This window comes from Haplochromis burtoni, unplaced genomic scaffold (genome assembly GCF_018398535.1).
Source record: "Haplochromis burtoni strain Fernald_Lab_line unplaced genomic scaffold, NCSU_Asbu1 Contig_70, whole genome shotgun sequence".
In the NCBI taxonomy this organism is placed as follows: Eukaryota; Metazoa; Chordata; class Actinopteri; order Cichliformes; family Cichlidae; genus Haplochromis; species Haplochromis burtoni.
Genome location: NW_024582431.1, coordinates 2,019,787 through 2,077,786, shown reverse-complemented (window position 1 = coordinate 2,077,786; position 58,000 = coordinate 2,019,787). Strand labels below are relative to the sequence as shown.

General features: G+C 40.3%; 3 protein-coding genes across 6 annotated transcripts in view; all 3 read right to left on the bottom strand.

Annotated features, from left to right (window-relative positions):
- Positions 1 to 10,962, bottom strand: part of myh11a (myosin, heavy chain 11a, smooth muscle) — a 34,596-nt gene extending 23,634 nt beyond the window's left edge. For all 4 annotated transcript variants that reach the window (XM_005924952.3, XM_005924953.3, XM_014334397.2 and 1 more), the window contains exons 1-3: positions 10,829 to 10,962; positions 7,392 to 7,756; positions 6,951 to 7,107 (exon numbers count right to left, since the gene is read on the bottom strand). In XM_005924952.3, the coding sequence (XP_005925014.1) occupies positions 6,951 to 7,107; positions 7,392 to 7,733 (499 nt within the window). In that variant the 5' untranslated portion in view covers positions 7,734 to 7,756; positions 10,829 to 10,962. The remainder of the gene's footprint in view (positions 1 to 6,950; positions 7,108 to 7,391; positions 7,757 to 10,828) is intronic.
- A 4,821-nt stretch (positions 10,963 to 15,783) lies between these two features.
- cep20 (centrosomal protein 20) lies at positions 15,784 to 17,940 on the bottom strand. The gene is made up of 4 exons (XM_005924951.2): positions 17,834 to 17,940; positions 16,932 to 17,129; positions 16,587 to 16,671; positions 15,784 to 16,256 (listed from the first exon to the last, which is right to left on the bottom strand). Exons 1-4 carry the CDS (start codon positions 17,859 to 17,861, stop codon positions 16,148 to 16,150), a joined length of 420 nt encoding a protein of 139 aa, XP_005925013.1. The 5' UTR covers positions 17,862 to 17,940; the 3' UTR covers positions 15,784 to 16,147.
- Positions 17,941 to 25,076: 7,136 nt separating this feature from the next.
- On the bottom strand, positions 25,077 to 51,740 carry abcc6a (ATP-binding cassette, sub-family C (CFTR/MRP), member 6a). The gene is made up of 31 exons (XM_005924949.3): positions 51,298 to 51,740; positions 48,333 to 48,509; positions 48,033 to 48,158; positions 42,456 to 42,593; positions 39,743 to 39,865; positions 38,599 to 38,660; positions 38,343 to 38,474; positions 36,931 to 37,137; positions 35,589 to 35,766; positions 35,214 to 35,375; positions 35,004 to 35,096; positions 34,243 to 34,446; positions 32,969 to 33,115; positions 32,783 to 32,870; positions 32,148 to 32,217; positions 31,909 to 32,035; positions 31,637 to 31,813; positions 31,386 to 31,553; positions 30,996 to 31,179; positions 30,813 to 30,897; positions 30,607 to 30,724; positions 29,965 to 30,172; positions 29,558 to 29,868; positions 29,068 to 29,267; positions 28,773 to 28,899; positions 28,455 to 28,556; positions 28,197 to 28,343; positions 27,943 to 28,101; positions 27,663 to 27,829; positions 27,358 to 27,552; positions 25,077 to 26,525 (listed from the first exon to the last, which is right to left on the bottom strand). Exons 1-31 carry the CDS (start codon positions 51,337 to 51,339, stop codon positions 26,417 to 26,419), a joined length of 4,533 nt encoding a protein of 1,510 aa, XP_005925011.1. The 5' UTR covers positions 51,340 to 51,740; the 3' UTR covers positions 25,077 to 26,416.
- Between the last annotated feature and the right edge of the window lie 6,260 nt (positions 51,741 to 58,000).

Sequence of the window (58,000 nt, the reverse complement as noted above, 5' to 3'; positions counted from 1 at the left end):
AGACCCTATGAATCAAAAGGAGATATAAAACTTTAATGTGGTCCAGTTATGCTCATTTCCAGTTCCTTTTTTATTCCACTACAGTAGCTTTACATTACAGCTCAAAATCACTCTTATTTATCTAAACCATGACCCTCATTAAAGTTGCCTTTAAGACAACCTTCCTCTGACTCGCTGCCTCTCTCAAACTGATACTTTTCCCCCAGCTTTAAAAATTAAACAGGACCTATCATACCGATTTCACACTCCATGAGCTATTCTTATTCCTGAACCACATGATTCACATTTCAAAATAATACTGGATCTTGTTGTCTCAAATCAAGCTGTTTAGCTGTCATCCCTTCCATTTAAACCAACTGTCCCCTGCCTTATAAACAGAAAGTTTAAACATCAGGTAGGTGGGACTTTATGTGGTAACAGCCTGCGCTGTGTGTCTTAGATCATCATATTAAAGATATCCAGTCTCGCTGACATCATGCAGGTCTAAGAGCAGGACAAACGGCCTGAAACAGTGCTGAGAATAGTTCGAAACCTGAACTCTGGGCTCACATGGATTACTTGAAATTTCATTTAACATAATCATCACCATTGTAACAGTAACAGTGATAGAAAATAAGCACGAGGAAAACGTATCATGAGTTCACTTAAACCCATATGAGACAGTCTCTTTCACCTTTGCACGAGACTTGAGACATTTTGTTATTTTTAAAGAATGAATATATTTTTGATTAATTGTTTCTTGTCTTTTCTATGCTTTTCTTTATATTTCTCTTTGTGGTTTTTTTTGTTCTTATTTTTCGCTGCCGACTTATCTTGATTTCTTTACTCGAGCACTTTAAGTCCCAGTTGTTAAAACGTGACAGCTAAATGGGTGGTCCAAGCTTAAATATCTACTGTCATATATATGATAAGTCCGAAAAAAATGTTTAGTCTGAAATAAATGCAGCAAATCAAAACACATTTTTTTCTTCTGCACATACAGACACAGACTGAACAGCATCTGCTATGTTCCAGCGTTCAGTCTCAGAGATGAACAGAAGATGTATAATCCAAACGCCACATAAACACCAATCCTCCCTTCTTCTTGTTTACTCTTGATGCTGTGTTTACAAACTATAGCTTATGAAGTATTTTCCTGTATCCTGGTTTGTTGTAACGTTAAATCACTCAGTGCGTACACCTTATTAGTAACAGAAAAGCATTAGAAAGCATTAAGTTGCTTTATCAAAGACCAATTAAGTTATTTATATTGTCATTGCCAAACAAATTTAGCAAATTGAAGACAAACTGGTGTTTCAGTATATCTATTTCCAAATTTGTTCTACATATCGGCGCGGTCACATTTGATAGGCTTCTTTATTTGCTTTGATCAGTCATCGTTGATCGTAATGCGTAATGCGATATATACGTGGACTTGCAACTCCCTGTTTTGTGGACTTGCATTTTGAACTTCCACTATGGTTTATAGCTGTCTGTTAGTTTTTTTAAAGCCTGATGTGACTATATCTGGTAGAGCCAGCAAACTGGATGCACAAGCTTCATCCATAAACTACACGAGTGCATCACACAGACACAAATACAGACAGCTCCTGGCTACACTCAGCTTTGACCCCAGTGATGCAAACATATCTCGATATGTTTGCATCAGTCTTGATTAGGGCTGCTCGATTATGGCAAAAATGATAATCACGATTATTTTCACTGAAATTGAGATCGCGATTATTTGACGATATTTATTTAACCCTTTAAGACCTACTATAGAACCAAGTCCGACAGAGCTTATATTATTTTTTTACATGTTGTAGTGCCATTTGTGGGAGCATTTCAAGTTGCTAAATAACTGTTATAGCCCATATTTTAATAATATGTATGCATTAAGTCCATAGTAACTACATTAATTGCAAAAAAGTGCAATAAACTACAAAAAAATTTATATTGTTTTTGTTTTGTTTTTTTACATATATTTCTACTTGGAGAAATTTAAGAGGTTTATCCCTCAAAACTTTAAATACAAAAAGTTGCAAAAAATAGTTTACAACAACAGGAAATTTATTTTGAGTGTCTTCATAGTTTTATTTTGGAGATACACCAATTTTTATATACTGCAGGAAAAACAAAAAAAAACAATCCTATGATGCAAATTTGCAAAGAAAACAGCATGTGCATCAAAATAAACTATTTCCAGCAGTGCAAGCATCCCAGAAACTATTCAGAAAAGTCAAACATGACCAGTAGAGGTTTTTAAGGCCTACAAGTAAAAAACTACATTTCCGCGAAAATGACGTCACTTCCGGTTTCGGCCAGGAAATGGCGGACATGCGACAGTTCGCGCTGACGTCTGTTTCACTGTGGGAAGTGTTACGAACAGCTGATCGGATCGGCAAAGCGTGTTTCTGGAATATTATGTTTTTGTTCCTGCAAGCGCTTTTTATGCAATTTTTGCAAAGCTTTATGTGGAAGGAAACCGTGACCGAGGACAAGCTGATGGCATAAGATGTAAGTACAACTCCTCCGGTTTCATATGCAAAACAAATTATTGCGCTAGCTTACGCGGTTCAGGTTCTACAGGGATTTAAAAATAGTTACACAAAACGGAGCGTGCTGCTCTGACCGGCTTTAAAGGGTTAACAATGACTTTAAAAAATAATATAAAATAGTGTGCAACACCACTGAAGTTTTTTTTACCTCTCTTTTCAACCAACGGCAGTCACTCTCCTCTCCAAATAACTTCTGCTTAGCTTTCCGAGCTTCCCTCGGGTCCTCTTAATCAGCGGTCTCCAACCTTTTTTGCGCCACGGACCGGTTTATGCCCGACAATATTTTCACGGACCGGCCTTTAAGGTGTCGCGGATAAATGAGGGAGGGGCTAATAATCGGCTCAGTCATTTTTAATGATCGTTGAAAGCCCAGATCGTAATCGTGATTAAAATTCGATTAATTGAGCAGCCCTAGTCTTGATATAATTGGGGAGATATTTAAAAAGTCTTCCTCCACAAATCCTTCACAGGTCGCATTTGAAGGCCGAGTCGGTGTATCCTTCGTGGCCCAACCTATCCCAGAATTCATTCTAGCCAATTTCAGTATCCAACAATGGAGGCAGCTACTTAGTTTTAATATTAGTCTTTATGGGTCACAAAATGTAGCTGTGTAAACTTCAAATATCTGCTTGGTTTATCAAGACATCACATATTTGCAAAAGTGCTCCGACGTTTTTGGAGACGTCTGTTACCCACCAGCTCAAAGCTGACCGGGAGGTCGAGGCCCACTAGAGCCGGGGGGAACACCGCACTCCTGGCACATCATGCCTCGACCTCCTGGTCAGCTTCAAGCTGGTGGCCTCTGAAGGATGCGGCCTATTTTGTGAGATCTCGCAAAACGTTTGCAAGATCTTGCAAAAGTTCATCTTAATTTTTTTTTCTCCAATATCCCTTGCAGGGCTGCGTACTCATGCATGGGCTGTCCATACATTTCATGCAGCATTGTCAACACAAATAGATTAAGTGATGAATGTAGGAACCTAAAGCTGCCGGGAACAGTCTGAGAGGGTGTCAGAGGTTGGTGGTCTCGATGCTACTGACATTTTCTCAAACAAAAGTACCCCGGGTAAAGAAATATAGTTTCAAGTTGTTGGCTTACATCCTAGAACAATTATTTTGCTTTGTATATCACAGTGTGAATCACATACTCTCTAAAGGAATTATAATGACAACAAAATACAGAGCTTTAGAGTACCTGATTACTTGTTTGGATCTCTTCAAGCTTTTTAGCATTGAAATTCAAAGTTCATTCAGGTGTGTACTTCAATACTGTAATAATGACCCTATCAAAATTGACAGCTGTGCATGTATGTGTGAGGCCTGTACAGTAGTGGAAGAAATTATAACATAACTTTCTTTGATGGTTTCCAAACAATAACTCTCTAAATTACAGTAACTCCTGTCCAAACATCCTGTTTAGGAAGGAAACTCCTCAAACCAAAGGACAAAAGTCTCAGGCTCATTTAATAGGACCAATAAACTTGTTAAATCTTTGGCATTTACACTCCCTAAGAATTTTTTTTAAATAAGCAAGAGGGTTTTCTGAAACAGGAAATGTTTTATTGCCCTCCACCCATCTCTCAACCATCTCACAATCCAGATGTCAAGTCCTCTGAGAGAACACATCGTCACATCAACATAAAATCCAGTGGGCAAGACCCCCTGGAAACACAGACTCTGATTCTATGGGAAACCAGCCACTCTGAATCACTGCAGGGACATTTACTGTAAGCATGACCAAGACTGCTACCATCACCTCTATGAGACCAAAATACTATTTTGGAGTTGTTTTTCATACCATTTTACATTTTAATGAGTGTATTTTTTGTTCTCACAACATTATAAACATGGCTCTGCATTTTAAGCCATCAGTTTCATGGATTAATTTGCAGTTTTGTCAACCACTTTGTCAACATGACAGTGTGATAAGCCTGTCGTCACCAAGAGCCACCACAACTCACCCACAACAAGCTCTTAAAGCTGCCAACAAACAGCTCAATTTGACACAGCTTACTTAAGAGCTTCAGCAGCTAACGCCTGCAGATTTTATTCAGTTATGTGTGAGGCCTGCTGAAGATATACTTACACTTGTTGCTTTCTTGTCTCAGTTTGTTATTATTTATCATTTTGATCTGATCATTTTAGTTTATAAATGTTGTAGCCCATCTCAGCACGTGCTGTGCAAAAGTCAAAAGTTGCTAGTAAAATAGCTACAGCAATTTATTGAAACAATTCTGAATTTATTCATTTATATTCAGTATATAAAGCAAAAACCGAGTTTGCATATATTTGGTATGACCTCCTTCATCATTCAACACAGCCTGAGCTACCACGGTCAAGCTTTCTTGTAATGTCTTTAATTAAGCTTCAAGAATAGTTCTCCAGGTTTCTTGAAGGACATTCAAAGCTCTTCTTTGGGTGTTGCCTGACTTTTGTTCTGTTGTTTTCCAAGATTATCCCACACTGCTTTAAAAATGTTGAAGTTTGGGCCCTGGGGAGGCCAGTCAGTGACTGATTACATTCAATTGTGTGGCTTTCTATCCAGGGGTCCGTTCTTTGTACCTCGCTAAGTAAGTTAGCTGGATTTGATTGTTGACGATTTCGCGTGATCCTGGATCGTTCGGTTCCCCGAAGCTCATCCGGGACTTGCTGTCATAGCAACAGATCCGTAAGCGTAAACCTGCTCGGGAGCAGGTTTACTTTATGTAAACAGGATTAGATCGCGGCCACTCAGGTATGTCCGCTTCATGTATACGAAAGCAACAGCGATATTTTACCACTGTTTTACCATAAATAAATATTATCAATGTAACTAAAGATAATGCAGTACTTGATCCTTTTATTGATTCCATACAGATACATACAGGTCATTTCCTAAAAAAAGGGAAATGTACTATTAATCATTCTATTTCATGTATTGATTATTTCAGATGTAATTCATATTTTAGAGTAGTAATTGTAAATTACTTCGATGTAATCAAGATGAGAGACCACGGCTATAAAAGCGAAGGTGGATTTGGGAAGCTCTGTCGCAGCCATGTCCTGTCCGTATACGCGAGCCACCCATTGCGGAAGGTGCAAGATTGATAAGGAGAGTCTTCAGAATTCAGCGTATATTGCGGGACAGACAGGATCCTTTAGCTCAGCGCGACAGTGTGCTCATAGAGAGATATCGATTTTCCCGTGAGGGTATTATTTACTTAACCAACTTGTTGACGAGGGGGTGCAGGACCACCACCTGTCTTTTTTTGCTCTGCCCTTTTCTTGGTTGCTGTTATAAACAAACAAACAGATTATTTCAGGGTCTCTTTTCAAGAGACTAAAAGCAATATAAGTGATAAATATTACCATTCTGTAGAATATTCTTATATTTCACTTTTACTTGTTCCCATGTTCTAGTGGGTCCTGTTCGTGGCTCTAATGTGAAAGAGGATATAATATATATAATATAATATAATATAATATAATGATATATAATATAATATAATATAGTGTAATATAATAAATTTACCCTACCGCCTACTGGTGTTGGCCAGAGGGGCCGATGGCGCGATATGGCAGCCTGGCTTCTGTCAGTCTGCCCCAGGGCAGCTGTGGCTACAACCGTAGCTGCCTCCACCAGTGTGTGAATGTGAGAGTGACTGAATAGTGGCATTGTAAAGCGCTTTGGGTGCCTTGAAAAGCGCTATATAAATCCAATCCTATTATTATTATTATTATTAAATTACTTACGAGTTTAATTTGTCAGCAACTTTCTGCCAGCCCTCTCTCCTTGCTTTTGCAGCCTTTGCAGTGTTCCCTTGCGTTTTAATTAAACTCTGAAACTCCTGAAATCCCTCAATCAAGAGTTCTTGCTCTGCTGCCGAAAAATACTGAGCGCGCTCCTTCGACATTTTCGCCGACCAATCAAAGGGTTGCCGATCAATGTTTCTACTATCGATGCGTAGCCCCTGTTAAGCCACCCAGTGATCTCACATTACTTCATCCAGCTGTACTAATCGTCAACAACAGGTGTGTTCGGAGAACCGGAATAGCGAGCTCAAAGTTAGCGCGATGATTTGATCTTGGATGTAGTAAGCGAGGTACGAAGAACGGACCCCAGGTATGCTTTTATACTGGATGCCAGGGAACCAATAAACAAAACAACAACAACAACAACAACAAGTAGCCAATGTCCAGAGAAAAACTATGAAAGATCTTTAGAAAACCTGGAGAACCACTTTTAAAAAATACTAGAGTCTGGCTCCTTGGAAGCAAAATATAAAGAAAGGGTTGCCTAAGACTTTTTTCTATTGTATACTTTGGATAGATAACATAAAAAAGCCCCATTACAGAGCTAACATGGGTAGGAACATGTCTTTGCAGTATGAAAGCATCTACATCACAAGAGGAGTTTTGTAGCAAGCATCTTACCTTGCATCATGTTTCTATAGGCGTTGTCAGAGATGGAATAGATATGAGGGGGTAGTTCATGTCGTTTCTTTCCTTTGTACATTTCGATGATCTTCTCTGAGTAGATGGGCAGCATTTTGTAAGGATTCACCACCACGCAGAACAGGCCAGAGTATGTCTGAGAGCAGAGAATGCAGGAAAAGTGAGACAAGGACAACTTGCACAGTTTGCATGCTTGTTTCTGCCAGAGAACGAGACAGTAGTAGTAGTAGTAGTAGTAGTAAAAAGTATAATAATCTGAGGAAATTCATAGTTTGTCGTCATTTTTCTAGAACTTTATTTAGGGTCAGAGTTTGTACATCCCAATCCAAATAACAAAGGGATAACAAAGTCAACAAGTTGCCATAAGAATAAGGCATAAACTATTTTGTGAGCATGCGCTTGATTTTAGTAAATACTTACATAAATGAGCCCAGAGAAGTACCTCTCGCGAAGATTGTGCAACACAGAGGCCTCATTTAGACAGGTGAGCTCGGCCATGTCCTCCACCTTGCTGAACTTGGGAGGGTTCATCTTCTGGATGTCATCTTTATTGACTGTTATCTTCTTGGCATTATCAGCCAGCTCCACCAGCACCTCGTCGCCATGCTCCTCCTTTATACTAGCTGCCTCAAAGCCATGCTTTTCTGATGGAACCCATACCAACTTCTTGGCTGCCCAGTCAGCCTGAGCCATCGGGCTGTTGAGGAAGTCTTTGTCAACAAAGAGGAACTTCTCATCCTCGGTAGGGGCCTTCGTGGACATCTTGGCTTAAGGTGAAGGGCCAGCTGTCGATGACAAAAAATTAACTGAATGTTAGAAAAGAGGGAGCAGTAAGTAAAACAAAGATGGATGACAGAAAGAATGCAAGTAAGGGAGAAAAGAGGCAACGGCAAGTCAGTAGCAGCAGTCAGTAAGAGACAAGGATCACTTGCAGGTACTGGAAGTACCTGATTGGGCCTATAGATAGCAAAACCCTGTGTCAAGTAATGAGTAAGTCCTAGTGGGAGACATGCTATAAATTTGCCTCCTTGCTTGTGGTCGTAACCCAAAGAGTTAATATGCTTCATCTATCGGGGAGTTCCAGAGTGCAGCCATTCTCACAGACCTCCACCCCCCCCTCGACCCTGCACTCTCTCCCTGTCTCTCTCACACACCACAAGGGAAGAGCTCAAACAATTCCCCTCCCTACTGTAGATCCAATGACTGAGGCTGGGAAATTGATTTTAATTAACTCAGCAACAAAGACCGCTACGTTTTGTCAACAGCTCTATCTCAAATAACTCTAAACCATTAATACTTGCTGGCATTTACTTATACTCAGTCAAGTCAGTGCTTAATTGTCAACATCCATTTTTTCCGGTCTTTCACTCTGCATCTCTCTCTCTCTCTCCTGCTCTCTCTTACTCTCTCTCTGTCTCCTGCTTGAGGCTTCAGTCTCGTGCTGTGATGACCATATATGGACCCCTTCTCTGGAGCAGGGCTCTTTTCTGCAGACCTAAACAGCAAGGCAAGTGAACTCCCAAACAAAGCCCATATAGGGAATAGTATGTCTCTTGCCGGCCTTGTCGTTTACTCCAAAATGATAACAGTAAGGCAGAGAGCCTGAGGGGGGCCCGGAGCTTTAACAATCGTGCTTCACACGGGGCCATAGTAGCATTCATTTTTAAATGCACTGCTTAAATCATGAACAAGTGCCTGGGACTCAGTCATGTCTGAAAAGGAGCATTCCCGAGCTTATGTGAAATGCTAACAGAAATATGTAGAGTAAATGTACATGCACTTAATTCTTTTCAAGTGTTATTAAAAAAACGGAACCCATTAGGTCTAATTTAGGGACTGTTACATAACTATAAAACCATAATGTGATGGATAAAATGAAAGAAGTTTGCACATTTTTGAGTGGGAAAAATGTTTTACTTTCTAACCTAAGATAGCTTATATATGAAATCCTGGTCTTAGACAAACTAAGTCACAAACAAACTATAAAATATCCTGCAAAAGTATTAGCTTGAAGCAGAAGCAAACACTGTCTATATGTCAGTGGATGAAAGCAGTAAGTCAAGCACACGTCTGAGAAAACAAGGAAGGAACCCTCTGATGATCTGGTGATTTTCTGCAGATAAATGTAAACACACTTTTCCTGACACTCCCCGTATACTTAAGTGTGTGCAGCCAATCAAGTTGCTCCTCCTCACTCTCTTTAACCTTTCTCATCAACTTGAGTTAATACTTAATAGTTGTGGAGTCCACTCTCACTTTCTGTGGTGTTGATAGAGTTTGGTGCTCAGTAAGTGTACCTTGAAGACAGAACAGGGTTTAGAGGGAAAAGTCTCACAGTCACAACGATGGTTTGTCATCGCTGGCATCTTTATTCGCCATGAGACTAAACTACACATAATCCAGTATTATTGATCTGTCATAACTTTAACCACTAAATATAATATTAAACTCTCTCCTGTGTAATCATCAAACCAAATCAGTATTGTCTCGGTTCTAGTTTGTCAAAAGTATCACACCAAGGCTAAAAATAAAACTTGTGATGAGACCAATAAACTGGATCATTATTCCACAGTCTCTATCAAAAATAATAAACAAGTGGAAATATCACTCAGGAGACTAAGTGACCTTTCTATTTGTGGCTGACCGAGTGGCTGACAATTTTACAACTTTTCTCTCTTCTTCCTGTTATCCTTTTATCAATAAACTCGGATGCATCAGGTTTTCCAGGCCTTTGCTCAATGTTTGCTATTAAAACATGAAAATAGTTTAATTGAATTTATTAAAATATACACTTGACTTGTTCCAGGAAGTGTTTCCTCTTATTTTCTGACCAGGAATATCCCAGTGCTTGCCAAACTGTTCCTTTAACTGTTCATCCAGAAACCTGTGATGCTGTGGCAAAATTAATCTGTTTAAAGCTGCATCCAAGTTTTACATATATATAATTGAGTTGAAATACTCAGTTATTAGACTGTCCATTAGCTTGTGTGGTTATGACAGTGAAAGCCCTTGAAATAAAACAGAAGGGAGACTACGTCTGCATGCCAAATATCCTTGGGCAGGATACTAGCCCCAAGTTGCTATGAATGTGTGTTAATGTTAGACAGAAAGCACTTAATCATAGAAAAAAGGCTTGTATGAATTTGTGAATGAGGCGTGTATAAAGCGCTTTGAGTGCCTCAGGAGAGCAGAAGAGTGTTATATAAAAATCAGTCCATCACTCCTCCAAACCAATCATGACAAGATTAGTTAGCTGTATGTGAAAATTGTCACGAGTCTGTGCTATCTGCATCTTCAGGGAAAACATACTGGATATACATGCAGCCTAATACAACCATATTTGGAAAACAGGAAACTCAGTGGTCAGTGGGATGTGGTTCTTAGATAGACAGACCTTTCCCCTTTTCCTTATGATCGCGAATACTTTTTACAGTTTTTTTTAATATATGTATTTTTTTTTACAGTATTAACTGTAGTTGATTAACTTAACAATAATACTACGTCGTCTGTTGCACTTTATCTAATGCACAAATAAGTGTTTGCATACAGGAGATGTATAATTACATAATGAGCTGACGCCCAGATACGTAAACTATGTCATTGCTTTTAACTGTCAGAAGAAGTTATGAATAAAACTCATATGCTAGGCTACCATAAAACATTAATTAAAGCATATTTTTAAAATAATTTTTCATAGTAGCTACAAAGTTCACAATAAAGCTCTGCAACCGCCATTATCTACAGGAAAACACGCAGACTCCCTCTTCCTTAAACGCATTTAAAGTTATGAGGGGATGCCGATTGACAGGTGCACTTCATGACCGCCGCTGCACGCTTCCACTAAAGGATATACTTACATAATGTGAAGAAACGGGTGTTCAGGGGAGCTTTGGCTTTGGAAAGTTGGAGTTTGGAGAAGCCGGCGTTGACGAGGTACTCCAAAAGCGAACAGTCCAAATGACCCTCGTCAATTTCAAAGCCTTACTATTTAAACTGCGGACTGTTGCGCGAAGGTGGAGCTGTACGAGGGGACCCTCCTCCTCCAGCCGCAGCATCGTCCAGTTGCAGTCTACATCTGTCAGCGGGGCTGCGGAGGCAACGGACATGCGCACTGCGGACACCAGCAGGTTCGAGGAGTCACAGGGATGTAAGATGAATGAAAAGGCGCTGAATGGAGTGGAGGGTGCTGCTGACAGAGAAGCAGAGGATTAAAAGGTCATATATAACAGTCAACAGTAAAATGGAAAACACCATAACTCCCTAATCTCCATGCTTACTGTTCCAGCACAAAGACATCATGTTTGTGTGTAAGACTAGCGCACACACGGGCTGTGAGGTCAGGTTATGGCTGTAAAATAAATTGGCGTGTAATACAGTTTCATCAGTTTTTTTTTAATATCTTGAAATTTACTGCAGCTAACAAATCCAGTACATCTAAATCCACAACATTTATGTTACAAGACTTTTTTTTAGATTTTAATGTGCAACACGTTTATACATGTGACATATTTTATAAATAAAATGATCCAAATTGATATAGAACTTCTCGTTAAAATTAACTACATCATGAGCCAAACTACATTAAAATACCCCGAAAAATAATCAAGCCTATGTAACACAGCAAGGTTCATTCTACATCTTGGTTATGAGTCTACCATAAGCACATTATTCAGATTAATAGACCGATTAACTCAAATTCTCACACACTAGATATTTTAGTGTCAGTGATACTGTGTTAAATTAAATAATAACTTGTTTTTTATTAATTAAAATGAGATCATGTGTATAAAACTAGATAACTAAACCTTGATATTTTAAAAGTAACTGCCGTTTTTTATTAAAAAATATAAAAGAAAACGTGTAATAGTATAACCTTACCAAAGGGAACATCCTCTCCTCTCCCTCCTGTCCAAAGAATTAGTTCAATTACTTTACATTCTTGTAAATGGACAAGCCAAATGTGTGTTTGTAGGTAAACAGCATGGCTCAACTTGAATTTATGTGTTTATTCTTTATGCATCATGACAGATTTTAGGAACATTTCATGACTTGATTTGTTGTTTCCATTAATTGAATCATAAAAGCTGGACCCACAATAAACACCGAAGCCGAATAATTGGTTCAATTTGAGTCTAATCTTAAAAACATGCTATCACTTGCTGTCTTAACTAATTTCTTTGGAAAGAGTTGGTTCAAAAATATTTAGTAATTCAGCACTAATCAAGCCAAGTGTTTATTGGGCGCTTTGAATCATAATTAACTGTTGTTATCAGTTTGTATGTTCTCTCTATGTCTGTGTTTCTTCCAGGTGTTCCAGTTTCTACTGTTTAAAGACATGCATGTTAGGTGATGTATGTGTTATTCTACAATGGCTGTAGGAGTGGATGTGTGGGATGGAGTTGTCTTCTGTTTGTGGCAGTACATTTTCAATATAATAAAAATGTATTTCTATGTACTTTCCCTGTAGAAAAACCTTTTTAACATAATTTACAGGTGTCATGTTTCAAAGAATTTATTCAAAGGCAATCAAGAAAGTCTTTACAATTTAGACAATTTAACTGCAGTCTAATAAAATATTATTTCAAATTGCAATCTGGGCTTTTACCTCCTTATTTTGTATTATTTATTTCCACACACCTCTGAGTTGAATCTAATAAGGCTAAACAGTGGGAAAAAATGAACAGGAATCATAATTATAAAACTGTGTGCTTCACTCCTACACGTTCTAGGGTTTAAAGATTATGCAATGCGTTCCCACTCCTCATAAGGAAAACCAGCTGTCCCCTGCATAGGAATCCCCTTTTACTGTAACCTCCCTGGAGAGTTTCCCACCAGTACATAACTCATAATTCGCATAATGAATGTGAGTTTCTTTGTGTGTGTGTGTGTGTGCACATCCCATCTTTCTGTTGCTACACACACAGCAAACAGCTCCTCCCCTGTCCTGCTGCATCCCTCCTGTGTGCAGCTTCTTTCCAATGGAACTTCCTTTATAAGGACACTTTTCTGTTTGTCCCGGTAAATCAAACTGCTGGTTGATAACTGCGCCAGAGACATAGCATTGTGTTCGTGTGTGTCTGTTTGTGTAAAAACTGATGACAGACCTAAGACCAACATTAAGGGCCTTCAGGTTCCCTCTGGCCAACATCAAGGAGATGGGGTGGCATTCGTGGAAAAGGACCATGGGTTGAAAAAATCAGCACAGACAGGCAGTGGGAGGGATGAAGAGTGAAGAGGAGGGAAAGAGGAACAGATACACTGAACAGAGAAGTTGCAGTGTGTGCCATATAAGGAGAATGGCGTCTGTATGGAATCTCTGCAGCTTTCTGTGTTACTTTCAAAGTCTAGCACAGGCAACCACCCCAAGCTCCAGTGACTAAATATGGTTCAATAGCAACAGGGCTGTTCAAACAAAGTTACTCCTATGGCTCCAAACTCTAACTCCATTTACCTGCAGTTAGCTGTGACAGACAACTGGTTTATAGCTTCTGTTTAGTGCACACAAGAGAAAGACTTGTTATTTTCTTGTTATTTTTAGTGAGATAAAATATGAAATTAACAATTTGCAGCTTGAGGCTAATGCCTTTGAAATAAGTACACAGAGACTTGGGATTCCCTCTGAACTAAACAGTGTATAACAGGATCATTTTCCAGAATAAGAGCCATAATAATGGATGAAGGTAGAAGGAAGGATTATTATTTATTTGTATTGAAAGTTAATCTGTTCTAAACTTTGTCCTGACACACCTTTAAGGAGGAGACAGCGGGAGTGAACATGGATTTAAACCTCTGAGTGAATGATGGCAAAATCCCACTCCAAATGAAATAAACCTAAGCAGGATTTTCACTTAGAAATCAAATGTTAATCATCTGTATTTTATTTACACACAGCAAATGAATTAACACGCAGCAAGTGAATTCAAACAGGTCACTGTTTATAGTAAACCAGCCAGAATGGCTAAAGCAATTGAGCACGTACATGTGGAGGATTCCCTCGAAGCAATAAAAACAAAACGAGGTGTCATATTAAGATCTCGTACATACAGCATGTTTCATGTGTATTTTTTCTTCATCCTCATGTCCATAGATGGTCATCTATTGGAGAGAAAACATGTTTATGGATATGTTTGACCCCCAAGGAATGCAATTGCATTCTAATTTAAGCACAGAGGCAAACGTCAGTTCAGTCTGCAGCAGTCAAAGGATCACTGCATTTAACACTATTTATACAGCTGCCTGTTTTGCATACAACTAATTTATACAGTGGAGAAGAAATGCTACCAATTATGGGGCAAGCTGCCAATTGAACAATCATGTCATTGTTCAACTTCAGGAGCTTGTAAAGCCATTTTAAAGAGAATGGACATATCAGATGTCAGTGAAGTAGGTATTTGAGTACCTCAGCTTTAAGGAAAAATCAGGTTTGTTTTTGTAAAACCATGTAAATTCAGACATTTTCAGACGAACAAAGACATAGCGCTATTTTCATTTGATACTAGGAAACAATAAATTAGGACACCGTAGACAGTTAAGCTCTTCAACAAGCTGCACTAAAGGTACATCAATCATTTTGTGGCCAAATTCAAGATAATACACCATGTGCTCAGTATTATCACTTCACTGTTTCAGTGGATGAATCTGAGACCTATGATGAGCAGAAACAAATGTGTATAACCTAAAAATAACTTAGACGTAGAGCAGGTTACAAATGGTTTAAACAGTGCAACTAAGTGCCCAACATCAGTAATCAGGATAAGAAATAAAAGGCTGCCTCAGTAGATAATCACTTCCAGAAACTTAGGGCTTTAAGTTTGAGATAAAAATGTCAAGTTCCTTAAAACGGTGAGAAACTATGTGAAAAGCTTGATGCAGTGCATAATTAGCGTGGGATCTGGGCTACACACAGTATACACATAGATATAATTAAGTTTTATTGATTTACTGTTGGTGTTTTGTGGTCTTTGGGGTCAGATAAAATAAAATTATCAAGGTAAGAAGGACCTCATTGCCTTTTCTCTTAAGCTGCAGCAAGCAAATGAGAAAAAGAAGTAAACATGAAAGAGAGAAGCTACAGAATAAAGTCTGGAAGATGCATTATACCTTAGTTTAGGTTCATTTATATAAGCAACTGAAGGGCACAGCTTTGGATCATGGGTGGGTTTAGTTTCACACAATACAATGACCACTAAAACAATCACAGGAAAGTGTTATTTTGGTCAACGTTGAGGAGCAGCTACTTTAATCACCCTATGATGAAAACTGTAAAAGAGAAAGTGCTTGCATTCACAATGAATAAGTCTTGTAAATTTGGAAAAGCCTGCAACATTTCATATCAATGTACAAGCTGTATGATCGCCTCAGAGGCCTGTTTAATGCATGCAGCTTAATTAAAGTGCACTTGCTGTGGTCTCTGCTATATTTGCAACTTTTATGCTCAAGGTCCTGCTCTCAATATCTTCAATGTTGTAAGGTCTTTTAGGACCTGTTACAGTGTAACATGTCCATCCATTCATCTCCTTAGCTGTTTATCTAATTCGGGGATGCAGTGAGGCCGGATTCTATCGTAGCAGAGTGTGAGATGTGGTGTGTATGCTGGGTAGGACACATGCGAGCACAGGGAGGCCCCAGTGAACCAGACCAACCAACAAGTCAAACCCAGTACTGTTGGTCTGCATGTTAGAAATGATTGGCTGCATAAGACTGAAAAAATAGGAAAGTTGTTTAATCCTATGAAAAAAGCAGACTTCAGTTTTGTCTGTGGTGACACTGCCACCATATGGTGGAGAATGAGATCAGCAATTGCAGTTGGTGAATAAAAATAAAGATTTTATTATTTTTACACTGTTAAAAATCAGTCAAAAAATATCAGATATTTACAAAATGAAACACCAAATACATCACAAATGTAATCTCAATCCTTTAACTCAACTATGACAAAAACAATTAGGATTATTAATTATTAGGGTTACACTGTGACTAATATAAATAAAGTGTTGAAGTCTGATAATAAATTCAAAATGTAAAAAAGGCCACAAAGAACATTTGGCTTTTTATAACAAAGACACAAAGATTACTGAGCTAACAAGACCTTACAGACTTTACGCTGTAAAGGCTTGAATAACTACAAGGACAGAGGCGAGATACAACATAGTAAGTCACTGCTGTATCATCAAACTTTAGGCATCAGTTCCAGGAGTGTTAATGGCAGCAGCGCCTCGCAGAAACACCTTCCCTCCCTTATTACTGCTGTTCACAAAGTGGGACACTAAGCCATATAGAAGAGGTCTGCAAAATAAAAAAACAAAAGAATTGTAATTAAGTTTTCATTAGAGAAGGAAAATAGGTGACTGATAGTAATTATTTTAAATTGTACGCCTTTCCGTTTTTACTGGCGGTACATGGAGATAAGTGCTAATTTATTTGTTTTGTTTTTTTAAATTAGAATAAATTCCCAAGTCATCAAGCCAGTGCACAACTATGATGAGGATTCATGGGGACACTGTCAAATTGTTACGCCCACTCTGAACATTCCCCAAAGAGTTCAGCTAATTTTTGAACATTATGTTCAGGAGCAGAATGTACTGGTATTTCTTAAATCCTGCTTTCTACACTTACATTGACTTGGAGCTTGGATCCTCAGTGACTTTCAGCTCATTCGCCAGGAACTGTCTGTCCAAAGGAACTTCGGGTTGGCCCGACTCTGAGAAAACAAACAGCGCTAAAAAATATTCACTTTTCTCAACAATAGTTGCTGGTTATGACAGCCACTGTCTTGACCAAGTCTACATAGTTGAGTCCACTGAGTTGCTGCCATGTGATTGGCTGATTATACATTTGTGTTGACAAGCAGCGTAGGTAATAAATCATAATCATAATAATAGTAGTTACAGTTCTTAAAGTTTGTAAAAAAATAAATTAATTAAAAAATGTTGAGCTTGCACTTTTTTTGACCTCACCCACCTGCAGTCAGCACAGACGCTGTGTATCTGTACTTGTTGAACTCCAAGTACTCCCTGATGAGCTCGTTGATGATCAGGTTTTCGTGGGACAGGGGAGGTCGCGGTTCACGCTGGTCATCCAGGGCGCTGAACACCTCCGCCCGGATGCGAGCCTTCAGCTGGCCCAGCACACCGCGAGACTCCAGCGTTTCCCTCAAAGCTAAAATATTCACATTTTTAACACAGCAAAAAAAGGATAATAGATTGGAAAACTAAACAACCCCTATGGGTACAACGAATCTGTTTGGTCAGTAAATTTAGCTAACGAATGTAAGCGGGATGTTTTTGTACGACGTACACCGTACAAAAATTTACCAATTTAACATATTCTTGGTATTTTTAAAGCTATAGACCGCTTCGATAACAACTCATATTCATGTCAATATCTTCACAACACACTCTTTAAATCGTAGTAATTCTCAACCATTAATCTGTTCTTATTTTTATGAAAATGTTTATTACATGTCCTCCCCCTATGCTAACTAGCCTAACTCTGAACTAGCTGGCTAGCAGCTGTTAGCGCTGGCGAGCAGCGAAAATTTCATGAAAAAATATAGATCGAATAAAGTATATTACGTGTTTAGCTATGCCGAATCGAATTATAGGTGTTAACAATAAAGGCAGCAATGGGTTGATTCATCCTGAAAATATCCCTAAAACCACTGCCATTTAGGTAACTGACTTATTAAACTTTTGAATGGAGGCTGGTAAGGATGTTTCTGTGTTTTATAGTTTGCCAGTGTTCGTAGCTTTTCGCTAGCTTGTAAAATAACATCTACAATTATGTGGGTTGATCTGAGATCGTATTAGGATACTAGTTAGGAAACAAAATAATGAATTATGCTAATGGAGGTGAGCTCTTACCGCACTTCAGTTCAGTGATGGTCGCCATCGCAACGAGTGTTCCCCACCTTATCCAAAAATAGCGCCCCAACAGGTGGCGAAAGACAACTCAGGAAGATAACACGAGAAGACGTAAAAAAAATCATAATTTTTATGGAAGACCACATTATGTACAAGTGTATTTTTACTGTGATTTTTGGGGGGGTTTGAAGGACAACATGGCTGAGCTTTAGAGGTGCATTTGGTTCAAAGTTCTAAAGCACAAGGCAATGAAATGATTGACCATATCATAAATATTATTGAAGTGAGCAGAGCATTCAAAAGCATTCGCATGGACAGAGTTTACTTAAAACTAGGAGTAGGCAAGGCACAGTTTACATCAAATGCAATAACCTATGATCATAAATAGTCTGTCAAAGAGAAAGAGTCTGACCACACTTATGTAAAATGCTGAGACATGGTTAGGTTAAGGGATTCTCATACACATCAAAATTCAGATGTTCAGCCTGGTAAATATAAATATTAAAATCAGCCATAAAATAGTTATAAGAGGAATAGAAGAAATAAAATCACAAAAGTGAAACAGAAAACTATTTTGGGTTTAGGAGAGCAATGCAAAAACAGCAAACATCAAGGTTGAGTGGTCCACCGCCCTACCACTTGGAGAACCTTTTTAGCTTTCCTCAGAGCTAAAAAAAAATGTATAGTCGAAGGGGCGTTCCTTGGAAAAAACACTCAAATTACCATTTCTGACCACTGTCTATGTTGAGAAGACAACGTTTATGTAACTTGTTGAGATCAAGTCATTTAGAATAAAGCTTTTGTTTGACAGGAACAGAGAGCATTTTGTATTTCCACAAGACTCCAGTGAGTGTACATGTGCAGCAAATGCACTGGTATACCTGACACATTTAGGTAAATACTGTATCTTCTAAATAGAGAAAAGCAGTCCCAGAATGGGTCAAAGATGTGAATGAAACTAAGATTGCAAATTTTACAGCTGGCCTGTGAATGCTAAGGATCCTACTAAAACGTCTCACAATGTGACCCAATATCAGAATTGGGTTTGATAAAAGTGGACTGCTGACGAACAGTATCATTGGTGCTAGGATCACCTACACTACTCTCCTAACTGAAAGTATTTAAAATTTCTGGGAGCTTCTCCAGGACAGCGAGTGTAAAGCAGTGGGACACACACAGGCAACGCCAAAAACATCCCCCTCAATGGATCGTTCGCAGATACAGGTCCAGCAGTAGCAGCTGTTCATTTACCCAGATCTTAACATGTGTGTGGGAAACACTGATAGAAATGAAGGAGAGCGAGTTGTTGAGAGGAAAATGTAAAATAATGTGAAATATTTAATGGACATATATCCCTGTTTTATTCCGAACTATTGCCAAGTAATGATAGGCAGATATAATGAAATGCTGTATAATAGAGTGAGGTCTTTACAGTCCCTCAGAGCAATGTTTACTGAACAATTAATTAAAATTAAGTGGTTATACACTGCTGCTTTGTTTGAAGCTTGAACAAAACTAAGGTAAACAGTCAGGTTGTCCTTCTTCTTGTTCTTGTTTTGGAGCTTTCTATCACTGATATAAATAAGAGCTCTTTAATCCATTGAGGGATTTATGAAAATCCCCGGACTGGTCGTGACAGATGGCCGTCCCCTCACTGAGCCTGGTTCTGTCGGAGGTTTCTTTCTCTTAAAAGAAAGTTTTTCCTCCCCACTGTCGCCAAGTACTTGCTCAGAGGGGTTTGTCTGTTGGGCTTTTCTTTTTCATACTGTAAGGTACCGAACCTTACAGTAATACAGGAATTACTGTAAGGTTAACTGTTATCTTCAATGTTGTGTTTATACTATGGTACAAAGTCACTGACAGTTATTGGGTTGAACAGCAAGCTCCAAATTTATGTAGAGTATCTTGGCTAAGATTCTGATGGTATATTCAATTCTTTTTACTGAATCGAGAAGGATTTTCATGTTAATCCTACTGCTAAGATGAGTGATTGAAAAAGAAAAACAACTGTTTTTATAGAGCAAAAAAGAGCAAAAACAAAAAAAAGATTTCTAAAGGGAACATTTATTTTATTCATTTTATTTTATTAGTATTTTCCTCAAATGTGTCAAATATATATTTTCTCATCTAAATGAGGGGGTGAGTGAGTCCTGAGTGATTCGTTTACGCTATGATTCAGCACAGGAGCGAGGGGGTGAGTAACTCAAATGTGCTGTTAGCATGTTAGCAGAGCGATGCTACTGTGAACTGGGAAGCTATTGTCCTGATGTGAGCTTTCTACTCAGAGTTTTTTCTTCCAGTTCAGAGCAGAAATGCTTTTGTTAAGAAACTGGCTGTTGTTTCCCCCCCCCCACAATTTTAATTATAAGCTAGATATATCTCTACTAATGAAATTAGTTTGCCAATAGCAACAGGGATGAGTCAGTGAGTCAGTATCATTATACACGAGTCAGTAAAGTGATTCTCGAGTACTGAGCGATTCGTTCATGATTCGCACATCACTATTCCTCTGCATGCCACAATATCAATAAAAATGTTTCAGTTTCATGCCCTGATTTCTGTTTTTTTTTCATTGTATGTGAGTTCAAAAAAAACATCACCAACTTCCTGTTTCATTTAAATGTGTAACCTATTTTGAAACCTTTCAAAAAAATCTGAACATGGCAGAATAGGTTTAATAAAGCAGAATGTGATAGTTTTATAGCTTGATGTATTTCAAAACACACATTCATTCATGTGTGAAGGAAGACAATGTAGCATTTTTAAAAGGAGAAAAAAAGAGCCAGCTCAGTCTATTATTGTTACCAGACAAGAATATAACTATACCACATTTTGAAATTTTAAATACAAGAAATGTTATCATTTGACATGTGATCAAGTGAAACATTTTGGATTTACTCAGTTTTGAACAATGAAATTTTCTGAAATGTAGATCAATGCATTTTTAAAGTAGACATCAAAGAGAAGGATACACTTCCTTTTAAACATCACACCCACCTTCAGAAGGCATCTGACGCTCCTTATTGGCCCACAGTTTTCACTGATTGATGTCTCAGGTCACAGGGTTGAGCGATGAACCGTAACGGTTCATCCCAATGATCTTGTTTAATTAGTTGTTAAAAGCCAGAGTTGTGATTTAAATCATAATTCAATTCATCTCCCAGCTCTGTGATTAATTACTGCTGTAGGATTATTAAAAGTATACTCATCACTTCTAGTAGTAAAACAATAAACTGTGGGGGGAAAATCTGTGGTCTCAAAGAATCACCTGTTAGCACTTTAAAAATTGTTGAGCTGGATATGGCCATCTTGTTTGTGTTGAGCTTATTCCTTGGCCATTTGGTGAAGACAGGATACAGAGCCAGAGGGTTCTGTGTGAACCTGTGATGACACAAGTGCTGACATTAAGTTGTGCATTTTTATTTTACTATGAATGACAAACAGGAAGTTGGTACATGCAAGAATGAAATGTCCCCAGTAAATAGAACAGAATATTTACTGGGTGACATAGTATGGGCTCAAAATGTGGTCATAAATATTTTGTACTTGTATGACCACATTTTGAGCCCATAGGACATAGTGTTTGTGTTTTTGGTTTAATATTGTAAGGTAGTGACTTGAATACGTCACAGGGTGTCGCTGTTGAGCTGGAAATGCACTGTAGATTCGCCTAATTTTGACCATTTGTCTGCCCTCTTCTGTAGAGGGCGTCTGAATTATTGTTCAGATAAACACCAAGGTACCAGTAGCTGTCCACAGCCTCAATGGCCATACCTTGGATGCTTAGTGGTTGCAGTGGAGGATGTTTGTGCCTGCGGAAGTCTGACACCAGCTCCTTGGTTTTATTAGTGTTGATCTGGAGGCAGTTCTGCTGGCACCAGTCCACAAAGTCATTGGTCAGTTCTCTGTACTCTTTGTCATCCCTATCAGTGATGAGTCTGACTATTGCAGAGTCATCAGATAACTGCTGAAGGAGGCACTGGGTGGATTTTTGGGAGAAGTTTGCAGTGTACGGTAGATGGTGAAGAGGAACGGAGCCAGAACCATTCCCCATGGGGCCCCTGTACTGCAGACAACCCTGTCTGACACACAGCCCTGAGTTCTCACATACTGTGGTCAATCGGTGAAGTAGTCCAGTATCCATGTAGTGAGGTGATGGTCCACTCCTGTGTTCTCCAGCTTGTCCTTCAGAACTGTGGGAAGAATGGCGCGAAAGGCATTAAAGAAATCTAAGAACATGATTCTCACAGTGCTCCCAGCGCTCTCCAGGTGAGAGAGGAAACAATGTAGGAGGTGAATGACGGCATCATACACTCCAATGCCAGGCTGGTAGGCAAACTGAAGTGATGAGCTCACTAGGGGCCGAAGCTGATCCAGGACCAGCCGCTCCAGGGTCTTCATCAGGTCGGATGTCAGAGCCACCAGCCTGTAGCTGTTGAGGTCTTTTGGACGTGGAGTCTTTGGCACTGGTACAACACAGGAGGTTTTCCAGAGCTGTGGGACTCTCCCCAGTCTCAGGCCCAGGTTGAAGATGTGCTCCATCACCCCACACAGTTTGCCTCCGCAGGACCTGACGACCTGAGCTGATGCCATCTGGACCCGCTGCCTTCTTGGCTTTAATTCTCATTTCCCTCCTAACCTGGGTGTTTGAGAGAGACAGGCTGAAGCCTTGTGTTGAATGTGTATTGGAACTGTTGTTGGGGGTGGGGAGTAGTGAGCAGGGTGAGTAGAGGAGGTGTGAAGTGTCTGAGGTGTCAGGGGTGGAACAGCAGCAGTGGGGGTGTGTGAGTCTGCAGCCGATGTTGAAGACTGCCTCATGGATGAATCAAACCTGTTATTAAAGAACTGATTCAGTTCATTTGCCCACCTCACATCCCCCACGGGCAGAGGGTTCTGATCTTTGTGGCCTGAGATGGTTCTAAGGCCTCTCTAGACTTTGTTGTTTTGCTGAAGCTGGTTCTCAGTCTTCTGCCTGTAGCTGTCCTACCCATTCCTTATCAGTCCTCTCAGCTCTCTCTGCACCCTTTTCAACTCCTTCTTGTCTCTAGATTTGAAGGATCTCCTCATCTGCTTGAGGAGGGCTTTAATTTCTGGGGTAATCCAAGGCTTGTTGTTGGAGAAACACCGCACAATCCTGGTGGGTGCAGTGTTATCCACACAGAGGTTAATATAGTCCGTAATGCATGTCACAAGGCTGTCAGTGTCCTCACTGTGGTCGTCACAGATCACCTCCCACATAGTAGACTCAAAACAGTCCTTAAGAGCCTGCTCGCTCTCCTCTGACCATCTCTGCAGCTCAGGGGAGGGAGAGATGAACTTTATGCCCTTCTGCATTGACCTACAGTAAGTCTAGTGTTTTATTGTCTCTGGTTGGGCATGTCCAATGTCCAAGTCCAGTGAGACATGATTAAAGTCCCCTGATATTAGAAGAAGGGCTCTCAGAGATTGCATTTGCAGTCTGCTGACCACAGAGTGGAGAGAGTCACAGGCTGCATCCAAGTTGGCCAAGGGGAGGACATACTCTGTTATCGTGATAACATCCCTGGGGAGGTAGTACGGAGGCATGCTAATGGCTAACAGCTCAATGTTTCTGCTGCACAGTTTTTCTTTCACAGTGATGTGTCCAGGGTTACACCATCTGTGTCACCCCCCCCCCCCTTTCTCTTATTAGTGTCCGCCCGCAGTAGTTGGAAAGCAGTGTCGTATCCAGAGTTAGTGGTTTTAGCCAGAACTCCGTTAGCATCATGATGCTACATTGCAGGTATTCTGACAAAAGCTGTCCTACTTGTTGTTACTGCGCATGCGCAAAACTCAAAACCGACCATGTTTTCGGTGTTAATAGTGCACGCCTATTATTTGATCCGACCTCGATCTCGTGCGTGCAAAAAAGGGTTATTATTATGTTTTACCATTTTATTACAGTTAATACTTGTTTTCCTTAAGCTGTTGTCAATTTGTTAACTTTTCAAGCTAACATGCGTTTTGTTTTGATGCTCTCGTTTACTGTTTTAGCTGTTTGGTGGTTGTTGAAATTTTGTGAGGTTTAACCTGAGATTCTGGTGTTTCGGGCAAAGTAATTTTATATTTAAAAAATCAATTCAGGATTTTAATGAATGATATCACGTTATCCAAGCTAGAATCGATTTTAATCGATAAATCGATAATCAAAACCCACCCCTACTCTGTACACCCCAATCCAACACAAAATTACACAACGCAGAGTCAGGGCTGTAGGGACTCTGCCCCTGCACTGGTTGGGTTACAATATTCTTTGAGTGTTATTCACAGTTTTGACTCTCTGTTAGGCTCTTATTGACTGTAGTTCTCCCTTCCTCAGTGTTTATCTTAGGCTGTGTATAGTCTGTCTCCGTGTTTTCTCTGTGCCGTTCCTGTGTTCCTCGTTTCATGTCGAGTCACCCTTGTCTATGTGTTTATTCATCTCCTCTTCTCTCCATAGACAGTGAAGTCTCCCTGTCCTCCATGTTTGCTCTGTCTCCCATCAGACGTGTGTCCCTGTCAAGTGCGCATCTCCGTGCCTTTCACGTTGATAGTCTTGCGTCCTTTGTTAATGTTTTCAGTTTTGCTTCCTCCACTCCTTGTGATGTACGATTGCTCCCTGCAGTGCTCCCCTCCTGTGTCTGATTCCCTCATTATCACTCTTTGTATTTAAGTCCTGTGTGTTCCTGGGTTTGTTGTCCCGTGGTTACCCATCATGACTGCAGAAAACAGTAACTGGAAGGACAAAACAGTCATTCTGCAGTCATTGGCGTAAACGAACAGCTATTGTGCTTCATAACAGCTTCATAGCTGTCTGCCACCTAGTGACTGAGTTTGGTAACTTAAACTAAGTTTTGTGTGAATTTATATTTTACATGCACCTTTCCCTGGTTTTTATAAACTCAGCTCTGGTTACATGCAACAAACCACAGTAAATCTCACATTGAAGGAGCTGTGCACAGGCTCTGACACAAAAATGTGGATGTGGATTAAACTACATACAGAACTTGACACATGAGGAGGCAAAAGTCTTGTTTAAAGAAACAGTCCTAAATGAAATAGAGTCAGGCATTTTTGCCTCACTCTTTCAAAATATAATTATTAGGAAATACTTGGTTTTTACTTGAAATGTGTCTTTTTTTTTTAAATGATGAAGTCAGTGGGGCATAATATTATTTGATATAAATACATAGATATAAGCTCATTCGACACCATCCTGTGATTATTTTAAGTTGCCTTAATTGCTCTGTAGCACTTCTTCAATCTGCGTTCACTTGGTTGTGAAAGCACCTACCATTATATACTTACGAATGCAAAGCCAGACATAACCATTGAGTCAAATAAATTTTATTTTCCAGCATGATGTATGGAACAAAAGCCATTAACAGTAAAAGGTCAGTGAAAATGATCAAGCTTGTTATAAAAAGTATAAATATAACATAATCCTCATAATTTTAAGGACACTTAATACATTTTGTCAAATGCTATAAATAAAAACTTGGGTTTCTCTTAGAATATATTGTCTAAACCAGTAAGACAAAACAGTAAATGCTTCTTCTCCTTGAAAAGTTCATAGGGTTCATTCTTTGAATAGAGAGTAAAATCAACATGTCAGCACCATAAAAAATAAAACAAACAAACACTGATTTTTATCTTCTCCGTGTGTGTATGGCCTGGTCTGTGTGGTAGACGCTGAGAGACAATCACACAGAGATTTATCACCATTGTTTTCATGAGGCATTCTCTTCATTCATGGTGGTTTTCACTACCGGTGTCAGGTTAAATCTGACCAGAAAGGACTCTATTGACAGTTTTATGTGTTTACTTTGACAGAAATAAACAATGGCCACAACATAGTTGGACGATTGCTAATGTGTTGGCTCACTTCAATGTTTTCCTCATTTTCCCTGACATATAAAAACTCCAAATTGGCTGCCCCAAGCTCAGATTTTGAATGCAGTACAAACCTCATTTGCCCATCCTTTGCCAAAGTGAACCTTTTGAAGGTTAGTGTGTCAGAGAATTTCCTGACCCACTTTCTGAGACAAGAAGACAAAATAAGACTTCTATCATTTTAAAATTATAAAATTGCCTCTTCTTTCTATACAAGGCTAAAAAAAAGAGTGAGTAAACATCCATATTTAAGCCTGAGAAAACATAAAAAAATACACACTTATAAAACTACAAAAATAATATAGCTTCCATTCTTAAAGAGAATGAAAATCCTTAAGATTTGTGTTACCCTTTCATTCCAGCCTTTGGCTTAATCCTTTTTATGGAATAAACTGACTCCATTAATCGAAATACAACATTTGTAGTGAGACTCAAATATCCAGTATAGCATTCCTGTATAGTTTTCATCCTCTGAGGTTAACAATGTCTTTTCCTGACTTGGGACAGTGTGTCTGTCTGTTAAAAACCAACAAATGCTTTTGAGATTCATCGACAATGCCCTCACGGAGAGGTCTTTGGAGCTGCCACAAAGCTTGGAATGGCCCAGATTAATGTGTGTTGGAGAGCCATAAGCATAAGGTGCCACATCTGTACACCAGGTCATCAGTTCTATGGCCAAAGCCCAACGGAGACCTAGACCAGTCCGGCTTCCCGACACATTCGATAGAACTGCCCCCTCTGTGAGATGAGGTTGGCTGGAGAGTCCATCTCAGAAATGTGGCCTCTGTCCATGACGATAACTCTGCGAAGCAGCAAGAAAGAAAGTATATTGTTTATATGCAACATATAGGTGTGTAATAAAGCTGTGCAGTACAAGCAAATATTGCAAAGCACATCTGTATTCGTATTGGTACAAAACAGTCTCCATGTCATCTCACATGTCATCATTTCCTTTGCTGTATCTGGATATAGCATAACACTCTACTAGCATATAACTTGCCTGCATCACATAGAGAGTCTGACCTCAAACACTTTTGCATAGTCCAACAAATAATCTAGCTGTTTCTCATTCAGATCCACAGGCAGCAAGAGTCAGATCCATTTTTAAAGCAGTTTTTACAAACAGATCTTTCCCCTGTATGTTAATTCGTATCTACAAATGACAGAATATAAGTTAACAATTCATTGATTAAGTTAGTGCAGTTAAATAATGCAAAAACAATGCATGTCACTAGTGACCATGTTACACCTGGATTTGACTCTTTGACTCCACAAACTGCATAGATAATACTGGTTTAGGCAAAAGTTAATATTAACAAGTTTGTTTATAGGGCTACAAGAAAGAATATATTTCTTTAGAACCATTCCCACAATTTACTGTCTTTAAAATGGTAAATAAAAACAGTTTTTTTTTTCTTCTAATAACAAATTCCCTTTACATGTTAGTGTCCAGAGTCCTCTCTTTTCACAGACTTTTGGACTGTGACAAGAAATGGATAAAAGCAGCAATATTCCAGAAGCTGGGATCAGCTAATGTGGGATCTTTACCTAGCCTCAGTCACTTAATGAATTCTTAAAATTGTCACCATTACTTTTTTGTCGATTCACTAAATAGACAATGAACATTAATATACCTGGTGTAGTCCATGATGGTATTAAGGCGGTGAGCAATGGTCAGCACAGTGCAGTCCTCAAACTGTGTGCGGATTGTTGACTGGATGAGCGTGTCGGTCTCCAGATCCACAGCAGCTGTTGCCTCATCCAAAACCAAGATTTTGGTTTTCCGCAACAAGGCTCTGGCTAAGCATACGAGCTGACGCTGACCCAGACTACGTATACAAAGGAAGAGAAGGGAAGATTAGAATATCATACTAAACATGGTGCTGGAGTAGACGCTACTGTACGCTACTGCGTGTCATATTGGTGAGCTTATGTGTACCTGAGGTTTTCTCCTCCCTCTGTGCATTCATGGCTAAGTTTGTCAGGCAGATTAGATACAAAGTTTTTGAGGTGAGCAAGTTCCAGTGAACTCCACACTTCCTCATCTGTGTAGGTATCAAAAGGGTCAAGGTTCATCCGGAGGGAGCCTGAGAACAGCACAGGATCCTGTGAGAGAGGACAGAGATTTTATTCATCACCGAAATGTCTAAATTAGTAATATAATCACTAATCATTTTTTTAATGTGATGAAAGCCAGATCTCAATAAGAGTTATTGTACCTGAGGAATGATAGTAATGCGCGATCTGAGGTCATGGAGGCCAATGTCAGCAATGTCGACTCCATCGATAAAGATCTTTCCCTTTGCTGCCTCTAAGATCCTAAAGATTCCCAGGGCAAGTGAGGATTTTCCTGCTCCAGTTCTACCCACAATTCCGACCTGAAAAAAATTAGGTTTTAGGAATGATGCTTTAGATAATTATGCAGTTTAAATCAAGGCGATGAACACTTTTAATATCACACAAAATGAATTACCTTCTCTCGCTCATGAATATGCAAAGTAATTCCTTTCAGAGCCAACTCAAGGCCTTTACGGTACTGCAGTCCGTAGTCCTGGAACTCTATAGTACCGTTCTGGGGCCAGGCCTGGGGTAGTGAGCTGCTCTCTATACTCCAACTGGCCTGTATGAGCCAATAAGGAAGGATAAGTAGAGAAACAAAAGCCCTCCTCTAGTACAGTTTATTGTCCTAAGCAGTGATTGGTGTACGTGTGTGTGCGGTGGGAATAATGACCTCTTTAGGAGTGTCAGCGTACTCGTTCACTCTCTCAACGGAAACAATGTTGTTTTCCACATCAGTCCAAGATCGCACAATCCAACTCAGGATTCCAGTCACCTGCAATATTTAGTGAAAAGGCTTTTACTTCTCCTGAAATGCGATGCATTTCCAGATAGAAATAAAAACAATACAATTTTCACTTTTTCTAGTTTAACTCCCAAATGCCTCATTCTGTAGCTGTGTGATCAAAGAATATATACTGTGTTTCTGGTGGTAATAAGGTGGCTACTTGGATAACAGTATAACAATGTGACTGTGGGTAGACTGTATTACCTGGAGAGAATGTGACACAGCCAGACCAACAATGCCTGGGCTCAAGGTGCTTTTCCCCATCACAGACAGAATGGCAGCAGCTAAGACCACACCATTACCAACAAACTCCAGATTGACTGCCAGCCACCTGTAGATATCAATGTTATCATTAATATCATTAATAACATTGTTATCTCATAAATCAACCACAATTCTTAATGTTATAAACCTTATCCAACCCTCATCAACTGCTAAGTGAGCAAATGGAATATGAATAAAGGCTAAGGCACTTTATAATAATTGCATATCCTCTCACCGGGTGGCCACAAATCGAGGGAAGTAGGAGGTCTGATTGAAGTCAACCCTCTCATTAGCCTGCAGAATGAACCTGGACTGCTCTCCGAAGGCTCGGATGACGCTGGCGCCTTGCACCGTCTCATTGAAATGGGTATAGATGGGCGAGCGGCTCACAGCTTCCAGCCTGCGCAGCTGACAGGATGTGGCAACGTAGAAGCTCTGTTGGCCACAGTGGAAAAGTAAAACACCATCTTTAATGAATGAAACAAGTGGGAACACTCAGGGCTTTCCCATAACTCAGAGTGAATGCATTCAAAGTCCATGTCAGCAGGTGGGGAACAAAATTCAAGTGGATGGCAAAATCAGCAGGTTTGGTTTTGGAGCCCAGAACTTTCCAATAACATACAGTAATGGAACCCAGCTCTTGCTAAGCAACATTCAACAGCATCATCTCAAATAAGAAACTAAAGATCAGAGTGGAGAGTTTATATTTTGGGGAGAAAATATACCTGGACAAAGGCATAGAGGAAAGCGAGAGGCAGGATGATCACGGCTGCAAAGGGTGTAGCCATCAACACGATGATGCAGACTTCCATGAGCTTGAAGACGTAGCTTAGCATCATCTTCAAGCCTTCAGGGACCATACAGTCAATAGCGTCAATCTCCTTAGCAAAGCGGTTCAGGAGGTTGCCACTTGGCGTGGACTCAAAAAAAGACATTGGAGAGTGCAACACGTTGTTCAGGAGGTCCATGTGCAAGTGGCGAGAGGCGATGATCCCGCAGATAGAGATGGCAACAGTCGTACCAAAGATAGCAACACCTGAAGGGAAGGGAGAATGAGTGTTTGTTATGTCCAAACGAAGTTAAATTGTTTGAATCATTTGAAGCATCATTTGAATTAAACCCACTAACTCACCCTGCACAAACCCAAGGGCCCCAAAGACAGTCAGTTTCAGGTCTGTATCAATTTGGGTGCCGTTAACAACAGGATCATCAGCCCACTTGCTGAGCCAGTAGTTGTAAGCCAACGAAGCGCCCTGCTGGAAGGCGTACAGGAAGACGATGGGAATGATGATGGCCAAACCGATTGTCTTGAAGTACTTCTTGTACATATCCAACCTCACCTGTTACAAACAGATAAAAAGCAGCAGGAATAAGAGAACTATCTTCACATCCATTCCCTCCATTTATCCAAGTCCAGATCAGAGATAATAAAACAATTTTATTCATAATTATTAAACCAGCAATAACTATTTTTGCAGACACAACCAGAACAATGTGTCTGCCATGACCATGTGTTTAACTTTACTGCTGTGTATCTGTTTGCCGTTTGGTGCTGGGCAGGTCATGTAAAATTGCTTTTCATTGAAGATGGCTTCTTGTTTTAGCCAAAAATAACATAAGGGGAGTGACTGTCTACCAAAACATTAGACTTGCACAATCTAAAATAACAACAATGATTTGAAATATACTGGCAAGCTAAGCAGAGTTGAGGGAAACTGCAGAGCATGGTAGGGAGTGGCACTGACACCTAATTTTAGGCCTTTTTCAGACTTACTCTTCCAGTGCGTGCCTTGTCAACTTCAGTGAGCTTTCCCAAGTCCTCTGGTACTTGTTCCTGGTCTGTTTCAGAAACAGGCTCCATATTCTGCAGGTTTGTATTAGTGGTGTCACCCCTAAGGAGAGGTCAGAGGTCAGTTTCATAAAAAAGTATGGTTTATATTCCAAATATGAGAATGAGGAGTGATGCATTTGTCAATGTACCCAATGAGCTGCTCCTGTGAGAGATCTCTGGAGAATGGCATGAAGTCGACCATACTGAGGCGAGCATTAGACCTCCTGGAACCGGCTACATGAAAAGTGTGCATAGTGTTGAGTTATTACTGGGAATTTAAGAGATTGTCTTAATGTAAAACAGCAAAACTAATGTCTGAAATGTCTCTTCACCTCGTTGTATGGCACTCTCTTTTCTCTCTGTGCTTGCAAAGGTGTGGATGAAGTCTGCAAATGCGCCGTGGTGGCTGAGGAGCTCCTGGTAAGAGCCACTCTCTGTGATTTCTCCATCTACGAGGACGAGGATGAGGTCGGCCTGCGGCAGGAAGCTCATCCCATGGGTCACCAGGATGCGGGTCTGTATAGCAAGCCACACAAGTCAGAAAAATGACATGTAAGCACAATCCAACACTAAATTGAGGCTTTCTTGAAAACAAAGGTGTCAGCAAAGTGGTTGTTTCCATATTATGATAACAATAGCACAGAACTTGTAACTGGCGCAATTGTCTTTGTGGTTGCGTTGAACTGGATAAACTGCACTTTGCAGGCGTTATATGGCATTACCTTGTCTCTAAGGACTCCTTTTGGTCCAATGACTTTGTCGAAGATGTGTTGACCCACATGTGCATCAACGGCAGACAGCGGATCATCCAGCAAGTATACATCAGCCTTTCTGTAGACAGCTCTGGCCAAACTGACCCTCTGCTTCTGCCCGCCTGAGAGGTTAAGTCCCTGCATGGAGAAAAAACGTTTAAAATATCTGAGACTCAACATATGCATGAAGCAGCATTTTTTTTAAACAAAGTATTCAATACCTTCTCTCCAATCTCTGTAGCATCTCCAGCAGGTAGGATGTCCAGGTCAGGGAGCAGGGCACAGGCCTCGAGCACACGGTGGTACCATGTTTTCAGCTTTTCCCGGCCAAATATGATGTTGTCTTGGACTGTGGCATTCTGAATCCAGGCTTGCTGGGGAACATACGCCACAGAACCCTGTGAAGAGACAGTCAAAAGCGAGAATATCAATATTTATTACAAGTTGCCCACAAACTATGAATAGACCTTGTTATGGAACGCAAGCTTAGTACCTTCACAGTAACTTGGCCACTTCTTTTCTCCGTTTCCCCAAGCATAGCGGACAACAACGAGGACTTTCCACTGCCTACATGTCCTACCACAGCAACAAGGGAGCCTCGAGGTACACTGACACTGATCCTGTCAACAAAGAAGTGAATTTTCCTGTAAGCCTCAAATCTTTTATTCTGTTGTTGATTTCTTTTTTCAATCTTCTTTTTCCAAAACATATAAACACATACTTAAGACATACCGTTTAAGACATGGAGGACCCTCTGCAGACCAACTGAAAGTGCCGTTTTCTATGACCACATCTTCTCCGTCTAAACAATAAAGAAAAGATTGACTTAAAAGAACAAAACCTGCAGCGAGCACTGGAAAACAGATGTATTCTTTCATCCTTAGTGATAAACAAACTTTCAAAACAAAGCTTCTCCTTGAAGTTACTCGGCAGGGTGCAGCCGGGGCGTAATTACAAGTGAATTTTCTTAATCATACAAATTACAGAGCCGCTGCTTTTTCACAAGCTGTCTTAGGAAGTGTTGACAGTTTACAGACAGAGGAGTGCAGTATATTTTTTTATTTCTTTCTGAATCATATGTCTGAATTCATGCTGTGATTTACGTTCAACCGCTGAAGGGAACATCCTATAATTACCCTGTCTACCAGTCAGCCTGGGGACCCAGGAAGTGACAGTGCACATGATCCATACAAGGTTGTGGTAGTCCACAGTTATAAACAACTACATCTTGTGGGATGCTTATATTGATTATGACAGCCTGTGATTTCAGGCAGTATGGGGAACCAAACTGTGGATATTTGTGAAACTGAAAAGTATAGAAGTGTATTCATTCAGTGTAATAGTGTATATATGGGTGGGGTTCTTACCAGAGCTCAGTGGTGCCTTTGAGACATTCTCCATTTTCAGTTCTTCTGAGCACAGGTACTTCCCCAGACGTTTCAGTGAGACTACAGCCTGAAACAGTCAGAAATGAAATGGTCGATATGTGCTGTTAAACTGTGGACTGTGAAAATAATCTCCTCAATCGGGGATGGAGAAGAAATGCAACCTACCTGCAGGGTTGTGCTTATTGCAAATGGAAGCTGACTGAGTGGAGTCTTCAGGATATTGATTAGCGCCATGGAGACAAAGACCTTCTGTGCATCCAGGACGTTCTTGTCATCAAGCATCACATAGACTCCAAACATGGCGAAAGCAATCTTGGGGGGGAAAAAAGGCACTAAATGTTACTTTTATGGGCAGAACCCTGCATGCTCTTTAGGCACAGACAGTTTTAAGAACAAGGATTGCACAGGTCTAAATTGTCAATATACTTTAACCCACGCCGAGACGAAAATCAGCAGCAGTGCTTTAAATGTCTGATACTACTTTCTGACTTCCCCGCCCTGTCTGTGGCATGTAACCCTAAGTCTAGCCGAGTCTTATTGTTCTGTAGACTTGAATCTTTAAAATAAGGCCACTTATGTATAATTTTATTTTTTGCGTCTCCAGCAAGGTGTTTGATAGAATAAGATGAAATTCTCTTCAGACATCTCCAGAGGATAAATCTTAATGATTTGATGATCTAACACAACCTTATTGATTTAACACTTGTAATTATTGTATTGTCTCAGCTTACTTTGTGTTTCTGGCATGGTAAGATGGTATAATGGTTATACCTGGTGGTTGCCAACACGTTAGCATGACTGAGAAAATACTAGTTACTAGTAGAATGCTACTATTTAAAGGTATGGTGCAAGAGCCGTGAACGAATGGGGACCTGTGGAGCTGTGGCCTAAATGTAATTTCATGAGGTACGCTTTATTCTTCTTGTATTTTTTCGATAGAAAAGGCTGAGACAATAGATACTACTGGCTTTGACTGATTCCTTTCTGTAAAGATGAGGAAATTCACAGCACCACTAAGTTCTTCACGGCATCTGTTATTTAGATTTTAAGCATTAAATGAGCTGCAGCAGAGACATTGTAGCATTAGCCCCCTGAGAGCAATCACCTTCAGTCACAGCTGACTGCTTGTTATACACGCATATACATTTCTCTACTGTTTAAGCTACACTCCTAGCCTATAGTTAGCATTTGGTGCTATCATGGGACGGTCATGAAGTGAATTCCTATCAAATCTAATATATTGCTACTGTACTTGAGAAAGTACAAGATTTTTTTTTGTCTACATGTCTATTTATTCAAGACCGCCTCACTATCAAGACTGCAGACTATATAGCTCTTTAGCACAGTGGGCTTATTCAGACTTTAGACATGCAGGACTGCTTGTTAGTATCGTGGAGTTAGCCTCTGTATTGGAATGTCTATCAAATGATTGTTCTCACCAAGAAAGAAGAGGAGTTAAAGGATGCGATGGAGATGGAGTAGAGAATTTGAGACTTCTTCAGAGCCTTGAGCTCCTTTTCTCTGTAGCCCAAAACCTGCTCCAGGAAGGCCTTCTCCCAGGCATAAAACTTCAAGATTTTTATCCCATTCAAGATCTCATTCATCAGTCTGATACGGCCATCCATGAACTTCATTTGAATCTCCTGTTGACCAGACACAGGGGTTTTTACTCAGTATTGTTTGAAAAAGACCGCATGCAAAGCTGGAACTGAGGCACAGTGGATAGACAATTAACAGACCACAGGATTCATGCATTTGTGAACATGGGTTTGACTCCCCTTATTACAGCTGTAGTAGTTTTCTTGAACATCACAGAACTTGTTTAATTCAGTAAGAATTTATTGCTTGTTACATTTTAGTGAATTTTATAACAAGGAAACAACAAAGAGCCAGGAATGTGGTCACTGCATTCAAGACTAAGTTCGATTAAACTGGCATCCAAATTTACAGAAGCCTCTGTTGTTTTTCCAAAGAAATGAAAAATTATGCCTTTCTACTGCCCACCCTTTCCTGTCATTGTTTTTCAAGCATGTTATATGGACCAGACATCAAAAGGACAAGGGAGAATGCACCATCCAGGCCAAACACCCACACAGCTCTTCAGTCACTATCTAAACCAGCTGTGGTATCCCTGACCTGACGTGCCAGATGTCTGGGCTACTGGAACGAAAGTGTGAAGGATTCCTGTAACAGCTTTTACCTGCAGCTTGCTTCTTTTCTTTGCAATGAATCCGTTGAGTGGAAAAATGAGAATGACAGTGGCAATTCCTGCCAGAGCTGACGGGCCAAGTTGCTGAAAAAAGGAGAAAGGATATGATTGTTTCAAGGTTTTTTTTTTTTTCTCTTACTCTGTTAGGCCTCATTTGTGCATGAATTGGATGCTTTGTAAAAACACTGCATTTCAACATACCTGCCAGAGGAAGAAGAGACAAAGCGCAATCTCAATCGGAGCCAGCCACACAGCATTAAAGTACACCACAAAGTCCATGAGCTTCTGAGTGTCTGCTGAAACCAGATTCACAATCTCGCCCACAGTGCAAGTCCTTCTGGCAGAGCTGTTTATCACCAAAGACTGGATTGCCAACAAAAGAGACAGAGTTGTTTACAGTGTAATTTAATATCCTCGTAAAGATTTCACAAAATCATTCATCTTAGGTAAAACTGCTAATCACATACTCCAATCTGGAAGAAGATAAGGTTTTTGTTTGTGCCACTTGAGACATAATTTATGTTGTGTGTCTGTGTCGGTTAGTGGCTTCATGTCCGTAGATATAGAGTGACTCACCTTCCTGTAAACCAAGCCCATGACAGCTGTCTTCACCCTCATTCCCACTGTGAAGCAAGTATACATGTACTGATGGTTGAAGAGGGACTGAAGGCAAGAGAGGAGGAACATTAGCGTGGCGTAGAAATAGCCCTTCCACAGTGGTGCATCTTCATCTCTCATGAAATCCAGCAGAAGACTACGGAGGAGGACAAAGAGATACTTAATCGCAATGTTTCAGATGGTTGCACATGTTCAATTTTGTCTTCAACCTCTGTATTGAGGCTCTGTTTCTATATCTTTCCTGGAAAGTTGCGAGTGATGCAAAGCAAAACAGGCACAGACAGGTTTTTTACTCTTTTTACAGATTCAATCTGGTATTATCTGACTCTTTTCGTGTGCTTTTGCCAATGTCCTTGAGCGCTGCTGTGGCTGCTGGCTAACTGGCCATCACAAAGTAGCCTAGGTTGCACAACAGAGCTCAGCTTGTGGCCAGGCTGCCCTCACACTTGGCCAGCGGCTCCCTTATTGTGGTCCAACTGCATTTCTGCCATTTAGAGCCTCTTCTCTCTCTCTTCATGTCCTCCTTACTGGAGCAAAGAGGGCTGTGGTCTCGTCTACTTTTCTTGCTCACAGCTCTATGACCGTAATTAACACTTCCACTGCTTCTGTGCTTTGCATCAACAACAACATTCCAGTCTGACTGGTGGGATGGTGAGGCGGGTGGCGGGTCGGCCATGACCTGTTTTCACTGCTGCCAGCTTCTGTTGTTGTTTGGCAGTTGTCATAAATCACCAAATCCCTTAACGCTATTTATCTGTCTATCTCTATATTTAAAGAGATATTTTAGACGGTTGTATTTTTGTCTGCTGTTTCTTGAATTTTCCCAGCAGTAAAACAATAAAACTTTATTTTACCCTAGCCTGGTCTGCAGTGCATCCAGGTAATTTCAGTCAGAGCTGAGGTTTGGAAAGGTCTGGCTGGAGCTTTCCTTAATACAGTACACTCAATGCCATTTGGTTTGTGGGACACTGAGCAGTGAAAAAGCTATATTTGGGAACTCAACAACAGTATCTCATTCCAAATATAATGGCACAGTTTCTTGCACTAAGTAAACCTCTTTCTATCAGACTAGACTACTTCATTTCTATCTTTATGCTAAATCGTCACAACATTTGTGGATTATATAAATGAGAGAACTGCTATCTAGGGGATTTTCAGCAATGGAAAAAAATACTCATGGGCCTCATGGTACTGGCTGAGATACACTTAATATTTGCAAATATTGGCAACTCATACTACATCTACTTAAAGCCACATGTCTTTCATAAAAGCAGAATTTGAGGTTCTGGTGCACTCTTACCTTAGCACCTGAGGGATGGCGAACATGAAGGCATCGTGGAATATGATACACAGAGTACCAGTCAGGAAGTACGGGCCGAATTTGCGTGCCAGTGTTCTGAGGAGGAAGAAGCCAGAGCTTTGCTCCTTTTGCAACTTCCTGAGGAGCTGAGCCTGCTCTGGCAGTCGGCTTCCCAGCGCCACACCTGATGCTAAGGCTTTCTCCTGCCTAAAAGAGCAAAGACATTGTCACAGTTACAGACATCTATGTTAGAGATGCACCAACATGCTGCTGTCTTTTAAGTCTCCAATGTAAAACTCTAAAAAAGCACTTGTTTTTCGTGCCACCGCTGAATTTGTTGGCAGCTTAGAAAAGCATTATTTGCTGAAATAATTATTAGACTTAACAACTGCTTTCAAAGCACTGGATTGTGTTAACAAGCCTTGGAAATGGCACAGAGTCTCTAGTCTTGACATTATGGTATTGTATTGTCCTCAAATGACTCTCTTTGGGCCTATTTTTAGCCCTAAATGCCTGTGGTGATGAGACATCCCAAGTTTTAATTTACCACAGTTACAGCTCTGCTCTGCTCGGGTCATTAATTTGACCAGCCCCTTGTTGAAGTTTGACCACATTGCAATAAAATGGAACTGATTTTTAGCTATGACAATAAGGAGAGGAGTACAGGGGATCACAGGCCTATGTCAAAATAGCAAGACACGTGCATTTCCTGCACATGTCGTGTCCTGTCTTTTGTGCTGCAGATTCATGCACCAACTGCTGCCTGACACATATCAAACATTAAACAGCTGAACATGTGGTTCTTTAAAGGAATATGCTGACATTTTACATGCTTCTGATGTGGAGAACTATGTAAAAGCAGATGCCTTCTAAAATCTAACAAATAAAGCTGATGATCCCAGTAAAGACGTGGTTACCTAAGGTTAGGATTTAAATAAGAATTTTCAACAGAAAGTCAGAATGGCAGTTTGAGGACTTGAAAGATGACTGTTTATCAGGTTGACACAAAAATAATGTTATTGGTTCCAGTACTGTAACAGATTTTGTTATAGATTTTTCATCCACTAGTACACAGAGTCCACTAGGGTACGAATGATGTAAGTTTCAGCAGCAGCAGCTGCATGTGAGGCTCAGCACGGCTGTTATTGTACCCTCCAATTTGCGGTGACCCCACAGACTTGTCCACCAACTGCACATGCTTCCCCCGAGCAGACTCCAAGTGGACTAGAAAGTAGTATAATGAGAACAATTATGTGTTTGTGGTGTCTGCAGATGTTTGTGTACGTGTCTTAAAGGAGCGTAATCCCAGCCATACTAGAGAGGTATACAGATGCATATGCAAAGTGCATTGCAGTACTACTGTAAATACCCAAAGTACCAAATAAAATTGATCAAATTTAAATAATTCTCACTTTTGAAGTTTGGCACATTCAGCTGTCCAGTCCTGTTCCAGATCTGAGATGATCTTTTGTGATCTGTCTTCCTCCCTTAGGGTCCACAGATCCCCTGCTTCCAGTGGGTTGCGATATCCTTTTACGACAAGTCTGAGGAAGAAACACGGGAAGTGATTCAAACAGAATAAACATATTATTGTAAACAAGCACAAACTGTTGTTGCAGTGAGTCAGCTGATGCCTAAAAATGAAAGGGTTTTAAAGAACCATCTTACCCAGTGAACCACCAGAAGAGGATCTTTGACAGGAAAGAAGCATCTTTCACAGGACAGGGATTCTGCAACAGATTAAAGACCAGACTCACTGTTGTTTTCGCAGTAAATCTCTCACCGCTTGAGGGTTTTTGAGAAATACACATCCTAACAGAGTCCGTCGGTTGATGGTTGAATGGTGCACTTGTGCGGGCTGTGTTTAAGAATGCTAATGTGCGCAAACAACACTGCACACTCAGGTGGTCCAGTCTGACGACCAAAGGCCATGAACTCCCACAGAACAGCACAAATAGTGCTCAGTGTTAGCGCAGGGTGAATATGACGTTTTGAGGTCTGCTGCAGACAGAGTGGAAATGTGTCATCACAAACAATAACAAGTGGATACACACGCAGAAAAACAGAGTTTGTCCCGTCACGCAAACTTTTTGGCATCTCCTCCACCCTGCCACCCCCTCACTGGGGTGTTTGCTCTCATCAATACCAGTGCTCTTACTCTCTGTCTCCCCTCTTCCTCTCTTCCTGTGAGTAACTCTAACCAGAGCGTGGGGCAGAGCAGCGGAGGAGGTGGAGGAAAATGGGTGTGTCCACCACGCCAGACTGTGGCTTCTGCACCCTCAACCTCCTTGCTACTTGCCAGCAATTTCTTAGGGGACTTTTCCAGCTATTTCAATTGTTTACCACTGCGGAAATATTACATCATATGTCTGTTTGATAAGTTAGAGGCTCATTTTCATTCACCTGTGAGTTGCCCCTAATCAGCGTATTATTCTGAGCTCAACAACGTTTGACCAAGCTCATGTTTGATGGGGTAGTGAGATCTGTATTAAGTAATTGCTTTTCTGTTGTGTGGTCACACACTCTTAGCAGTGGTCTCGATGTTATCTCACAAAGTGAGTGAGCAGTACTGAAGGTATGCAGACACACAGGCACACACACACAGTCATTCACACTCCTCTCACAGGAAGCCAAAGTGGACATGTGAGAGTGAAAGGAAGGAGGATGTGAATCACATCATTTCCTCCAAAAGTGAAAAGTGTCTTCACAACAAAAGCGGAAAACCACAGGACAGCCACTCCGGCATTTTTCGTTCCTAGGTAATCATAGAGGATGTTCTTGACGGAAGCGGTTTACATTCTCCTCTGCCTACCTTTTCTGAGATGGTTTTTCCCTCTGGAGGCTGGTCAGCAAAACAGCACAGGAATAGCTGGGCCAACTGGATTGTGAAGTAGGAGAAGAAGGCGAGGTATCGTACAATATCAGAGGCAATGCCCTGTGGAATAAATAAATAGGAAAAGCAATGAAAAGGCAGCTGATAATGTCAGAATGCTGCAGTTAAAGTTCTTTGAGTTTACTGGTTTCAAGCAAGTTTTGCAATTTAGACATTTAGTTTAAACTAGGGACACAATTAATTGGCTTTGCGGCCGACATGACGAGGGTTTTCATTTGGATCAAAATGTCTTTTGGTTGTTTCATCTCTTTCAACATTACTTAACAAATCACACAACATCCTGACTGTGGTACAACGGATCATTTGTCACCACTGTGGCTTTGTGTGCAGTTTCACAACAGCACAAAATTCATTATATAGCTTTTATATAGCTTTTCCTTTGAGCGCAAGCCGTATAGCGGAGGATGGTTTCTGCACCGGGATCACAGACACAATAAAGAGTATTTTGGACCTTTAAGCCAAATCAGGGTGAAAACCCAGAGTCTTTAATGGTGTGCTTTTTATAAATGAAACAACAGTTAAATTTGTCTCGCAGTCACGCTAAGAGCCCGTATCTGTAAACAGGGAAATTGTGGTTTCACAAACCAGCACCCTTACTTTCAATCAAGGGAGCAGCTGCAATATTAACCACTCAGAGACTTTTGTGAATTGTAGGACTCGCATGTTATTCTTGACATACAGAAACTTTGGGCTCTGGCACAGGCTTTGTTTACAACTGGGACAGAGCCACTGCCACAGGCTGTGTGCTGTGTATGTGCAGCAGTATGGCTATGCATAAGAGTTGGAGCCATGGTAAACAGTAAAATGATTTTCTGTGAAAAGTGTGGTGCCGTGCCCAGAAAGGCGATACGAAGAAGCCAAACGGATCCGGCCACACTGTGAAAAGCAGGGTCAGGATGGTCGGAGAGTGGGTGGGAAAAATGTAGGTCAAGCAGCTAAGAATGACCAAGGGTCCGCAAACATGAACTCCGTCAACTTGAGCTGTCAACGCTGCAATTTGAAATGGACACATTCTTCGTAAACATTTAGAATACATCTCAGCGCTATATACAGTCCACACGGAATAAAACTGCTGAGCTGTGCAGCCTCCGCTTCTTTTATAGCTCATCACAGCAAAAGAAAACGTCTTACTGTTTGTATTTTGTCATGCAACAGTACTGATGTTAGTGATGACCGCTATAGTAAAACCCTCAGAAAACAAATACTGGCCAGGATAACTGGGAACAAAATGGCATTTTTAATTAATGAAAATTACAGACATTGAAATATACCAGTCAAAAAAACACTAAAAATATTTTGTTTGTTAAACAGATCTATAACGTCACTATTCATTGCCTAAATCTTTCCTTTCTTTGGTTTTACTTCTGAGATCTAGTCCAATTTTTATTTACCGATGGGATCCTGGAAATTCCTCACTACTTCTGTTGCAACTGTATGAATATTAAATTCATATTTGTACATTCTAGGAAAAAGCACATTCAGTTTCCTTCCCAAGTTGGTTGAGAGGAGTGATATCGCTTGTGGCTGTATGCTTGATACCTAGCTCCACTATTTAGCATAAAAACAAAATCTGTCTCAGTAGCTGACACATTACATTAAATTTTTGTAATCAGTTTACTGTCTTTGTGGTAGACTAAGCCAATTAGTCTACCAGGAATTATAACTTCCTTTGTTTTATGAGTTTTAGGGGAGTTGCCTGCAAATCTGAAACTTTAAATGCCAGTCTTGACGTATAATACCTTCTAGCTGGCAGCAACAACAGTTTTTGGAGGAGAGGATGTGGTAAAAAGCCTAAAGTGATTAACCAAATTTAATACGTAGATACGGTTCATCATAAACTAGAAATATGGTATGGAGGATATAGTAAGAATTTATGAGTGGTTACATGTGTGCACCGTTCATGTGTCTGCATGTGTGAAATGAAAACATCTGCGTGTAAATCATATATGGCTTTACATTATGTGTGAATGCATAGATTTCCATCTGGCCGTGGTTACAGCAGTGTAGGTCCATAAACACAGCGCTGACGTTCCTCTGGTCTGACCCTGGGCTGCCATGTCTCACCAGCATTTATCCTAGGCCCATCATTACTCTCCCCCAAACAGTATGGGAATGTCACACTGAGAAACGATAAAACAGAAATATGGATGTGTGTGTGTTTTTATGGAAATGCAAATGCGACTGCCCCACGGCTGCGTGAACAAAAATACAAACCTACCCCCATACAACAATGATTGCTGTGTTCGACGGGAGACACAGGAAGAAAAGGAAACCCTAAACACACACAGGCTTGACCAGAATTGGCAGTGTCATCCTCCAACACATTGTGTTAACTTTGGGCTACCTTGGTTAAAATTGGGAGATAGAGATAGAAATTCTTTTCTGACACAGGGTACAGCTCAAGCTGTGCTGCTGGAGTCTCGCGTCTAGACTATGGGTAGGAGCACAGCTGATTAGATACCTCTTCACGGTGTTTAGACATGGCAGGTTCACTAAGTTCAGACTGGGCATGCTAACAAATTCACTTTGGCATGAGCCTATTTTTGATTTCAGTCTTTTTGGATGCAAGATGATATCGTTTATATTAAAGGGTACATTTATTTTTATATTCATTAATAGGCTAAGAACATACCTCATCCATGGCTAGCTGGATCTTTGCTCTTAGAGGCACCAGAGCACAAACAACTGCCAAGACCCAGAACAGGAAGAGGAATATAGAGGAACGACAGCCTCTTATTCTTTCCAACTGGATGATGCACATGGCCAGGATCTAGAAAGAGAGACAGAAAGACTTTAATTTAACAGTTAACATGTGTGGTTCTTGCAACACAGGACAGGAAACAACTCTGTCCCTGAGAGCACCATAGAGAAGAGAGCCAAACTCCAGTCTGTGATGCCACGTTGATACTGCCGGAAATGATTTCACGGACAAAAGGACCAGGAGGAATCAACTTTTGTAGAGCACAACAATGTTTTTCAGTCTCTGGGAAACTCAGATTTCATAGTCTGTGTACAGTCATGTCAACTGCTTTCTAATTGGCATTGCGTCTATAGATTGCATTATAAATTTAAAAACAGAGATCTTCCAAAAGGCTTTCCTTTGACTCTAAATGCCTCTGGATTTATGTCTATATGAAGACTTCAGGTTATTTGAATATTCTGATATTCTGCAGAAATCCAAAGAAAGTGATATTTTTATGCTCATCGTTTCTCACCTAACCAACAATGAGCCAAACTAGCTTAGAAATCAGTACAATAACTTCACAATCCACTAACAAATGCAGTGCAAACTTAATATAGCAACAAAATAAATTGCAAAAAATGCTGACAAACGTTGAAGTTAACTACGGTTAACATTTTACACAACATTTAATTCATGGAAAAACCTTCACTTGATGCAGGGGAATAAAACTGCCAACAAGCTGTTTTTTTTCTGGTTAATATTAACAAATGCTATCTTGCTTACTAAAACAAATGCATGACCCGAGGATGCTGACAGACGATCTTTTAATGGCTGCGTGTGTCACCGGATGCCACTCGTGGAACCACAGAACCTCATTCTCTTCTATTAGCTGCAACTGTCAGTGCGAGTGTTTTCCACAGAGCACAGATTTCATGTGATCTAATGTATTGCGGTCAATGGTTTTATAAAAACCTCCAAAAATAGCTCTGATTCTGGGAATTCCCTGGCTGCAGACACGAATATGACTTGGCTCTTTTCTCTTTATAAAAATGACACATATACGCCGCATGCCACACTGTCCTATATACTTTCCTGTTTTCTCCAAAAAACAAACAAACAAACAAGCAAAAAAAGACTAATTTGGTTTAGACATGCTGGCTATCTGTCTGTGCTCAGAGGAGGCACGCATCGGCTTGTGAACCTCTGTAATTGGTCCCTCACCGAGTGGTTGGCCAAGTGAGACGTCACTTCACCGTGCCAGCTCATCACCAAGTGGGGAGAAAGCGGATTTAGGTTTCATAATGAGCACCCACATTGGTTACCCCGGGACGAGCCGCAGTGCTGTCCTGCTATAAACTGCTGGTCTGTCAGTTATATAACTTTTTTCTTTTTGCATCAACAACCTGAAGCACTTTGTGTAAACCCAGTGAATATCTTTGTGCTAATATAAACAATATTCTTGCTGCAGTGATGATGAAACATTTGATTTGATTTGATTTGATTTGTTCATTCATTTTCCCCAACACATTTGATGCTCACCAGCCCATCAGGGAGAGAGAATATAAATAGACACGCACTTACAGTCACACATATGGGGAATTTAGAGTCTCTGGTCTACCTGACTTGAATGTGTTTGGGAAGTTGGAGGGAAAGCCATAGATACAGTAAAGAGGGGATGTGAACAACATGCCAACCCAAAACACACAAATGTCAAAGAATCTTGTGTGCTTTAGGACCGAAGCTATTCTAATTAGCAATACTTTAGTTAACTGAGTAGCTTCTTTAATAGTTTTCAATGGAATTTTATTCTGCTTTAAATGCATATTTGTTTTTGTTTTTTAACATAAAATCAGCAACACTGGCCTGATTTATTCATTCACTGCTTTATATACATAGCATAGCAGCGCTGTTAGCAAAAGATTTTGAGCCTATTAATGCTTGTGGTTGCACGCGCCTGAGCAGTGCCAGTCCAGCCCTCTCTTAACTCAATTTTGTGGTCTTAGCCAACTAAACACGAAATGCTTTAATACTACCTGTGTAGCAACTACTGGAGATTTAAGATTATCGTCAAATGAAGTTTGAGAAAAAGAGGACATTTTTATGCCACAGTTAATCTTCCAGTTACATAACAATAGATTAAAGTGCCAGTGAATGGTAAAAATGGATTTGTGGGACAGCCCAGAATGATATAAAGACTGAACAAATGCAAAAGTCAATAACTTCAACTGTTATTTAATACAGTTTTAGAAGTATTTTCCTCTGCTGCATATGGGAACAATATTCTTAACTATGTTAAACTAGATATTGCTTGTGATCATAAAGATAAAATAGTTAGCTAAAAGATGCTAAAATGCTACAGTTTAGCGATAATTAGTTGATTAACACTGGGGATGAATCAATATAAATGAATGTATTTCATAGGTTAATTTGACCCATTAGTCAGTTCATCTTATTGACTGCTGGAGGAGTTAAGTAAGACTATGGGACTACTTAACACCATATCTATTAGGCACACTCTATGTTAGTGTGCTGTACCAAGCCCATGGGAAAAACCTTCTTTTTTTAAAATGTTTTTGCTCCTAAACACATAAGATCACATCAGCCCCAGTCCAAACCTTAACACCAAACTGGCCTTAGGTCAGCGTACGAGAGGAAGGTCGATCTTATTCCTAGCTTTCCGCTCTGTCTTGCCACCATATTGCTGCAAACCATAAGCCCATCTGTTTGTAGGAGTCAGTGGGTGGAACTAACTTCATCACTAGGCCTGAATCAAACCCCGACCTTATAATTACATGGGAAGTGTGCAGTGCTGGGGATGGAATAGGAGCTTTACGTCATGGCATTACTGATTATAGCCGGTGTCATGTGTGTACTTTACATCCGTACTGACCACGATTCATTCGTGGGCTGACTGACTTGGGCGAAAGCGTTCCCATACACTAACTTGAGTTGAAGGGCAACAAAACAAACTGGTCAGAGCAACAAGAGCACAGTGTTCCGTTCCCGCACCCAGGGACTGGTTGGTGGTATGTGGCTAGAATCAACATCTAGAAAATTATATCCTTTAATAAAGATAAGTCTGGCACATAGATTAAAAGATTGGAGACATGTTCTTAATGTGATTTAGGAGTTTGTTGTCTGCCCCCCACCCTCCTCCCCGGTGTGAGAAATTAGATATTCCAAAAAAGGGACCTTTTTTGAGATGTATCCTTTTGATACAAGAGAAGTCTCAGTGTATTTTTAACACAAACACGTGCTGGTATTTACTCAAGAGTCTGAAAAGACCACAGGTGGGTAAAGCTGTCTGACTTGGAGAGTGAGACTGAGCAGAACCTGTATGAGGCTACAGAGAGAGAGAGAGAGAGCTTTGTACGTAAACTTATACGACTGTGTGGGTCGTATACGACAACTTTATAAGCTCACAGGACCCTTCCCATCTGGGCTCTGCACCCTTGCATAGCATTGTACTTTCTATCACTCTTGCTCAGGATAAACAGCATTTTAAACTTGCCATGCCACCCATGCTGAGCTGTACTCCTCTTCTCCTTTGCCTTCTCATCCAAGTTAAGTATCATTTAAGATGTACTGAAAATGAGTGGGATCGATGTTCTCAGAAACATTCAGGGACTTTTCTATCAACAAAGGCTAAAACATTTCTCTGATTGCACGCTGGGCCTTATTTTCTATAAATAACCTTCTAGCGCTCACCCTAGACACCACTGTGATCTGGGTCGTAGAGGCCAGTATGGTTTGCTTCGAGATGTTTTGAGGGAAGATACAAACAACATTTGTAAAGATTAAAGATCTCTTCCAGACTACGTACATCTGCATATGTCTTGCACTGATTCAGATCTAAACATTTGAGTCAGAGCTTTTTGTTTTGGGGTTTTTTTGGATTTTGGGTTTGGTTTATACCCAACCGAGGATTCTTGTTGCTAGGGTATCCGGAGGGCTATTTTGTCTTTTATCTTTTCTTCTTCTTTGCTAAGGCGTTGCAGTTGAACCCACTGAACTGTACAGTTGTGGTCAGAAGAATTGTGCTCAGAGAAGCATCTGGCATCTAAACTTCCAATCCAACAGTACACCTGTAGGCTATATAAAGACCGAATCTTCCTGTGTAATTAGGGTTAACACAGACTACAATTGTGTGTCATCACCTTTGTATTTGCTGGATTTGTGTGTTTTTGTTTTAAAGACAGACCACATAGTTGGAAGACAGTCATATGGACTTAATTGGGATTGAAGCCATGCCATTGTCAATGTTCTTCGCCACTAAGCAGCTCATTTGAATTCTAATACACAATTGACCAATCATCATGATGCATGATGATGTGTCAGATACAAACAGTACATACCTTGGAAACAGTATACACTAGATCATCACCTATAAGAAATATTATGGTTTATGCAGTGTTTTTTCATTATGTAGTGTATACTGTTTCCAAGGTATATACTCTGACACATTATATTCAGTCATATTCTTGCAGATTTTATATCCATAATGTAAAAAACAACGCATGTAGACTCACAGAAGCAAGAAAATTAAAGAGGAAGGGTCCAAACTGGGAAAGGGGAAGTCAGAGGGAATGGACTTCCTCTGGTGTCTCATGAGCTCAGCTGAGAGGAGTTTGTATTAAAAAGCCTAAATCACAGATGGAAACATGAAGCAATTCCCATTTCTTTCAGTGTCAGTTGTATATATTTTGTAAAAGAGGGATCCAGGCTGCAAAATATCTGATTCATTATATTTGGTTTATTTGGCCACTGCCAAAGTACCTAACAGTCACACTTTCATTGCATTGGAACTTTGCACATACATATGCAGTTACATTGACTCCACATGAAACAGTAAGTAATGTCATTATATAAGTGCTTTGCAGTCCGATGAGCGATTGTCAAATACAAGCAGGTTACTGTGATATTTGCATTGCCTGCTACACCATAAATCTAGCTATAGTTCTGCATCTTTGCACCTCAGTGTTTGACTAGCATACTGTATATTTGCACAGTGACATGTGAGCCAGCAGGACACAAGTTGAAATATTTCCCAAACATCTCTGTTAGCTAAAGCTACTCTGAATGAAGAACAAATGTCAGATCTACAAATCAACGGTGCATCTATATATAGAAATTATGGACACCTGATGCACAATTAGATGATTGCTTTGCAGTAATATTAAAGTTGTTGTCTGTGTTTAATAACTGTGTTTAAAAACTTGCGTTGTAGTTCTTGCTTTTTTATTCTTAAAGGATTTGTTTTCAACACTGTGCCTTAATGTTATCACTCCCATTCTGACGACATGTAGTTTCCCCCCTTAGTACAAACACTAAGAACACAGTGCAGTGCTTTGGCTAAATAAGGAATTGATAAACGCGCCTTGCTCCTATCCTTGATGTTCCAAATGTCATGCAAGTTCTAAAGTGTGCGTAACCTTTTCCAGGTCAATAAAACATTAAATTAAAACAACTGGAGTTTGATTTGGATAGATGTGTACATGTGTGAGAAAAAAGAACCACAGTATTTACCACAGTCATGCTGCGAATAATAGGGCTGAGCAGAAAGACCATGTGGTGTTGGATATCCTGGCTCCTCTCCAACAGGATGTAGAAGAACTCCACAAAGCCAAATGAAGCCAGCAGGAAACCCAACACCTGAACAGAGCAGAGAGTATGAGGAGAATGAGTCGAGAAGCTAAAAACAAAAATAAACAAAACAAAAAAAACCAACACAAACTTAGCAAATGTTTCGACTTTTTTTCTTTTCTGTCATGGGAAAAACTTAAACAATAAACTGAAGACTGGCCAGCATTTAAAATGATGTCTCACCATCTTGGCAGAGCAGAGACAGGACATTTGAATGTGTCCGCGGTCATGGCAGTAGAGATGAAGACAGTAGAAAGGGGCCAGCAACCACAGATAGATACAGGGGACCCACACCAGCACTGTGTTCTGGAAACACTGGGTTAGGTCTGGGTTGGCTGTGTACCATGTACGGTTCCAGTCCTGCATCAGAGAGAAAACAAGAAGTTCAAAAGTTCAGATTGAAAGAATATACTTAAAAGCCAGAAACCGAGGTCAAACTGTGCGATTATATTCATCATCTGACAGACTAAGCAGGCGGGACAAAGTGGCAAAAATCCCGACTTGGTGCAGGTCCTACGTTTCATCCATCAATCCACTGAGAGCGAAACCACAGCAGGTCAACAGAAAACGTATCTGTGCTCAGTCCTGAGAGAGTGCGAGCTGGAAAAGGCCTCCTTTGCCAAAAAAGCTGAGTCAGTATTTGAATGTTTTATTTTTTTTCCCCTCACCACGTCTCTGGCTTGTTTCCAAATTTGAGTAGGACAATATAACTGTCAACAAATCAAACGATGAGGTCAAGAACTACAGTAATAATGAAGCCCATAAACTATAAAAGTTTGTGCAGACGAGGTGTGTTGAGCAAATGCTGCCAAAATGTTGCGATTACGTAACAGTAGCGCAACCAAGATAGTCTGTCTATCGTTAAAAAAAGATACTTGGGGCTAAATAGCTTGTTGTTGTCAAGCTTCCCTTGTTTATCACCTCGCTGCCCTAATGAGGGGCAGGGTGTCTGGCTGTGCTAACAACACTGCCCTGGGGAGTCACCACAGGAAGTGGTTTTAAAGCTTCTAGCATGGCACATACGTCTGGCTCTGCTGGTAGAATTCCAACTGGGATAAGGTAAAGTGGCCAAAATTGGTGGCAGCTGCGAGATTATTATGTAACAACCGTCTGTCCACACACAGGCTTTTGAGTGAAGCCCAGCAGGTGAGATATTGGGCAGACTGACGCTGTCGTTTCTGGTAACTGTGATTAATTCAAATTTACCATCAGTCAATACTGTTTACTGCCACATGGGTCTGAATCATGATCTGACTGTCAGGCTCTTGTTTCAGTTGCTAGCAATTATGATGATACACTTCTTTGGCTGCCTCGCCTTAAAAGTCTGATTCTCACATACAGCTTCACTACATATCTGGTTAAGGTTATGCAACGAGTGCATGATTTTGCACCTATGGTATAACAGCAGCTTCTGTGAGGTTTGGCATATCAAAATCCATTTAAGTGAAAAACTGCTTGAGAAGGAGCGAGTGGGTGGCTACTTTCACAGACCTGTCTGAGTTCTGTGGTCAGTGGCAGGCAGATGAGCACTTTTATGATGACATCCAACCCGTCAAAGCCTCTCTGCGCTCTTTCTTGTGCTTTTTGCTTGTTTCTGACCCTTGGCTGAAATGGTGTCCGGTAGATGCCAATAGTGTCTATTTTTACCTGACAAAGTGATTTGAGAGTGGAGAACAGAGACACTTACTGTCCTCTGAATCTGCTCATTGTTGCTTTTTACATCCCCTTTATTTCAGAAACCAATTCAGCGTGTTGCAATCCCCTTGAGTTTTGAGGAACTGTTAGAGGATTACCTATTGTGAGTATGTGACGTGTATAAACTATAGAGACTGTAATTTAAGGGAGCGTTGATCACTCCCCTGTCTGTCTCACTTTGGCCTGTTGTTCAAATTATAGATTAGGTTGATCTAAAAAGAAAGACGCTAAACACAATCCTAGCTCCTAAATTGGCCCCTTTCAAATTTGTCCTAAAACCTTTCAGGTCAGGTGTTGCTGGAACAGATTGCGGAGCTGGACTTTACAATTTCAGTTTTAGATCCATATAAATCTGCATTGCTGCCCCAAGACTGTGACCAGTGAGTCAGCAATGATGTCATTTCCAAAACATGTAAAAAGGTCAGTGTAGTTAATAGCAATAGATATTTGTGGCCAGCAGAAGACAGAAACATCTGTTAAAACATCCCGTAAGAACAGCACATCTGTGTTTTGAAGTTTCATGGCAGCGAGGGCTGCACAAAATACAGTAACACGCTTTCACTTTCCCAACAGTGTTTGATGGCAGTTGTTTTGAGGTTTTGCAGGAGCAGAAACAGAGAACAAGAAGTAACGAGAACCAGAAACCGAGTGAAAGAGGAAGGACGAGGGTTGAAAAAGTCAAGTTGGGAATGAGTGCATTTAATAATCCTGGCATTCCAGTTGGATCACAGCCGTTCCTTTTATTTTAGAGCCGGGATTTAGAGTGTGGAGTCTTGCAAACATGCAAGACTAAAAACCTTTTCCAATTAGAGCAGCAGACTCACTGTGGTGCATTTCATCCAATCAGCATCTCGTTGTTATGAATTATGCCGCAGGATGACAATAAACACACAACTGTGGTATTCATCAAAGGTAAAGGCTGGCGTTCAGAGAAGCTTTAGATTAGAATTAGTAATACTGGCTGCGAATACTGAGAAGGTCAGTGTATGGGGGTTTTCTCCCTAAACACGCAAAATTAGTATTACTCATTTGATTTATTAATTAGTGCCAGTAATCCTTCTAATCCCAATAAACAACAGGTATCCAAGGACAAAATGCTAATCTGGCTAATGCTAATGGCACTGATCATTTAAGTAATAAGATTAAAACAAGTTTAGGAGAGTTTCACCAAGAATTATACCAGTGTGTTTATACACCAACACTTCTGTAAACAAATGCTAATACTCATAATATAATCTGCCAAAATAACAAAAATATCTTTGATTTCATATTTAGCAATTCATAGACAACTACGAGCTGAAATTAACAGACATCTTTGCAGGAATAAACAGGAATTATAAAGACATACCTCATTTTTTAAATGAATGCTGTTTAAAAGTGACCTTGGCTGAAAAAGCCACACACTCAGTAATACGATGTGATTCCAGGGTCAGTGAACACATCATAAACTCACCCACAGAGGGTCCAGGCCACTGAGTCTGCAAAAGGCATCCATCCACTCGTTGGCTCCTTCCTCCCCGTTGCTCCACTTGTTGGGCTCGATCAGCACTGCTCCTCACAATGGGTAGCACAGACTCTCTGCAACAGCACCGGTGGGTGTATGTATGTGTGACGGGGGGAGAGACACTGAGTCCTAAAAGACTAATGGTTGTGTTTCTTGGGTTTAGCCGGTCCTCGCTTGTCTGTCTGTGTGGTACGCTGTGTTTATTAGTGTGTGTGTCTGTTTGAGTGTGTGACCTTTCCTGCTCTTTAATAAAACAACTTCTCTCAATGAAACACTGTTTCTGTCTGCCTCGCTGTTTGAACTGGTGCTGCCCTGAGATTCTGTGTCTTTCTGAGTCTCACTCAGTCTGCCTGCTGTTTATGAGTGTGTCTCCTTGTTGGGTGGGTGGAAATATTTCTCTCTCTCTCTCTCTCTCTCTCTCTCTCTCGCTCTCTCACATTCTCCCTCTTTCTCTCCCTCATTTACTCACACCCCTCTTTTCTCTCCCACATCTTCTGGATTTTGATCAAAACACCACAGCTACTCCCTCAGTGGGATGACAGCTCCACACCCAGACACACTCCTCCCATCTTCACTCAGTGCCCCTCACCTCCTGCCTTGCTCCCTCTTTTCCCCTCTTTCCCCACATCCCAAACAGCCAGTTGTCTGACCACAAAGTGTCTGTTTGTGCATAGACATACCTTGTAAACTGAGACTAGCCACACTCAGATAAATACCATGCTTATAAGATCTCCACTTAGCACAAATCCAAGATATTAGCAGTGAATATTTTCTTACCTAAGTTCACCAAGCCTAGGTAGCACCAACTTATAGCATATGTCATAATATTTGAGCTGCTGTGTATTTGAAATGTTCTATTTTTTAGTCTAAACACTGTTTTTGTGGAACTATCTTGGTTGCACAATGCATCACATGCATTTCCAAGTATTGGACAAATTGCTGATATGGCAAGAATATAATATATTTGGTTAATTAGTCATCTTCCTGAGCTAAAACATGCACTGTTAGTGGAAAATGTGACATCATCAGGCTGAATAAGATGGGGGTTAGTAAATCTGTGTCCCTTTCGTCTGTGAAAAAACTGAAAGACGAGAGGGGGACTTGGTTGCTTGTGTTACTGTCACTAGTTTGTTAAGGAATAGGTGCAAATACTTAAATGCAGCACATCTGTAATGTGAAACTGGGGCAAAATCTGACTTTAAAAAAGCTTTTATATAATTGAAAAGTGCAAAAACAAGAGCGAGTGGTCTCAAAGCTGTTTGTAGTCTGCTGAAAAGCATCACGAAATGGCGTGATGCTGGTTAGTCCGGGTAATACACAAGGGAAAACTTCAGCACAGCAGCTGCGCAGGAAAGTATGACACTGTCTTGACTGGGACTAACACCACCGGCATCATCACCACAAAGAAGAAACATGGAAAGTTCGGCAGAGAGGCAGACCACCACCAGGCCCTGTGTCTCGCCATGTGCAAATATGAGATTATTATTCTTTTAAAAGTGACTCATCACTTTATGCTTCTCCTCCATGCAATCAAGAGCTTTTTATTCAGCACTTCAGTTAGCCTCTACTGCAAAATGTTATGCAACATGACATGCAAATTCATTTGAAAGTGACGCTTTTTGGTTTCAAAGCTGTTTCATGGAGCAAATAGAGAAGACACCAAGAGGGAGTCTGGAACTGTAATTGTGGTTAAAAATACTGGTTAGCAATAAATATTTTGTGTTAGGTTTTTTTTTTTTTAGGTGTGGTCAGAGGGTTAGAAAGTTCAGATTTTCCCTAAAGCTTACCCTGCTGACTTCAACAGTAACCAATAAGCATTAAGAGAAAATGAATTAGTGTAATTGTTAACTTAATGTAGCTGACTGTCAGATCTAAACTTTCACGGTCTAACCGAGTGTTGTGTTATGTCTCAGTCCTAAAGCATGAGTGGAGAGTTGCTGCTACCAAGAAATGGTCCGAAACACCACAGGCAGTGTATCACAGCCAATGAAGTGGGTGGTGTGTGTATGTGACTGTAGCTGCTGAAAGTGCACCTTTTGTCCCAAATAATACCTCAGGTCCAAACATTGAGAAAAAAAGAGATTTGGCATGCGCTCCCTTTTTGTTTTAACTCACATAACTGAGGCTTGATTCTCTGTGGCCGAGTGTGTTTGTGTTTTCTAATCAGCAGTAGAAAGATGACAACATCGAGTAAATGGCTTCAGAAGCATGTGAGAAATCTTCCCAAAAGGTGGCTCTGCATTATGCTGTTTATGTTTACTTGATCTAGCCTGAAGTTTCTGTGTTATGCTCCTCTAAATGGGTCCTAAAAAAGCTTGTTAGTAAACGTGCTTATATATTCTATGGGTTTGCAGATTGGCCACAGATACACTTTAATATCCTTTCTTGGGTCAAGAATAACCTTCACTGCAGCCTCTCAACCGAGATCTCAGCTGATCATTCCCAGACAGGAGCTTGAGGTTGGGTTTTGCAATTCGTGGAGAAAAAGGAGCACAAAAACAACACACACATGCAGAACTGTGCACATGCAGTGAAGAGCAAGCGCTGTGCAAACTGTTGTTACAGACCCAAATGCAAACATATGCACGTCTGGCCTGTAAATGCGACCCAAATGAGCTTCGTGTCAGTCGATGGCCAGACTGCAGATTGTTTATACCGATGAGGAGAGAGAAAGCACCCAGCGTGGACCCAATGGGACGCTAGAACTGGAACATTGCCACTTGTGGTCATGGCATGTAGTAGTAGTAATGTGGACCTGGCAGGCGCTGGATGCAGAGGGTGGCTGCGGAGGTGGCAGTGCCCCAGCCAACTCGTGGTTGTGTGGTGGTTAACCAGTCTAGGTCACCTACACTTCCTCTGGCCTCTCTCTCTGGGAGGAAAACAGTCTAGTCAAAATAATGGTGTCATTTTGGCTTTTTACGTTTGAGCAAGGCAAGACAAATTTAGCAACAGCAAAGTGAAAAGAGGAGACTTAAACAGATTATGAAACAAGTGAACAAAATATCTGTTATGTGTGTGTTTTTTTTTCTTAGCTCTTAAATAAAGAGTCTTAAATGAGTGGCACTGCTCCACTGCAGGCCGTAAATTCAGATGTGTCAACCTACGCAAGCAATTAGACCTGGGCTCTGCCTTCCGCTTTTCTCCCTCCTGCTTTAACCCACAGTGCCATCGTAATCCGTGCTTAAAGCTTTGCTCTTTGCTTGAGCTTTGACTTCTGCTTCCTGTCTGTCAGCACGACTGCTGTATTGTTTAAACTGGTGGGATGAAGAAGACACTGCTCGTATGATCTTAGTGTGTCAGATCCATTTTCTCAGTCTGCAAAGTCTAGACCTTTCTCACATGACCCTGCGAGTGATACAAGCCGACAAGTATTTATCACCCTGCTGCCCAGGCACCTGCCGAGTTGCTCATTCACAAAAAGGACTGATTATTCACACACTGTGAAATAAGCAGTTCAGCAAGTATGGTAACATAGAGAGATGATGCCATAGAAGTTGGTCCAGCAGTATCAGACCAGCATCTCATATTGGTGGACGTACCAGATCTGCTCAATAGCACAGAAAGTGTTGGTCAGAAAAACTACAAAGGATTTCACATTGAAAGAAGCTACTTTGAAAAAACAGTTGATAGAAAATTATTAATTATTTTATTAGAGTGAAATCAGAAGAAATGCCAGTTAGAGCCCAGGTGGAAGTACTGCAGCAGGCAGGATTATTACGTACACCAGTTAACTTAAGAGCGTGCAGCAGCAGAACATTTGTTAATAAATAGCAATTGCCAGAAAATACAGTTTTTCCATGATGAGGTTGTGTGAACATGTGATGTCTGTGTGAACACTCAGGTCCTGTTGCACATGCTTATACAGTGGTGGTTGCCGCCTCATGAACACTTTTGCTTCACAGTGGTCGGGTTCACGAAAGAAAAGGAGAAAGGACTTTTCAAAGGACAATTATAGTACAGACACGATAGCAAAATAAAAATAAAAAAGCTCTTTATGGTCTAAATTTGTTGCTGTAACAGTTAACTACTGTGGAATTAAAGAAATTATTTTATAGCTACAATATATCCTGCAGCATTAACATTGCATTAACAATATAATCTACATTAAGATGGTGATTAAACCTGCTGGCTTTACATTAACCTTTTATTACAGGGGCAGCCATAATAATTGTATACACACATTTTGTGCTTATTAAAGAGTTAAAGCTCGGTCAATTAAGGAAAAGTCATAAGCCTCGTTCGGCGCAATGTCTGGGCGATCTATTGTGTAAGTGACTTGGAGCTATGGAAGGTTAAAACTGCATACACGCCTACAAAACACATATAATACATATAATCTAGCAACAGGCTTGAGTGAAGGCCTAAATGTATTCAGCTTCTTGTTGCATTTGAGTTTGCTTAGTAAAAGGTGACAGAAGATGTGTCAAAAAGAAGACAAGTCCCGGGGATCTTCAGGGGCCTGAATCCATCGCCATATTTGGACGAAGATGCTAGGGAGGGGAACTTTGGTGTCTGCATTTATCTCTTAAAATTGATCATTGTCTGTAAGAAATGTAAATAATGTTCTTAAGATGCAAATAATGTTCTTGGAAAACGCAAGAAGGGGCGTCAAACCCTGACATTATAAAAGCAATTGCTTGTGTATTTTTGGGTGGAGATATATGCTGATTGCGTGCAGTATCCATCTCCCCGCACGTGTGTTCAATAAAATCATTGTTTGACCAGACTCTTCGGGACACTACCCCAAAAAACAAAACAAAACCCAAACATATACAGTATTGGCAGAAAAACTACATCTCTGAATGTTGGTGAACCACTTGCATGCTAACATGTAGTCAAACTCCAAGTTTAATTACATATATTTCACATGTCCCAACACATCTACAGAATGATACGAGGGAAGAATTGTCATGCTTTTGGTAAAGTCTTCTCATCGACTCTCTCATAAAAACATCAGTCATCAACTTCATTTTAACTGCACCAGAGCTGGCTAGCTGTTTCAGTTTGCTTTTCAGTTCCTAAGCTCTCATGGTAAGAAATCACAGGTTAGACACACGTTTCCAAAACACTGACATGTTCAGGAAAGTTTCTTATGCAGCTTTATATTTCACTTTTAATGTTACTCGTTGACATGTAGGGAACAACAGCCATGTGACACTGCAAATTTGTGACAGAACATCATTTCCAAATGACCAGTCAGCTGACTGACTGACCAGCTTTAGCTATTTCTTTTATGCTTGTTTTCTGGTTTCACAGTTGTAATGCATTATGGCTTTTATCATATTACACCTACAGCGATGGACAAAACAGTTGTTGACCACAGCACACCCAAAATTATTGTGTTTCTTAATTCATTAATAATAAACCCTTTTTTTTATTAACCTTGAAATGCACCTCGCTTTAATTGAAACACTTTTGATGGTTAATAAACAAAAACAATATAGTTCTGTCTCCTGTTAGTCATATTTCAGTGAGATTTTATGTATTTTTTGTACAAATAACAAGTGAAATGGTTTTTCATTTCATGGTATTTTATAAAGGTCAGCCCAGCAAACAAATCTGTGTCAAACAGACAAATTTACTCATGAATTGTACAATTAAGTGCCGTTAATTGTTAACAGTAAGAGCAATGTTAACAATAGAGTGACCGTACTCTGTCTGAGCAATGAGCTGTGCCAAATTCCCTGAAATTGTTTATACTAGGAAAATGAAATAAGGTCTCTGATGGTGGCCGACAGCACACCATGTAACCAATTTCAGATCATGATTGCAATTTTACATTTTATTCACAGTTTGTTTATTTTTATTTTTAATTGAGCTTGTTTAGGACCTTTAGTAAAAACGCCATCCCAGTTATTTTTGCTTTGTGCATTTTTGTACTGTAAAAAATTATTTGTTCTTACAATTAACCACCAAAGATAGATCTTTGGTATTTGTTATGGAGATTCAAATAAAAAGGCAAATCTGCATTCTTGTTACTTTCCAAAAATAAGTCATTATCAATAAATGCCAAATGTAAAATACATGTTATATTTCAGATCTTTTACACTATAGTAAGGTAATTAAAAAAAAGTGGTCTATATTTTGTTTGGAGGTGAAATATGTCTGGATTCTTATATCTAAGGCTAAAATATAGAGACCGAAGCTGTGCAACTGTAGGATTGGAAAATTGACAGCAGTCCTCTAATGTAACTGTACAACATCTCTTGTTTACTATACACTCAAACTTACAAGAAAAGCTCCAACACTTTCCTGCTCATGGCCAGATGTTATTTACTCTGCATTTTAGTTGTGCTGCACAACATTAGGAGACACTGTGATTGCATAACCAATCTAGAATTAGCAAGGTAATTGCTGGGCTGCATTTTTTTTTTTCTTTTAGTGACTCCAATCACAACCTGACATCTCCAAACCTCAGACATAGGATGATCTCTTCCTGCTCAGACAACAGATGGCTTGCCATCATTTTCTCAACTGCCCTGGAACCTGAAGGTGTCTGAATGAGACTGTGCTGTGTTTACTCTTCAGAGGAAAACCTCGCTGGATGACGGCCAACCAGAGTAATGGCAGAGATGGTTTGGATGCGTAGTGTTTGTTTTTTTAGCTTTTACATTGACTTAGCTTGACACACGCACACACACACACACACACA

What these genes read in the sequence shown, in the direction of transcription:
- cep20 (XM_005924951.2), bottom strand. Translation starts at nt 17,861, where the DNA reads ATGGCGACCATCACTGAACTGAAGTGCG. An exon ending in CATCACTGAACTGAAGTGCG is followed by an intron (nt 17,130 to 17,833) that starts GTAAGAGCTCAC and finishes TGAATATTTTAG; the next exon opens with CTTTGAGGGAAACGCTGGAG. An exon ending in AGCGTCTGTGCTGACTGCAG is followed by an intron (nt 16,672 to 16,931) that starts GTGGGTGAGGTC and finishes TTGTTTTCTCAG; the next exon opens with AGTCGGGCCAACCCGAAGTT.
- abcc6a (XM_005924949.3), bottom strand. Translation starts at nt 51,339, where the DNA reads ATGGATGCCTTTTGCAGACTCAGTGGCCTGGACCCTCTGTGG. An exon ending in AGAAAAGAAGCAAGCTGCAG is followed by an intron (nt 34,447 to 35,003) that starts GTAAAAGCTGTT and finishes TCTGGTCAACAG; the next exon opens with GAGATTCAAATGAAGTTCAT. An exon ending in CAATAAGCACAACCCTGCAG is followed by an intron (nt 32,871 to 32,968) that starts GTAGGTTGCATT and finishes TGACTGTTTCAG; the next exon opens with GCTGTAGTCTCACTGAAACG.